Raw genomic sequence first — 72,089 nt, 5'->3', positions numbered from 1 at the left:
GGGAGTAGACAGAAAGCAAAGATGAAGGATGGGTGCACAACTGCTGATTGGGGAGAACAGAGTTCCAATACTAGAGACTGGGTAGCTGGGTGACGCCATTTTCACCGCTCCCAAGCATGCACATACGCACCTACAAGCGCAAGAATCTACCCCAGTAGGCTAGCAGCACCATCTAGTGGATAACAGAGCCATTACACTAAAGCCCCACCCAATTGGGCCAACCTCCCTCTTCAACAACAGAAGTCTCACCACCTGCTTAGTTTATGGACTAAAACAGTTCATAGTTTGACCTCTAGGGGAAAATGAAGTAATTTCAGTTGTATTGCAATCTATTAGCAGGTCCAACTATTCAATTTTCTTTCTTCCTTCTTTCTTTTTCATTTCTTTCCTTTTTCTTGAATACACAAACAGAAAAATTCATTTTTATTTTCTAAAATTTTTTAAATGTTTTACTTATTTTGGAGAGAGACAGAGACTGAGCAGGGGAGGGACAGAGAGAGAGGGACACATAGATTCGGAAGCAGGCTCCAGGCTCTGCAATGTCAGCACAGAGCCCAACACGGGGCTCAAACTCACAAACTATGAGACCATGACCTGAGCCAAAGTTGGGTGCTTAACCAACTGACCCACCAAGGTGCCCCCATTTTTATTTTCAATTTTTATTAAAAATATATTTCTTTAATTTCTTTTCTACTATATTTTTTACTTTTGTGTAAATTTTTTTCAAATTCTAGTTTACTTTTATCATTTCATTTTAGTCTATTTTAGGGTATTCATTTTTTCAAATTTTCAAACAATGTCCTTTTTTTCTTCTTTTCCCCCCATTTTTTCTCTAATCTATCAAGCCACTTTCAACACCCAGACCAAAACACACCTAGGAAATACCATCATTTATTCAATTTTTTATGTGTGTGTGTTTGTTTTTAATTTTTAAATTTTAATATTTTTTTATTTAAATTTTTTTTATTTTACTTTTTTCTACCTCGTTAATTTCTTTTCTTCCTTCAAAATGATGAAACAAAAGAATTCCCTCCAAAAGAAAGAGCAGGAAGAAACGACAGCCAGGGATTTAACCAACACAGATACAAGCAAGATGTCTGAACCAGAATTTAGAATCACAAAATGAGAATACTGGCTGGAGCTGAAAATACATTAGAATCCCTTTCTGTGGGGATAAAAGAAGTAAAATCTAGTCAGGATGAAATAAAAAATGCTATAACTGAGCTGCAATCTCAAATGGATGCCGCAGCAGCAAGGATGCATTAGGCAGAACAGAATCAGTGATATAGAGGACAAACTTCTGGAGGATAATGAAGCAGAAAAAAAGAGGGAGACTAAGGCAAAAGAGCATGATTTAAGAATTAGAGAAATCAGTGACTCATTAAAAAGGAATAACATCAGAATCATAGGGGTCCCAGAAGAGGAAGAGAGAGAAATAGGGACAGAAGGGTTATGTGAGCAAATCATAGCAGAAAACTTTCCTAACCTGGGGAGAGACACATACATCAAAATCCAGGAAGCACAGAAGACTCCCATTAGATTCAACAAAAAACAACCATCAACAAGGCATATCATAGTCAAAGTCACAAAACACTCAGGCAAGGAGAGAATCATGAAAGCACCAAGGGAAAAAAAAGTCCCTAAAATACAAGGGAAGACAGATCAGGTTTGCAGCAGACCTATCCACAGAAACTTGGCGGGCCAGAAAAGAATGGCAGGATATATTCAACATGCTGAATCAGAAAAATATGCAGCCAAGAATTCTTTATCCAGCAAGGCTGTCATTCAAAATAGAAGGAGAGATAAAAAGTTTCCCAGACAAAAAAAAACTAAAGGAGTTTGTGACCACTAACCCAGTCCTGCAAGAAATTTTAAGGGTGACTCTCTAAGGAGAGAAAAGATGAAAGAATGAATGAATGAATCAATCAATCAATCAACCAATCAATCAATAAAAACCAAAAGCAACAAAGATAAGAAACGACCAGAGAACACCACCAGAAATTCCAACTCTACAAGCAACATAATGGCAGTAAATTCATACCTTTCAGTACTCACTCTAAATGTCAATGAATTCAATGCTCCAATCAAAAGACATAGGGTAACAGAATGGATAAGAATACAAGATCCATCTATATGCTGTTTACAAGAGACCCACTTTAGACCTAAAACACCTTCAGATTGAAAGTAAGGGATGGAGAACTATCTATCATGCTAATGGTCAACAAAAGAAAGCCAGAGTAGCCATTCTTAAATCAGACAATCTAGACTTTAAAATAAAGACTATATCAAGAGATGAAGAAAATCATTATATCATAATGAAGGGGTCCCTCTGCCAAGAGAACCTAACAATTGTAAACATTTATGGGCTAAATGTGGAGGCAACGAAATATATACATCAATTAATCATAAACAAAAAGAAACACACTGATAGTGATACCATAATAGTAGGAGACTTCAACACCCCACTCACAGCAATGGACAGATCATCTAATCAAAAAATCAACAAGGAAACAATGGCTTTGAATGACACATTGGACCAGATGGACTTAACATATATTCAGAACATTTCATCCTAAAGCACTGGAATATACATTCTTCTCCACTGCACATGGAACATTCTCCACACTATGTGTCCCACATACTGGGACACAAATATCCCTCAGCAAGTACAAAAAGATCAAGATCATAACGTGCATATATTCAGACCCACAATGTTATGAAACTCGAAATCAACCAAAAGAAAAATTTGGAAAGGTAATAAATACTTGGAGACTAAAGAATATCCTACTAAGGGAGTGAATAGACCAACCAATAAGTTAAAGAGGAAATGAAAAAGTATATGGAAGCCAATGAAAATGATAACACTACAGCCCCAAACCTCTGGGATGCAGCAAAGGTGGTCATAAGAGGAAAGTATATAGCAATCCAGGCCTTCCTAAAGAAGGAATAAAGATCTCAGACATACAACCTAACCTTATGCCCTAAAGAGCTGGAAAAAGAAGAGCAAATAAAACCCAAAACCAGCAGAAGACAGGAAATAATAAAGATTAGAGCAAAAATTAATGCTATCGAAACAAAAAACAGGTCAATGAAACCAGAAGCTTGTTCTTTGAAAGTATTAACAAAATTGAAAAACCACTAGCCAGTTTGATCAAGAAGAAAAAGGAAAGGACCCAAATGAGTAAAATCAAGAATGAAAGAGGAGAGATCACAACCAACACAGCAGAAATAAATACAATAAGAGAATATTATCAGCAATTATAATGGGCAATCTGGAAGAAATGGACAAATTCTTAGAAACATATACACTACCAAAACTGAAACAGGAAGAAATGGAAAATTTGAACAGACCCATAACCAATAAGGAAATCGAATTAATAATCAAAAATCTCCCAAAAAACAAGAGTCCAGGGCCAGACGGCTTTCCAGGGGAATCTTTCCAAACATTTAAGGAAGAGTTAACACCTATTCTCTTGAAGCTGTTCCAAAAAATATAAATGGAAGAAAAACTTCCAAACTCTTTCTATGAAGCCAGCATTACCTTGATTCCAAAACCAGACAGAGACCCCACTAAAAAGCAGAAGTACTGACCAATTTCCCTGATGAACATGGATGCAAAAATCCCCATGATGTTAGCCAACCAGATCCAACAATACATTAAAATATTATTCACCACGACCAGGTGGGATTTATACCTGGGATGCAGGGTTGGTTCAATATCTGTAAAACAATTAACATGATTCATCGCATCAATAAAAGGAAGGACAAGAACCATATGATCCTCTCAATAGATGCAGAGAAAGCATGTGACAAAATACAGCATCTTTCTTGATAAAAACCCTCAAGAAAGTAGGGATAGAAGGATCATACCTCAAGATCATATAAGCCATATATGAACGACCCAACACTAATATCATCCTCAAAGGGGAAAACCTGAGAGCTTTCCCCCTAAGGTCAGGACCAAGATAGGGATGTCCACTCTCACCACTGTTATTCAACATAGTATTGGAAGTCTTAGCCTCTGCAGTCACACAACACAAAGAAATAAAAGGCATCCAAATTGTCCAGGAGGAGGTCACACTTTCACTCTTCGCAGATGACATGATACTCTATATGGAAAACCCAAAAGATCCCACCAAAAAACTTCTAGAACTGATTCATGAATTCAGCAAAGATTCAGGATATAAAATCAGTGCATAGAAATTGGTTGCATTCCTGTACACCAACAATGAAGCGACAGAAAGAGAAATCAAGGAATCGATCCCATTTACAGTTGCACCAAAAACCATAAAATACCCAGGAATAAATCTAACCAAAGAGGTGAGAAATCTATACACTGAAAACTGTAGAAAGCTTATGAAAGAAATTGAAAAAGACATAAAAAAGTGGAAAAACATTCCATGCTCCTGGATAGGAAGAACAAATACTGTGAAAATGTTGATACTACCCAAATCAATCTACATATTCAATGCAATTCCTATCAAAATAACACCAGCATTCTTCACAGAGCAAGAACAAACAATCCTAAAATGTGTATGGAACCAGAAAAGACCCTGAATAGCCAAAGCAATCTTGAAAAAGAAAACCAAAGCAGGAGGCATCACAATCCCAGACTTCAAGCTATACTACACAGCTGTAATCATCAAAACAGTATGGTACTGGCACAAGAACAGACACTCAGATCAATGGAACAGAATAGAGAACCCAAAGATGGACCCACAAACATATGGCCAACTCATCTTTGACAAAGCAGGAAAGAATATCCAATGGAATAAAGACAGTCTCTTCAGCAAGTGGTGCTGGGAAAACTGGACAGCAACATGCAGAAGAATGAACCTGAACCACTTTCTTACACCATACACAAAAATAAACTCAAAATGGATGAAAGACCTCAATGTAAGGCAGGAAGCCATCAAAATTCTTGAGGAGAAAGCAGGCAAAAACCTCTTTGATCTTGGCCACAGCAACTTCTTACTCAACATGTCTCTGGAGGCAAGGGAAACCAAAGCAAAAATGAACTACTGGGCCCGCATCAAAATAAAAAGCTTCTGCACAGAGAAGGAAACAATCAGCAAAACTAAAAGGCAACCAACAGAATGGGAGAAGATATTTGCAAACGACATATCAGATAAAGGATTAGTATCCAAAATCTGTAAAGAACTTACAAACTCAACACCCAAAAAACAAATAATCCAGTGAAGAAATGGGCAAAAGACATGAATAGACACTTCTCCAAAAAAGACATCCAGATGGCCAACTGACACATGAAATGTTTAATATCACTCATCATCAGGGAAATACAAATCAAAACCACAATGAGATACCCCCTTACACATGTCAGAGTGCCTAACATGAACAACTCAGGCAACAACAGATGTTGGTGAGGATACAGAGAAAGAGGATCTCTTTTGCATTGTTGGTGGGAATGCAAGCTGGTGCAGCCACTCTGGAAAACAGTATGGAGGTTCCTCAAAAAATTAAAAATAGAACTACCCTACAACCCAGTAATTGCTCTACTATGTACTTATCCAAGGGATATATGTGTGCTGTTTCGAAGGGGCACATGCACCCCCATGTTTATAGCAGCACTATCAACAATAGCCAAAGGATGGAAAAAGCCCAAATGTCCATCGATGGATGAATGGATAAAGAAGTGTGGTGTGTGTGTGTGTGTGTGTGTGTGTATACATATATATGTGTATATATATATATATATATATATATATATATATACACACACACACACAATGGAGTATTACTTGGAAATCAAAAAGAATGAAATCTTGCCATTTGCAACCATGTGGATGGAAGTAGAGGGTATTATGCTAAGTGAAATTAGTCAGTCAGAGAAAGACAAATATCATATGACTTCACTCATATGAGGACTTTAAGACACAGAACAGATGAACACAAGGGAAGGGAAACAAAAATAATATAAAAACAGGGAGGGGGGGCAAAACATAAGAGACTCTTAAATATGGAGAACAAAGAGAGGGTTACTGGAGGGGTTGTGGAAGGGGGGGATGGGCCAAATGGGTAAGGGGAACTAAGGAATCTACTCCTGAAATCATTGTTACACTATATGCTAACTAATTTGGATGTAAATTTTTTTAAAAAATAAAATTTAAAGAAAGAAAGAAAGAAAGAAAGAAAGAAAGAAAGAAAGAAAAGAAAAAAACTGAAGACTTCTGCCAATAGTCACATGAATGAGCTTGGAAGTAGATCCTCCAATCCCTGTCAAGTTGTCAGAGACTGAAGCCCAGGCCAACAGCTTAACTGCAACCTCATGATAGGCCTTCAGCTAGAATTACTAACTACTACTTACAGCCAAAGTACTCCAAGATTCCTGACACTCAAAAAGTATATGACATAGTAAATGTTTGTTGCTTTAAAAAAAAATCCTAGAAGAGAGCACAGGCAGCAATTCCTCTGACATTGACCATAACAACTTCTTTCTAGATATATCTCTTGAGGCAAAGGAAACAAAAAATAAACTACTGGGACTATATCAAAATAAAAAGTTTCTGCAAAGCAAAGGATATAGTCAACAAAACTGAAGTGCAACCTACAGAATGAGAGAAGGTATATGTAAATGATGTATCAGAAAAAGGGTTATTATCAAAAATATATAACTTGCGAAACTCAACGTCCAAAATACAAGTAATCTAATTTAAAAACGGGCAGAAGACATGAACAGACTCTTCTCCAAAGAAATACAGATGGCCAACAGACACACGAAAACATGCTTATCATCACTGACCGTCATGAAAACGCAAATCAAAACTATAATGAGATATCACTTCACACCTCTCAAAATGGCTAAAATCAACAACACAAGACACAACAGTTGTTAGTGAGGATGTGAAGAAAAAGGAACCCTCTTATACCATTGGTAAGAATGCCAACCGGTGGAACCACTGTGGAAAACAGTATGGAGAGTCTTCAAAAAGTTAAAAATAGTACTACCCCGTGATCTAGCAATTACACTACTGGCTATTTACCCAAAGAATATAAAAACGCGAATTCAAAGGGATACATGCACCCCAATGTTTATAAGCAGCATTATTTATAGATGCCAAGATATGAAAGCAGCCCAAGTGTCCATGGATTGATGAATGTATAAAGAAGTTGTGGTGTCTGTGTATTATATATATATTACCCAGCCATAAAAAAGAATGAAATTTTGCCATTTGCAATGACATGGATGGACCTAGAGAGTATAATGCTAAGTAAAATAAGTCCATCAGAGAAAGACAAAAACCATGTGATTTCACTCATATGTGGAGTTTAAGAAATAAAACAAATGAGCAAAAAGAAGAAAGAGAGAGAGAGAGAGAGAGAGAGAGAGAGAGAGAGACCAACAAACAGACTCTTAGCCATAGAGAACAAACTGATGGCTACTAGAGCTGATAGTAAGTGGGGGGATGGGTGAAGTAGGTGATGTGGATTAAGGAGTGCACTTGTAGTGATGAGCACCATGTGATTAAAATAAAAACTTAAAAAAAGAAAGACTGGAAAAAAAGTCAGGAAGGGAAGAACAATGAGTTATCTGAGTGCAGGAAAATGTCCCAAGAAATACAGATATATGGGGTCGGAGACTTAATTTGTTTGGTTTAGGAAGCAAAATTTAAGTATTAAGTCAGATAGTTTTAATTTTTGAACTCATTCAACATGTAGCATCCAGAAGAATTAAATGGCTTAGTCATATATGAGCTTTGGAGTCTGAAAGTTCTGGTTTCAAATTCTGACCTTTCCACTTTCAAAGCTATGTGATCCAGTGTGTGATCCTGGACAAACTTCTCAATCTCAGAAACGTATTCCGCATCTGGAAAATGGTGATAATAATACATACCTCTCAGGGTTAATTCACATGAGTTGAGAAAATAAACCTATGGAGCTTAGGAGTATAAGAGGAGGAATATAATCAGGTATCAAGAAGAGACTAGAACCAGTGTGTTAGTACAGGTCCTCTGAGAAGCAGTTACCAACATGAGATTAATAGTACAAGAGTTTAATGGAGGAAATACCCATAAGAGAAGTAGAGGAGGAAGCTGGAGAAGACAGGAAGGGCCTTTGGACCATGATACATGCTTAGAACACATGGGTGAGAGGAGGAAGGAAACACAATTGCGCAGGAAGAGCCTTGGACTGCAGTGCAGTTCCAAGAGTGTCTTGGGCAAGTTGAGTCTTTGGACAAAAGTTTCCAGGTTGACTCTTGTGTCTTGCAGGAATGGGCCTCTGTTTCGGCCCTGCTGTGCACAGTCATTGTCAGGGAGCAGCTTGTGGAAGAGGGACTTTGATGTTAATGTGGTGGTACATCCAGATAGGAAACAGCTGGAGCCATTGCTCAATTTTGCTCCCCACAACAGGAGATCTGGGGAAGGTCTTTTCATGGCCACCAAAACCAGGAATCAAAGGCTTTGGGAAACCTGGGATCCCTCCTTCTCTGTGTGTCTCTTTCTGCTTTTTTTGTGTTTTGTTCTTTCTCTTTCCAGACTGGTTGCTTCTGTTTTCCCATGTGACACACAAGGCAGGAAACACCCCTCAGTTCCCAGGCTTCCATCAAATGGGCCCAGTTACCCAAAAATTAGCCACCTCTCCTTTTGTGTCCCAATTTCCGATTTCCTGGAAAGAGAGGCCAATTGGCTACACTTGGCCATGTTCATCACTGGAGAGGGTAGGATCATATCATCATGGATATGGCGGGGGGGGGGGGATGGAGTAATTTCCAGAAACATGGGGACAGGGGTGGAGACCAGGACTAAATAGACAACTCAATCATAAAACATTCAACAGAGCATACCAGTATTCCTCATGGTGTCACTCTAAAATACTTTCCAGCATAAATAGTGCAACATTATGGAATTGCTAACTAGCTTAAGCTGTGATTCTGAGAGAAGTCAACTGCCTTAACAAAGGACCTATATTCCCAAAGTGGCCAGCTAGCAATATATCAGAAATGCCACACTCCAGAGAAGACTACAGTCCATGCTTCAGCAGTCCAGATATCAGTCAATCCCCAAAGTTTTGTTAATTAGCAAAGTGATGGCATACATAGGCTTTTATTATGAGAACGGTGACTTAATTAGCATGATAAATGTTAGAAATGGGTTTTTATTGGTAAAAATTAAAAGTATTTAAAATATATGGATTGGCCGAACCACTTTAGAGACACACCCCTCTTTCGCTTGAATGAGGTGGAAGAGTCTAGTTATGCTGTTGCCTGCACCCTTAAGAATGGTGCCTGAGTTGTGGTCCCTAAGTGGTCCTGTTTCCAGCCACTGATTAGGAGGTGTTATGATCTGGATGTTTGCATCCGAACAAAATCCTAATGCCCAGTGTGACAGTAGTAGGAGGTCGCGTCTCTGAGAAGTGGTTAGGTCATGAGAGTGGAGCCCTCATAAATGGGATTAGTGTTCTTATAAGAGACCCCACAGAGCTCCCTAACCCCTTCTACCACGTGAGGACATAGTGAGAAGTCTGCAATCTGGAGGAGGACCTTTACCAGACCCTGACCATGCTGGCACCCTGATCTTGAACTTCCAGCCTCCAGAATTCTTAAGATACAAACTTCTGTGTTTATAAGACACCCAGTCTTTAGTATTTTGTTAAAACAGCCTGAGCAGACTACAAGAGGATTCTGATTTTCTGAGAGATCCATGACTTTACTGACCTTACAGAACAGGAGGTTATCTGTTCGATGACTACTACCTGATAGGTGTTTGTTTCATAAATAACTGTACACATGGCTGGACTTGGTATGAGTCTCACTTCCATGTTACAGGGAAGTCAGGTTGTAGGGAACTCGCAAACCCTCACCCATCTCACATTTTTTTGGTGTCTGCCCTTATCACGCTAAAAAGAACCTTAGGGTTGGAATGTGACTAGATTTACTTTGGTCAGGCTGCAAAGGCAATAAGAAAGCTATTCAATCACTGGTTCCTCTGTGAAGCTCCCAAAGCCCTGTTTCCCATCTGAAATTGAGCGTGAGTCCCCTGAATATAAACACATCTGCTTGGTGGCATAAGGGTTTTGTTTGTTTTTTAAATATACAACTGTCCTCCCAAGATTGTACTAGTTAAGACCAGGGAATGTTCTTGGCAGCCCACTCCATGCCCTACTCATTATACATGCTCTCTAAAAATTCTCAAATAAATGAATGAATGGCTGAAAGAACAGGCTATGTCATTCCACCCATCTGTGTGCAATCTTATGACCTCTAGAGCACAGACTCTCTGTAGTTGTACACCCCTCTTCAGCTTAGGGTTAACCTTGTTTTCCCCCTGCTTCCCTTTTCCAGAGACCTCCTTCTGACCTGGGGTTGAGCATCACACCCCCTTCATATCAGCAGAATCAATAGCTCAAAGTTGGGTGAGCCAACTCTGCAGATCAGGGTCACCCTAGAGTGTTCATACCTGGAGAGCTTAGATGTACTTGGACCTGGCATAAATTCTGAATCAAATGGTCTAGGTGGGAGCCTGACACTAGTATTTTTATAAAAGCTTCCTCAGAGGGGCACCTGGGTGGCTCAGTCGGTTAAGCATCCGACTTCAGCTCAGGTCATGATCTCATGGTTCGTGCGTTTAAGCCCCACATCGGGCTCTATGCTGGATTCTGTGTCTCCCTCTCTCTTTGTCCCTCCCTCGTGCTCGCATTCTCATTCTCTCTCTCTCTTTCTTTCTCTCTCTCTCTCTCAAACAAATAAACATTAAAATAAAAGAAAAAAGAAATAAAAGAAAAAAGAAGAAAAGAAAAAAAGCTTCCTCAGATGACTCTAACATAGCTGAAATTGAGAATCCTTAGGCTGGCTCTCATGTCACCAGATTCCCACATATAGCTACCATTGCATTCTGTGACCTCAGACAGAGTGGCTCATAAATACTTTTGAAACCCAGCTAATGGTGATTTAAGCAAGACTGGGTTCTTCTCCTGATCAGAACTTTGAAATTCTGGGACTCTGCCCACAGCGCATGAGGCAGATCTGGAAGCATGTCTAGGGAGACAGGCTGAATTCTCAGTCTAGCTCACTATGCCACCCTTTTTGCTTTACTGCCCCTCCCCCACCCTATGTGCCAGCTATGGTGAAGACCTGCAGCACGTGATGATGAGGTATGTCTGTGGTGATGTGCAGGGTGAGGTGGTACAGTAAGGAGAGATTCTGGAAGCATTGCAGAAACACCAGCAGGTCCAGGCAGGCAGGGCAGGTGGCTGATGAAATTTGGACAAAACACGTTTATAATTCAAAGCTGACTCCTAGCCTGTAATAGTAGAGCACATGAGTATGTCATACTCAGCATGGTGATGGCCAGTGCATGTCATCTTCTTTTGTTTGGGGCACCAAGGGACCACGTGGAATTGGCCAGATTAAGAAGGTAGGAAGCTGTTGCCTCCTTAGTCAATCCAAGATGGTGCCATTTCCACAGATAGCTCTTCCTCCACCACCCCACCCAACTATCTAGCCATGATTTGCATTAACATTCAAGAAGATTCTGAGAGGAAATAGTAAAGAATTTTTGCCATTTGCTTTAGACACACACATGTCTGCACATACACACACACACACACACACACACACACACACACCAGCATTCTCACCCTAGACAAATCACACAGAGAGGCCTCTGTAGGCAGGGTATTGATTTTCCAAGGAAAACCTCTACCTCTTGCTTCTCCCTCAACAGTGTCTCACACTGCAACTGACCAGGCTATCTCCCTGCCTCACAAAGGATAGAACTGTGTGTGATCAGTATCTCTCATGTTCAACGCAGGCGTGCATGCATGAGCATGCACACACATGCCTCAGACATCTGGCATTTATCATTGTGAAGAACTATCCTACAAAGTGCAGGATACACTTTGGTCCACACCCCCTAAATTCCAGCAGCAGCCCCAGTTGCTGTAATAATCAAAACCACCCTGTTTCCTGATGTCCCCCCGCCCTGCAGGGCTGTACCGCCCCAGAATAAGGACCACGAGCTGACTCTGTGTCGGGTATTTGCCTTCACTCCTTAGTCAGCTGCTCTCAACCTTGGGGCTATTTCAACACCCCTCGTGGCTGGTTGCCTCCTCCAGCAACTTTGATGTTATTGGTCTAAACTGCATCTTACGCATCAGCATTTTTAAAAGAGCACCAGGTAATTCTAATGTTAGTGAGGTCAACCTTAACAGGGCTATATCCGCAGGTCTGGGACTCTGTGCCAGCAGTCTTGGCCAGCATCTCCTACTTGGGTACAGAGGGTGGCACAACATGAACCAAAGCAGCTGCTTTGAGTCAGGCTAACATTCCACTTCCTTCACCACGCCCCAACACTGGGTCTCACATCTGCTTGGCTATTCTGTACCATGTCCCCTGCTTTCAGAATGATATATGGGTCAGTGAGAAGCCAACTACAACCCCTGGCTTGTCCTCTCCATGAGACACTGTAAAAGGGGAAAGGAAAGATGTGTATGCACTGCTTGGCCCAGAGAAAGAGAGCAACAGGGATGTCTGGTTTGGGAGCAGGAGTCCTTCAGGCTAACCCAGGCCTTCTAGAAGGGACTGTCACCAATAATGTGCCAGTAAATGTCTCTAGGTAGGTTTGCTTAATTATAGTGGCATTTAGCTACCCCCCATTGGGTTCTTTAATGAATGTCTCTTCCTTCATGGGTCCTGGGAGACTGTTCTCAATTATATGGCTGGGGTTTCCTGGGAAGCTTGTTTAGTAGGGCAACAAAGATTATTCGTCTCAGAAAAAATCTGTTTTGTTTTGTTTAAACCCCACTATCTAAAGGTTTTTCTGTTGTTGTTTTAGGAGGTAGAAAAGCTTGTATTCTATAGAAGTGAGCCAATCTTTCAAGAGGACAGCTTGAGACAGCATCCTTCTGATTTGCTTTTGACTCAGAGTTCTCTCTTATCTGTAGTATGTACCAGGAATGCCAGAAAATGGCTTATTTTAAGCTACCAATATTTTAAGAACTGACTGTCTTATTTTCCTTCCCATCTCCTCAAACATATACATGATTGGAAGCTCCTTACAATTAACCAGTTTATATCTTGAAGTCACATTATTGAAATACTGGAAATGCACCCTGTGAAAGAGTGATGGAGTCTCTGACCACAAGTTGGGAAGAAAGATTCTCAGTTTCCCTGAGAAGAGGCCCTGGGAAGACTGGATATGGCGTGCCAGCCAGCCATGACCAAAGATGTGCCCAACAGAGACTCAAAGGAAGGCATGGAGAGGGAAATCAAGATGCCATCCACAGAGCAAGTCACCAAGCTCTGATAAGGTCCTCAGTTTAATTAGCCCTTTTCTTCTCATTAGATATCTAGGAGGTAGAGAACAACATATTTCAAAAATAATCCAGGGAAAGAAGCATGGAACTGTAGACAGAAGGACTGGAGATGGTACTTGTTGAGTCCCTGAACACCATGGCATGATCATGGGGGACCCACCTGTTCAGCTGCATGGGTTCAGGGGCCATTTGCAAGGACTGGAGCAGCACAGAGAACTTTGGCCTTTGTATATAGATATAAGAATTATTCAATTTTGAGAGATAGAGAGACAGAACATGAATAGGGGAGGGGCAGAGAGAGAGGGAGACACAGAATCCGAAGCAGGCTCCAGGCTCCGAGTTGTCAGCACAGAGCCCAATGGGGGGCTCAAGCTCACAGACCATGGGGTCATGACTTGAGCCAAAGTTGGATGCTCAACCAACTGAGCCACCCAGGCACTCCCTTTGTGTGCCAATATAAACAAACATGATCCTTATTGAATGTTATTTCTAAAGGTCCACTGCAATGTTATTTAGATAGTACTCCGTTTACAAAATGAGAGAGAAAAAAGAGAGAAAACAAAAATTCAGACACTGTTGCTTTAGAGAGTGAGGGTTCTATAGTATATAAAACAAATATAGTATATAGTATATATAGTATATAAAACAAGTAGATATACACAAAATACCAAAAGGTAATGTTTACTATGCACCAGACAATATTCTATGCATTTAATCTTTAGGACTGTTGTGTGAGGTAGGTGTCATTATTAATCCCATTTTACAAATAAGAAAAATGGAGCACAGACTAAGTAACTCACACAAGTTCACAAGCTAGTAAGTGGCAGAGTGAGACTGAAGCTGCTGGCAGTGTGGCTCAGAGTATGGGCTCTACTGTGGACGAGATCTCCCTTCTTAATTAGGTGTTCCTGGGATTGGGCATTCTGAGAAGGTGCATGTTTTCCTGGTTTTCTTTTTGACTGCAAGCTCCTCCAGGGTGTCTGGCTCATCAAGAGTGTCGGGAGAAGCCAATTCTGACTCACTATAGGGTACTGTGAGGCAGAGGTACTGTTCGGTTGGGACTTCTGGACACTGATTGTGCTTTCTCCTCCCAGAGGAAGGGAGTTCTTGCCAACAAGAACCAGGAGGCAGACATTTATAATAGCTTCTGAAAGGAAACCAAATAGATTGACAGTTCAAATTCTTGATAGTGAGACAAAAAGGGTAGCAACATGGCAAAAATAGAGGTTTCCAGATCAGTCCAGATTTTGGCAGACCATTTCCTTGCAGTCAGAGTGTTTCACCACAACTCAGGGGCCAAGGGTGCTCTGCTGAGGAATGCTGCTTCTGTGTTTATTTGCATGACCATCTCTCTTCTGGAGAAAATAAAAGTATGACCTTAGCTAATTAAGTTAGAGACTTTATCTAAACCTGCATACCCACCAGAATATTGAAGTCATAAGTATTTGTTGGTGAAGGAATAAATAAATGAATGAATGCTGGGCTCCCTCTGCTGCCTGGTACTGTTGGGGAAAGTCACTGGGAGTGACTCACACCAGAGAGAAGCTCTCTCCTAGAATACATATTTACTTCCTCCAGAGCCCTAGGTCTCCTCAGCCTGCTGCTGGGTACTCTTGAGACACTGGCTCCTTGAGACTTTATCCTGTGACTTCGTCCCTCTCTCTGACCAGTGCCTGCATGAGAGGGGCAGATATGTCACAGGCAGAGTGTGGCTGGGCCTCAAGGTCTCACATCTTTGAGGTTCTTCGTTCCCAGCCAGGTAGTCACACCCTCTCCCCCAGAACAGGAGAGGAAGGCAGCCCCTCCCTACCCCTCACCCTACAGTGCTTCATTCAGTAAGGTTGGATTTGACATAATTCAGACTCACAGCTAAGGATTCATTTTTTCATGTGTCACCTTTAAGTCCAAAACAATATGTTTTCCCTCTTTTCTATAAGAGAAACTACTGTCTTTTTTATGTCCTGATCTTGTTGTGTTTGATTTTCCGTCAAAAAGAAGAACTAAAATGTAAATCCTTTGTAATAATGTATGATCAAAAGGCTCAAAGAGCTCATGGACATATTTTCTGAAGAAATAAGAGACATTACTGCATAGCCAGAAGAATTCCTGACACACTGTAACAGAAGGAGCCTTGGGGTGTCCAAATGTGAAATTATTACTGTAGTTTTTCTACTATTTGGCTGAACTATTTCCTGCCTCTATATCAAGGAATCCCATTAGCCTCCCGGTGCACTCCACTATTGTTTCAAACAAGTGCAATATTGCCCAGCTCAGAATTTGAAGCTGTTAGCATGCACCGATGGTCCAGAGCACAGCCCTGGCTGGGGATGGTGCACAGAAACAAAAGTTGTGTGAAACAGCTTACAAGATACCACAGATGCATTTCTTAAACCTCTCCAGTGACTAATGTTATAAGAAATGTCCACAGAGCTATGCTCATTCTAGGGAAAACTTTTTAATTAAAGAAGAGATTTTCAATAGCTCCCATCTTGGGAAGGTCCACTGAGTTTAGGAATGGAAAGTTACTGGGCTGCCTCAACACGGGAGAGAAAAGGTAAAAATGGCTAAAAGTTCAAAATGTGGCTTTATGAAAGCAGGCCTTGTGATAGACCATTCTGCTTGTGTTTAATTGGTCAGCTGCTAGGTGTCTCTGATGCTGTTTTCCCATCTAGCACATGGCACTAGACCAGCACATTGCCCAGCACATCACAGATACTCAAGTAATGATTGTGGCTGGGAGGAAGGGAGGGAGACAAGGGGGAAGAGAGGGAGAGAAGGGGGACGGGAGGTAGGGAGGGAAAAAGGAAGGAAGGAAGAAATGGATTCTCAAGCACTGCTACAGACTCAAACTAAAATAACATATAACCTCTCCTCACAATACTCACTTTCTAAAGCCCCAATATCCTAATCTAAGCCCTCACAAGAAGGGATAAGGGCACTGCCCTGGGAACAGTAGCTACATTGTAGCCCTTCAATAAGTTGGGGATAGAAGTATCCCAGATCACAAACCACTTATGGGAAAAGTAATTTTGGGGGCATCTGGGTGGCTAAGTCAGCTAAGTGTCCAACTTTGGCTCAGATCATGATCTCATGGTTTGTTATTTCAAGCCCCACATTGGGCTCTCGCCTGTCAGCGTGGAACCCACTTGGATCCTCTGTCCACCTTGCTCTCTGCCCCTCGCCTACTTGTGTACACTCTTTTCCAAAAATAAACATGAAAAAAAAGAGTAAATGCATAGTCTCTCCTTCCCCAGTTAGCATGATGGGACTTCAGGCTTCTTCCAAGTCCTTTTGCTTTACCCCAGGTTATGCAATATTACCCATAGCCCCAAACGTCAGGCTGAGCGTGTCCCCTGCCCTCCCTATTACTTCTGAGTCAGATCAGAGCTATTTCTTAAAGAGTCTTTGGTCACCAGGAAAGCAATGACCTTGCTTCCTAATGCTCAAGTTCATCCCCACTTAAGAGGAATTGCCAGACAGTCTTACAACCTTCATTCGGAAGCTCCCTTCCTCCAGGAAGCATCCCAGCAGAAAGAAGCAGCATGTCTTAGATTTTACACCTTTGTCCTTCCTCCCTGGCATCCTTTTGGTCCCCACAGTTCCTCTAAGATTGATTCATACATCTTCCTCCTCTCAACAAGATGAGACAAGAGCAAAAATTATGAGTATATGAAAATTAACAGCCTTTTCCTCCCTCCCTCCTCTTCCCTTCAATTACATGAGAGTCTAGTGTTGCCAGCCAGACATCTTCCTCTATTTCTCCTCCCACTTTTTGTAAACATTGATGTTGTGAGTAGAAGAAGATATGCAAAAGATTGACATTGCAAAGGAAAAGGGAAGAAAAAAATTTAATAGAAAAAGAAAAAAGAAAAACAGATCTAAAAGTGATGGGTAATGTGGAAGAAAGAAGAGTCGTGCAAGTTTTAGGAAGTGTGGGTTTAAGAGTCCAGGAGTAGAAAAGGGAGTTTCAGGGACTAACTGTATCCTGTGTAGGATTAGGTGAGAGTGGCTGAGAGAGAGGGAGAGAGGGGAAGTGTGCTGCATTAAGAATATATTTCCTCCTGGGGCACCTGGGTGTCTCAGTCGGTTAAGCATCCAACTTTGGCTCAGGTCACGATCTCATGGCTCATGGGTTCAAGCCCCGCATTGTGCTCTGTGCTGACAGCTCAGAGCCTGGAGCCTGCTTCGGATTCTGTGTCTCCCTCCCTTTCTGTCCCTCCCCTGCTCAGTCTCTCTCTCTGTCTCTCTCTCTCTCTCTCTCTCTGTCTCTCCAAAATATAAGTAAACATGCTTTAAAAAAATTTTTTTAAAAGGATATTCTTCCTCCAGAGAATGAGTGAAGGTTTGAATTACTGTTCATGACTTTATGATGGCTGCAGTGTGTGTCTCTGAATACGATCTACCACCAAGATGGGTCACAGACAGATTTGCTCATATATTGAGGGCAGTTACTTCCTCCAGCGTGGCCTTTTTCCCAGGCTGGTTTCCTCCATGTTCCACCCCTGCCCTTGACCTATACAAGCACTTGCTACTGATCCACTTCTCATCCCCAAAAACATAAACCTAAGTCATTTGACCTTTCCCCAGGCATACCAGAGTTTTGCAAAGTCCTCATTACTTGGGAAGATGGCTGTTCCTTCGTACTTTTGGAAACCTCCTTGCCTCCCATCCAGTCCCAAATTCCTACCCTAGCAACCAGCCAGGGGAAGGCATACTGGGAAAGGATCGTGTGGCAGGAGATGCTAGAGACCAGGGTGGGAAGGGAAGTAACTACATTGTTTTGAGGAGATTTTCTCAGTGTCAACATCAGTATCTGTAAGTGGACAGACTCAGAAGATTGTTTTGTCTTTAAAGTTGGGATAAGCAAGGGCATATGTCACTCTGTAAAAGACTGGTTGCCCCAGAAGCCACAGGAAGAAAAAAGGTTTGGTAAACATACAAGTATGTGGTGTTCCACATGCTGCAAAGGCCTGTTTCAAAGCATTTCCTATCTGTGAGGTTCTCAAACTCTCTTCCAGTTCTTAGCCAGCAATGTCGATTAAGTGGATAACTTGAAGACAGGCAGTCCCACACAATTTCCGTCAAAAGGCAATTTTCTGCTTTCATAACAGCAAGGATAGCTACTAGTAGTTAGAAAGGCAGAAGTGGCTCATCTATCTTTGGGGATAATTTATATGACTTGGATGACATGCAATTTAACACAGGTCACCCAAAAGGATGGTGATTTAATGCCCCAGATTTTTTTAAATGCTTCTTTGTTGCCATTAGGTGAGTTTCACTTCATACTTCTTTGTTTTCATTTGAAGAGAAATCTGTTTCTAAAAAAAAAGTTTAAAACATCATTTTTTCAACTACAGAGAATAAGAATCCCAAAGTCAAACATCTGACCTTGAACCCCAGAGTTAAGCCTCTGTGCTCTCAGTAAAAATAATAAAGACAGATTTGTGAATGCGAAACAACAAAGTGGATCCAAACAGCCCCCAGGAGATGAAGGTGGAAGGATGAATTTTTGTATTGTTTTCCTACAATGTCCAGATATGAGATGCAAATAATTTCCTTCCTGCAATTCTGTGAGAAAAAAGCTTGCTGTGGCAGCCAGCTTCTCATGAAGCTCATTACCTTTAGAAAGGACCCCAGCAACCCCCATTTGTTCCAGGAAATGGCTGACCACAGAAAACCCTCCAGCCCAATACTACACAATCCTCCCTCTTCTGCGATGTCCCCAGACTGCTCATTTGTCCCCTTGAAGCCAACCAAGACTGTCAAATGTACCTAAAGACTAACTAGAAAGTCTCTCTTGTGCTCAAAAATCCCACCTTAATAGAACACCTGTCAGTCAGATGTTGTCTCAGTGTTTCCTCTTTTTATAAAACTTACTCTCCTTTCTAACACCCTTGAACTCCTGCTGCAGTGAAAGGGCATTAGATGAGTGGCCTTGCTGCAAGTTTATGAAAAAACCATACAAAAAAAAATAGCCTTTGTTAACTTGTTGCCTCAGACTTAGTTTTAGGGAAACAGTATTATTTTCAGAGTGCTGACAAGAAATAGGAAGTTCAGTGGGACTTGTGATTAGCCCAAAGTCATACAGGAAAGCTGGAATTTCTACCTTGGAGGTCATGCATTTTTCCTCAGGCCTCCCCACTCCCCACCTTGGTTTGTACAATCCCTACTTCTGCAAACAGGTTGCTCCAGAAAACTGAGAGAGGGGAGGTCCAGAGGGAGGTAGCTCTGGTGCCTGGGGCTCAGACAAGCAAATGGCCAACCAAACCTCAACGAAAAACAGCTCACAGCATGTGTTCATCTTACTGGCAAACCATGGCCACCAATGCCAAGTACATGGGTCTGGCATGTTCTCTCTGTGCATTAGACTATTTGCATCATTGGGGCTGCACACAATGCATTTTAACTTGATTTCACTTATGACAAAACATTGAGGTAACAAGCAAAGGGATATGGGACAGTGTTTGGTTTGTCCAATAGAAAGACTTGAAGGCCCTAGAGCTAATGCTGAGGCCTCACTCTTCCGGGGACAATCCCCCAAACTATTAGTGCTTCCTATAAGAATCACCTAGGAATCTCGTGAAAATGCCAGTTCTAGGTTTGAGATCCTGCATGTTTGAAAAAGTACCCACATGAAGCCAATGGTGCTGGAATGAAGTATCAGGTAGTCCTCAACCCTGGCCACAGGATTATGAGATAGAAGAACCACCTGGGAAGAAGAATTGCCAGGCACAAGAACCACTGAGCAAGAGCTTCAGGTAATTAGTTCTAGCAAGCCTCACCCAGATACAAGAGGATGAGATGGCTGCACCAGAATTGGGAAGCTTCATTAGTGACTACTTTCTTCACTTGAAGGCAGCCTTTCTTTTCAGTAACTCTTTTGAGTTTAAATGCTTTTTATGTATTAGTGACAATATTTTAAAATATGTCTCATCATCAGGAAGCTGGTTTCTCTCCATGGTCCCCGCAGCCATTAAGACTAAGTTAAAAGGGGGCACCTGGGTGGCTTAGTCGGCTAAGCATCTGACTTCAGCTCAGGTCACAATCTCACAGCTTGTGAGTTTGAGCCCTGCATGGGGCCCTGTGCTGACAGCTCAGAGCCTAGAGCCTGCTTTGAATTCTGCGTGTCCCTCTCTCTCTGCCCCTCCCCTGCTTGAACTCTGTCTCTGTCTCTGTCTCTCCCTCTTAAAAATAAATAAACATTTTAAAAAAATTTTTAGAAAATTAAAAAGACTGAGGCAAAAGGTTTCCTGTGCCAGGAAGATGGGGATAGGAACTGCCCAAATCAGGGAAGGTGGCTGGCTAGGGACAGACAGTGACCTATACTGGGAGTAGGATTGGGGGAGTGAGGAGGGACAGGAGGGCAGGAGAAGCCCTGCACTTGCAATATAGAGCATTTCAGAGGAGAGTGAACAAGAGATGGGGTAGGAAACCACCTTTCCCTGGCCACGTCAACAGGAGCTTACGCCAGGGTGGACTTTTACAGCAGAAGCAACAGGATGTCCAGTAACTAAAGAGATGCAGGACATCCCTATAGAGGTACAGAGACCCAGAGGACCACACAGAGACCAGCACCTGAGTCCAGCTTCTTTCATCAAAAGCTTCCTTTGGTATCTAGACATCATCTTGGCTGAAAAAAGGCAAAAGAGAGAAACCCACAAGACTGATATAGATCATTTACTAAAAGGAGACATTTTTGTGTCTCCTTTAAGTGGCAAATTTAAGTTTCCCTGGCTGTTTCCCCACCACCATAAGCAAGGAGAAGGCAAGTTTTTTTCCCAGAGCAGTTACAGGAAGTAAGAGAAATTGTTCTTTTGACCGTGATTCAGTTGTTCTCTGCAAGTTATTGACCCCATATACCTAAGTCATTCAAAGCAGAGAGATCCTGTTGGGTTTTTTTTCTTTAAAGTAGCCTAAGAGGAGGAGAACATGGAGTGATCCGAGTTTCTCCATGAGACCTTAAAGGAGGCAGAAGAAAGATCTAGCAAGAAAACACAAACAATTATTGTAGTATCTGCTGAGTACTGCACTCAAGTAAGGCTTATCCCATACCACAATGCTGTTTTAAATCTGGCCAGTTAGAGAAAGTGGTTTCTCAACTATCTGTAAATTTGGTAGAAAAGGGACTATTACGTCACTTTATAGCCAAATCAAATGTCATAAAGAAGTTCTTTTCAGACTTTCCATGGCTTCTTAGGCCACTATTTGGTGGTTATCTCTTCCTGCCTCCCCTGCATACCTGCCCAACTGCTTTCTAGGCCTCCAACCCATCCCAGGATAGGATCATTAAAGGGGGACTTCTCAAAAGGACACAGGCTCTTTAGCATATGCACGAGGTTGTGTTGAGAGGCCACCAATTTAAGCAGTAGAAATAGTCACTTAAAGTGTTCTCTTGTATTAAGCATGTCCTGTTTTCTGTATTCAGATGCTTTGACATGTAGGGCCTCACTGACCTTGGACAGACTGCCCCTCCCAGGCCTAGCCAATTCCTAATGATAATAAATGATCCACCTATGAGCATGCATGCCTTTCATTAGTAACCAACTAATCCAGAGCCCACACTTCCAACCACCTCCTCTGTTGGGCCCTCATGCTCAGGGCCACTATTTCCCTGCCCTAATTGCCCCAGAGCCAAGCGCCAGATAACTAAGGGCTGCTCCTGTGCCCCAGAGCCCTCTGAAATTATTCAAACTAGCCAGTCCTATATGTGCTTACCTGCTTCGCCCATTCCTTCCTGTGAAAACTAAAATAAAGGCTCTTGCCCATGTTTTTGCCTTACTCTGCTGCCTCCTACTGACCCTGGTGATTCCCTGTGTGGCCCTGTGTGGTTCTCCACACCTTCCATTTCTAGGGAACTGTGACTAAATTTCTTCCTTCATGAAAATCATTTCTGCATCGATGTCTTACCACACCCAATTAACACAAATCGCAGATACCCTTACAGCACTTGTCCTGTTAATGGTCCAGCCCCAGGGCCAGACCAGGAAGGGTCACTTGCTCATTTCCCCTCCTTGAAGAATGCATAGCCTCTCCACCTTCCACCCCAACACCAATCCCAGCCTCAACCCCATAGAGAAGGAAACAAAATTCAATAGGATAGCCAATGGCCTGAGAGAGAGAATAAGAGGAGTTAAGAAATGACACGGCTGAAGAGGGGAGACAAGAAATGCAGGCAAGAAAGGTGGCTGGATGGCTCAGTCAGTTAAACGTCCAACTCTTGATTTTGGCTCAGAACATGGTTGCACGGTTCATGAGTTTGAGCCCCACGTAGGATTCTGCACTGACAGCACAGAGCCTGCTTGGGATTCTGTGTCTCTCTCCCTCTCTCTGCCCCTCTCCCAGTCATTTTCTCTCTCTTTTTCCCTCTCTCTCCATCTCTCTCTCTCTGTCCCTCTCAGACTCTCAAAATAAATAAACTCTAAAAAAAAAAAGAAAGAAAGAAAAAAGGAAGGTGGCTGGTGGAGTGAATACTGAGAGGCAGTTCAGAAAAGTAAAGAATTTTTTTGCCTTGTCCTTTTTGGTTCCCTATTCTGATTTGATCCTATAACAGAAAAAATCCCCCTGCCTCACCCCTCCAATGACCACCACCGCCTGGAAGGCAAACCATCAACAGTACTTTCCTGCCCTTCCAAAAGTCAAAAGCAAAAGGGGTCAATCATTTCGCTACCAGTGCAGTGGCTTTCCAAGTCCTCTGATAGTTCCTCACTAAGTCTTCTGGTTGCTCACCACATGATTAAAGTTTAATCTAGTTATGTGGCATTTTCATGTGGCTTTTTACCATTTATTTACAAACAAAGCACTTCTGCTCCCCTCACCTCATTGGATTCCCCCAACAATCCTGAGAGGTCAGCAGGAATTAATTTTCCAATAAAATCCCTTCTCTGTTCATCAATCCCTCAATTTCAAAGGAAACCTCAGCAAAATTTCATTATCAGAACACACTCAATACCAATGGGATTCAAGTCTTTTGAGGCCATTTCCACCAATCCTCATGATGAATCCCGACATGAAACTTGAGACAAGGGAAGTTATTCTAATACCATTTAAGTCTCCAATACTTAAATCAAGACCATGAACAACAACAAAAAAATCCATATTCTACACATTCATTCACTTGGGAAAAACTCAGATGCAAGAGGTTCAGGAAAGAGATGTGGAAAAATGCATTTGAAATCTCACTACAGCTGAAGCCATAATTAGGAGCCTTGCACTCACTTGCCAGCTCCTAAGTGCTAATCTCTAAGATGGTGCAGATATGCAGGAAAACTAATAAATCCCTATTAGCACTATGCTTCTCCTTATAGCACATGAAAATGTGATTTTTAAAAAGTGCAAGTTGGGTAATAACTTACAGATACACCTTGCTTTGTACAAAAGATTTCTTTTTTAAAATGTGTGAGTTGTCTGTGAGTCAGACTGCATTTGATATGAAAGGATATGGGGAAGGGAGAAAGGGTGGATTTGCCTTTTAAAAGAACCCAACAGATATCTTTTATAACTGGAAGAATAATTGCCTTAAAAAAGCAATTATCTTCTCATTTCAATACTGTGTAAATGTGTGATTTTACATGTCATATTTGCTTAAAGTGGGATGCAGACAGATCTAGTTTGCAAAGCACTTCATTTAAATTCCCTTAATTAGAAGACTTTTAATGTATGAAAACAAGGTTCATACATAATTGCTGGTGCTGCACCTAGTATGGGGTCTGAATATCCTTTTCTATTTCCAGTTTTGTTACGAACTATTTGTATGACTTAAGGTAAGTTACTTATCTTGTCATGATTTGGTTTCTTTTTCTGTAAAATAAGAAGTTTCAAATAAGTTATTTTTACTCACTGGTTTTTCTTTATACACTCATTGGTTTAACTTTTGTATTTAACATATATCAAGATGTTAATGTATATCAAGATGAATTTTCGGAGAACAATTTTTACATTTTTCCCCCTTGGCTTTAATGATATTAAGTTCAAGCCTGCTTAATGCTTCCATTAGCTTGAGATTTTGCAATATGTTTTATGTATCCAGCCTTGTTTACTCCTGTGAAGCAAGGAATATTATTGGGGGAAAAAAACTATATGCTGTAATCCAATGGATAATCATTACATTTATTATCTTGAATTTCTATTGAATTTCTCTCTATGTGTTTATTATCCCATATTCAGAAAATTACCATATGTTCTCCTCTAGATAGCTATTATTATGTCAGATATATGCTTGTAAGATTTACTTTTTGTCATTATTTATCTTTTAATCATAGTTATGCTATGCCATAAATGAGAGAAGACAGATGGATCATTTCCCCAGTCCTGGCAGACAAAAAGGGGTATACTTAAAGTCAAATAAACAATGTAGCAAATACTCACTTCTTTTGCTTCAAAACAGACAGTGCTAGAATCAGGGCTGCCGCGTATGGTTGTGCAGGTTGTATACTGCACAACTCTCACATATACCATTAATATCATGTGAATGCTACCTTTGGCATTGTGCCAATACAACCTGCTGAGCCATATGCTGAGGCCCTTGCAGAAATTTATGCAAGACTTAGACCAGTCAGCATATTTCCAGGGGAAAATGCAATTCTAACAGTAGGGTGTACAATACCATGAAGTTTATACTAGATCAGCAATAATCAGAGATAAGATAAATCAAACCGAATCAACCACAAAGTGTCCATAACTGATAAGTTTCTCTTTACTACTTAATTCTTACCATCTAAAGGGATACCTGCTCTATTTTCTCATTACCTTCAAGACTCTGCAGTACAGCTTCATCCAACTTACTGATCCAACTTACTGTTCCCTCTCAGGTTACCAGCAACATGATATGGAATTAATTTCTTTGGAGTCTCTCCAGCATTTATTTCTGCTGGTCACCCCCCTTTTTCTATGGCCTTTCTTGCTGAAATGGTTTCTTCCTTTAGGTTCAAAGATGGATGGTAAAGATCCTACCAGAAGAGCACACTGCCTGTATGGATAAGACCTGTGTTTTGTTACAAAAGTTGGAACTACATCCCAGGCAAGAAAAATAAATCATCTGGGTGCCCCTAAATGGCACCTCTCTTAGAGACACATGGAAAAGGATCTTCCATCTTAACAGAAGTATAGATCATGATGGAGGGAAGAAGGATGTAGTATTGGGACCACACTCTGACCAGGACTCTGGTTTCTGCCTGGCCATATCAGGTGGCTTTATGTGAAACTTAGTGACTCTTATCACCAATGGGAGTGCACTCATGATCCAGACTTCCAGGACTTGAGCATCCCATAAAGGAGTGTGATTCTGGAAACTCACTCTGGATTCTCAAGGAAGTGCTAAGAGAGGATTTGCCCCAGGACCAGCCACAGAAGGAAAGGACAAGCCCTCATCAGTGTAGTCTGAACCCTAATGACAGGGCAGCTTTACCTGCAAAGATAGAGTCCTTGCTCTGTGTAGCCAAGGAACCCACTCCACCCTGAACTTCAGCCATGGAAGAGAGCCAGCACCCCTCTCCTCGGCGTCTCTAAATCATCTGGGATACTCATCCACTGTAGCTCAAACCTCCACAACCTCCTTATCCTGAGATATCAGGAATTGAAGAATGTTAACCCCATGGCCACTGTGGGAGCTGGGGCTTCACCCAGCTTCTGCTATTGAGACACAACTCCCTGAGATAATCTTCTACTTATTCTTAGCCAGAAAATGAGGTAGGACTGAGCCAGACTGGACATCCTCAGTCTAAGTCTCAAGTCTCATAAGCCCTAGGGCACCCTGAACACTAACAGGGAAAGGATAAAGTCCTGGAAGGGAATAGTCAGGATGTGGAGACCTCTATTTTCAAAAGACAGGAATGTAGATAGGTCTCGAGTATTATTCCTCTGGGGAAAAACAGAGCACATTAGTCATAATACCAAAGTGTAGAGGCACCCCAGTCATAGTGTTAAACGTAGACAACCCTTCTCCTTCCACTAAATAACTGCTCTTGTGCCCTTTCCCTGTCTTTTCTTTCTCATACCCCATCCCAAATATCCCTTAAGATTTAGGCTAAGGTGCACATGTCCACTCTGTGCTATTCTTTCTCAAATATCTTTTTCTTACAGATATAATGAACTTTCACAACTTCAACACTCTCCTAAGGCTATAGTTGGAAAAGCCCTTGGTTTGGAAACAGCCAAGAAGAAGCAGTCCTGAAGACATCCTCACACGGCCAGTCCAAACCAAAGGCAGACTGCTCATGCAAAAGATCACAATAAAGATAAACCCACACACTGAGAAGAGAGAAGAGATCCCATCTGTGAATAATTAGAGGACCTGATTGACCTGATAGAGCCAGAAATGTAGAAACCACAACCAGAGAAATAAAGATGGTTTTGGTGATTTGAAAGACAGGCTAAGCCTCACTAATAAGCAGACAGAGGCACAGAGTTCCCATCAAGAATAAGTCTCAAAGAAAGACTCCCTCCAGACAGAATAATCTTCCAAGTTTTAGACATTAAAGACAAATGACTACACTTACAAATCACAAAGAAGAAAGGATAATGTTTAAAGCAGAGAGAAGAACGATATCAAACACTGCCTCAAGTGAGAAGACAAGACTTCGGGAGGACACCTACATATCAGAAAACAGATGTGATCACAATGCACACCAACCCAGCTGACTCTTCTCTCTGCAAGAAGGACCATATTCCAAGACCTCGTGACTGAATCAATTCAACAACAAATTCTTGATCTACAAAGACGGCTCCAAAAGGCTATGAAAAATTGAAAACAGATGAAAGCCATTCAAAGGAGACATTTGTGAGAGTAGAGACCAAGGTCGGGTTAATCATATGAGGCAAATCAAGGAGACAAAAATTATAAAAGAGTTTATGAAGCTGAACAATAGGTAATGCTGTAACAGGCATATGGGAAAATTTTAATGATAACCACAAACATTTTCAAGTATATCCTGAGAACTTGCATGGATCATGAAAAATGGATCATTTTGTAGGAGATCAGAATATGCCATCCCAAAATATTCTACTTTGACATATGGATTGTTGGGGGCTGAATAAAATTGAGAAGCAGACAAAAGAAAAACCCTCTGCTCTCCCCCTCGTTGCTAGCAAGGGAGGATAATTCTTAATCACTAAAGATGACTTTAAACCATCATCTTAGAGATAGTAACAGAGGAATCTACATAACAGACTTTACTAAAATAATGCTTATTTTCTAATTTGCCCTATATTTAGCTTTCCACAGTTTGCTACCCCTGAAAACCTAAATTCTTTCTCTTTGTCTTGTCACTTCCCTCCAAATTTATTGTCCTTCATGAAGATGCTATATAAGTCTGAAATTAAAACCACCTCTTTCTCCCACATATATGTACTCTGTATGTGTTAATAAACTTATTTGTATTTCTCTTATTAATCTGTCTTTTGTCAGTCTAATAGGTTGGATCCCAGGTGGAGAATCTAGAAGGGTAAAAGGAAAAGTGTTTCCTCCCTTATAATATTCTGGCATGTAATGTGTATTTAATAAAATCAAAAGTCAAAATTTAGTCTTCCATATTCTCCCATTATAGTGCAATAAAACTGAATTTCATGTCATGCATTAAAGTGTGCCTAGCTCCATGAACATTACAAAAAGAGGTAGGATGGGGCGCCTGGGTGGCGCAGTCAGTTAAGCGTCCGACATCAGCCAGGTCACGACCTTGCGGTCCGTGAGTTCGAGCCCCGCGTCGGGCTCTGGGCTGACTGCTCAGAGCCTGGAGCCTGTTTCCGATTCTGTGTCTCCCTCTCTCTCTGCCCCTCCCCCGTTCATGCTCTGTCTCTCTCTGTCCCAAAAATAAATAAATGTTCAAAAAAAAATTTTTTTAAGAGGTAGGAAAATTCTTAGACAGTATATGTACTCTTTCCCCTCTCCTTATAGTCTATGCTCAAATATTTTTGATTTGCCAAAAGCCCTATTCCAAATATCCTGATTCCTTCCTGACCCCTTCTCTTAAGCCAATTGAATTAAACATTTTTAGCACCAGGCTCTTAAGAAAGAAGCCTATTTCTCAGAGCCTCTTACGACATATTGACATCTGTCCACCCTATACTCCCCCACTTGGGTCTAGACTTTCTCTCTGGAATGAAATGGCAAGTGGTAGGGACTCTTCTTGAGCCATGGCCAGATCCCCTACCCTCAGTGACTTATTTGAGAGAAACTAAATAGCTGAGATAGGCCACCAAAAAAATACAAGGTTATTTTGCTTACTTTTCTAAGTACTTTAAGTACAGGAAACATGCTCAGCCCTTGATCTCTTTTCATACTTCCCTGTAGAATCACAAAGCTCAGGCTTTGTGTTTGCTATCCCCTGCCTGAAAAGACTGTCCCTCTCTCTGTTTCTTTGTCAGCTGGCCAACTCCTACTTGGTTTTCTCATCTCAGATTAGACAACCTTTTCCTCTGGGAGCTTTCCTTGACTCCCTAAGACTGGGTTAAAACACTGCTTAGTGTTCCTCCACGCTGCTCCCTATCAATAGCCTAGCACTATGCAACTGTTCTGTAGTCGGGCACATTCACCTGTATGGTCGTATAGACTGTAAGATTCTGGAAGGCAGGACGTGCCCTTCAGATATCACCTTCTTTAATATCGTCAATGCCTAGCACAGAGCTGGGCACAGAGAAGGAACACAGTAAATCTTATGTTGAAAAAAATGTAATATAGATCCAATATTACTTATAATATCTTGAGGTAAGTTCCAGCTAGGTTGAAAGACTTCAGCAATTAACAAATGAAATAAAATTGAAGAAAGAATTTGGAATCTCTGTAAAGAAACTACTCTAAATACTGAAAATATTGAAGTTGTCATCAAAGATAGATATCTTTATAAATATAAAATGAAAACAAAATATGGTAAAAATCCATTTAAATAAGTAGGAATGCAACAGAGCAAGGGAAATGTGATAGACATAACTAAAGCTTAGCATTCAACATACATAAATATGATACAAATATATATAAGACCATATTCCATAATTGGAAAAGAGAGATCTATGCTAAAGCATACAAACTGTAAAAAAAGATCCACTGCTTCAGTAACAATTCAAGAAATGGAGATTTTAAAAGTCTGGAGGTGACATCATATATTAAAATAAATAAAAATAATAAACCCACATATTTATAATTCTGTGGGAAAATGCAATTATTACTGTTGACATTATAAGTTGCTTCAGCCTGGAGAGCAATCTGGCAAGATGAGAAAAAGAACTAGAATATGTTCATACATGATACTTTACAATTTCACTTTGAGGGGTACATCCTAAGGAATTAATCTCATTAGAAAGCCAAGGATGAGTTATATAAAGAAGTTCGTAACTAAGCTATTTAGGGATTATAAAAACTGGATCAATCCAAGTGCCAGTTGATAGAATTATGGTATAACTGCACTGGGCATCTATTAGAGTAGCATTAATATGGACTATGTCCCAATGTGGGAACCTGATATAAAGTACAGAAAAGAGAAAAATGCAAAATCTAAAACATGTACACAGTGTTTGCTGCCACATAAAGGTCAGAAGGGTATTCAGAGATACTATATCCTGCTTAGCTTTTGATCTTCCCCAGCTTCTGTGATAAAACTGCTTTCCCCCACCTCAAGTATTTTAGGGGGAAAAGATAAGAAGGGTCTAAAAGGAAAATGTCTGTACAGGCATTTTAATTGGTATGCAATGTACATAAAGCTGATTGCTGGCTATTATGATTACAATCATTATTATTTAACGTACCAAAGCTAGAATTGTTTTATTAAGTAAAAGCCAACTAATTAAAAAAAAAAGAGGGGGTAATCAGTGGTTGCAACAACACATCCTCCATCACACATTCTTTCCCAGCCACATGCACACACATCCCTCTCCCATCTCCCCTCACTCCTTGGCCAGTGGCCCACCACACCCCTCCTCTCACTAGTCATTTCTGCTACTGACTTATAATTAAGCAAGATTAGTTCAAAATTTGTAGGGATTATTAGGCCTTGATGTCTATGAAGTAGTGATACTTTTTTGAGTCTAGAAAGAAAACACCATGAATGATTTGAGGTAAGGAGAACTGCAGAGACTCACTAAAAAGGTAGAGAGGTATGAGGAAAGATGACTACCCAAGAAGCCACATTCCAGGCTAAAGAACCAACTCAGCCCTAAAGGTTCCTTACCTCAGACAAGTTCCTCACTCTCTGAACTTCAGATTCCTCAGGTTTCATATGGTAGAGTTGAGCTACAAGATTTCTCAGTCCTTTCCTTCCATTGTATTCTTCTTAGTGAGGTGGGGAGTGTGGTCTGTTAAATGGTTGACACACAGTTGAGGAAGCATAATTTCTCTAAACTTTATTTCCCACCATTTGCCTTTTTCTCAATTCCTGGGGTGATTCTTTTATTGATTGCCTCAATTTCTTCCCCAAACTATTGAAATGCCATTTTTCTTTGGCCATTATATTCTCATTTTTCTTCAAGTCCTCTGAAGCATTTTTAAAAATAAACCTTACTTTAAGAACAGTTTCAGGGGCACCTGAGTGGCTCAATCAGTTAAGCACCAACTTCGGCTTAGGTCATGATCTCACAGTTCACGAGTTCAAGCCCCGTATCAGTCTCTCTGCTGACAGCTCGGAGTCTGGAGACTGTTATGGATTCTGTCTGTCTGTCTGTCTCTCTCTCTCTCTCTGTCTCTCACTGTGCCTCTTCCATTCATGCTTTGTCTCTCCCTTTCTCTCTCAGAAATACAATAAACATTTAAAAAAAATCAGTTTCAGATTTATAGACTCTGAAGCACTTTGAGACATATAAAAACAAAAAAAGAGGGGTTTTTTAAAAACCTGTGTAAAACACAAAATATTCATAATTTTGGTTAAAATAGTTACTTTGTAAAGACTAAAATATTCCTACATTTTCTTTTAGTAGAAAAATAATGGATAGGGGCACCTGGGTGGCTCAGTCAGGTAAGCGTCTGACTCTTGACTTTGGCTCAGGTCTTGATCTCACGGTTTGTGAGTTGGATCCCTGCCTCAGGTTCTGCACTGGCAACATAGAGCTTGCTTTGGATTCCCTGTCTCCCCCGCACCCACCCCACCCCTACCTGTCTCCTGCTTGCCTACCTATGTGTGTGCTCCCTCTCTTTCTCTCAAAATAAATAAATGAAACTTAAGACAAAAGAAAAAGAAAAAGAATGGGGATAAAGCATCCTGATTCTTAGCTAGTCTCTGGGCATAGTTAAGTAGCTAATCTGTTTCTTCTTTTTCTCCTTCTTCTGCTTCTGCTTCTTCTTTCTAAAACATCATTGTTCTCATTTGTGAGACAGAAAAAAATAGTATATAGCTAAGCTGTTAGAATTTTCATCATTTATAAATTTAATGTCACATTTGATATAGCAACAAATAGCATAAAGATCTGTATGCTGAAAACTATAGAAAGTTTATGAAGGAAATTGAAGAAGATATAAAGAAATGGAAAAACATTCCATGCTCATGGATTGGAAGAATAAATATTGTTAAAATGTCAATACTACCCAAAGCTATCCACACATTCAATGCAATCCCAATCAAAATTGCACCAGCATTCTTCTCGAAGCTAGAACAAGCAATCCTAAAATTTGTATGGCACCACAAAAGACCCCGAATAGCCAAAGGAATTCTGAAGACCAAAGTGGGAGGCATCACAATCCCAGACTTTAGCCTCTACTACAAAGCTGTAATCATCAAGACAGCATGGTATTGGGACAAAAACAGACACATAGACCAATGGAATAGAATAGAGACTCCAGAATGGACCCACAAAAGTATGGCCAACTAATCTTTGACAAAGCAGGAAAGAATATCCAATGGAAAAAAGACAGTCTCTTTAACAAAATGGTGCTGGGAGAGCTGGACAGCAACATGCAGAAGAATTAAACTAGACCACTTTCTTACACCAGACACAAAAATAAACTCAAAATGGATAAAGGACTGAATGTGAGACATGAAACCATCAAAACCCTAGAGGAGAAAGCAGGAAAAAACCTCTCTGACCTCAGCCACAGCAATTTCTTACTTGACACATCCCCAAAGGCAAGGGAATTAAAAGCAAAAAGGAACTATTGGGACCTCATAAAGACAAAAAGTTTCTGCAATGCAAAGGAAACAATCAACAAAACTAAAAGGCAACCAATGGAATGGGAAAAGATATTTGCAAATGACATATCAAAGGAATAGTATCCAAAATCTATAAAGAACTCACCAAACTCCACACCCGAAAAACAAATAACCCAGTGAAGAAATGGGCAGAAAACATGAATAGACACTTCTCTAAAGAAGACATCCAGATGGCCAACAGGCACATGAAAAGATACTCAACATCGCTCCTCATCAGGGAAATACAAATCAAAACCACGCTGAGATACCATCTCACGTCAGTCAAAGTGGCTAAAATGAACAAATCAGAAGACTATAGATGCTGGAGAGGATGTGGAGAAACAGGAACCCTCTTGCACTGTTGGTAGGAATGCAAACTGGTGCAGATGCTCTGGAAAACAGTGTGGAGGTTCCTCAAAAAATTAAAAATAGATCTACCCTATGATCTAGCAATAGCATTGCTAGGAATTTATCCAAGGGATACAGGATTGCTGAGGTATAGGGGCACTTGTACCCCAATGTTTATAGCAGCACTTTCAACAATAGCCAAATTATGGAAAGAGCCTAAATGTCCACCAACTAATGAATGGATAAAGAAATTGTGGTTTATATACACAATGGAGTACTACATGGCAAGGAGAAAGAATGAAATATGGCCTTTTGAAGCAATGTGGATGGAACTGGAGAGTGTTATGCTAAATGAAATAAGTCATACAGAGAAAGACAGATACCATATGTTTTCACTCTTATGTGAATCCTGAGAAACTTAACAGAAGACCATGGGGGAGGGGAAGGAAAAAAAAAGTTAGAGAGGGAAGGAGCCAGACCATAAGAGACTCTTAAAAATTGAGAATAAACTGAGGGTTGATGGGGGTGGAAGGGAGGGGAGGGTGGGTGATGGGTATTGAGGAGGGCACCTGTTGGGATGAGCACTGGGTGTTGTATGGAAACAAATTTGACAATAAATTTCATATTAAAAAATAAATAAATAAAATAGAAAACAAAATGAAATAGCAACAAACATATTAAAATGTAAGTGATGAAATTATTTTTTTAATGTTAACTTTTGTGGAAGAAGAGCCAATTATTCACCGGTCATATCTCTATTAGATGTTCCTATAGGATTTTACTGCAGTATAGAAGTTTCTAGAGCTGGCCGCTCTGTATAGTTTACATTTCTTAGAACTATTAGGGATTGACTCCTTAAATAAATAGCTTAAGACTTAGGGACCCACTTGAGACATCAAGGCAACCTTGAGAAAACTGATAAAGTAGAGATTTATACATGAACCACAGAAAGATCAAATGGTGTAAAGGTTTTAACTTGTCTGATTGTGGGTTGTGGACTTCAATGACAGATGGAATTGGTCTCTTTGTTATCACTGTATTTGCTTCCCAGCAATGAGGTTCAATTCCTGAGAAATCTCTTAGCAAGAGAATTCATGTTTGAGAAATTTATAACAAAATAGAAATGGAGCAATAGGTTGGAAATGACCCAGTGGAAGTTTTATGAATAGTCCTTCTATTCTTGAAAGAAGGTATTAAGATGGGCAGAGCATAGAGGATTTTCAGAACAGTGAGACAACTCTATATGGTACTATAAGTGGGGAACATATGTTACTATTTATGTGTCCAAACCCATAGAATGTACAACATCAAGAAGGAACACTAATGCAAAGTATGTACTTTGGTTGGTAAACTATGGACAATGTAAGTTCATCAACTGTAAAAAAATGTTTTACTTGGGGAATGGGGTTGGTATAGGGGAGGCTATTCATGTGTGAGTACAGGGAGTATATAGGAAATCTCTGTATCTTCTGTTCAGTTTTGCTGTGAACCTAAAAATACTCTAAAATACAGTCTATTTTTTAAATCTCCTAAAATAAAAAAATATGAATAATACTATCCAAACCTTAAATTAGCAACAGTAAGTACTGTATTACCAATTTCCAGGTACTATTCCTCACTGAAAACTTTTTTGCTTACTTTTCTCGGAGATTCAGTGTGATGTTTATAAATTCGTTTTGTTTTGTTGTAGAAATTTGCACAATAATGCGGATTATGACTCAGAGTTCCTACATCCTGCTTCTGGGAAATTGCCTCATTTCAAAAGGCCCAGAATAACCTGGCTATAAGACGTTTTGGATAACGCTGTTCAACCTATTTGTTGCATATCTCTCAGTTCCCTCTTCAACAATGTAGATTTAGCTCTATCCATAATAAATAACCTTTTGCCAAAACATCAACTGCGATTCTCCTCCCCCTTCCCTGACACACCATTCAGCTCCTCTCTCCTCTGATGTGCCCTGTTCAGTTCTGAGGTCTGCCTGAATCATCCTTAAGTTCTTCCGGAGGCTTATGAAACAAATATCTACTTCTCTACCATCTACTATTATCAACTTTGTATGACCGTTCCCTAGTTTACTCATTTTCTAAGTATCCCCAACAAGACCTTATTTGCTTCCTGCCTATCTTCCTACATTCCTGATTTTCCTGGCTGTGTTCCTGCATTTCTAAATAATATAGTCTGAAAGCCATTATGTGGGCCAAGCAAGCCAGGCATCTGTGTTGAGGGTAGGGTGCTATCAGGGTCAACTGCAGGCATTGGAGCCTCAGTGGGATGGCAAGGGCTCCTAAACAGGTTGGGGAGTAATGATATAGCCTAATGTGCAGCACTGGAGCTGAGTGGGGTAAGGAATGAGTGGTGGGAAGAGGGCTATGGCAGCCCAAAGTTGAGTATAAGAGCCAGAGAAGTAGAGCAGCTGCTTGGGACAGGAGCGGGAGAAAGTGATGGCTATAGGAGACTGATTACACACAGGGAGAGTTAATCTAATTACTAAATGTGTTAAGGATGATTGGAACCAAGTTTCTTGCTGTTGGATAAAGGAATTACAAATGTGTTGGACTGAAACTGAAAGTATTAAGTTCATTTATTAGTTCACGAATATTGAACTCATAGGTCTCAATATAGAGATGTAGGAATACAGATATTCCAGAAAACCTGGTTATCAGATCTTGTTTTTTAAATGCCATTGTCCTTAAAAGGAACCAGTGCTCCTTGGAGAAATGTTGGATTCCAGAGCTGAAGCAGGGCAAGTACAAGTTGGTCTGAAAAACCATATTAGGCTTGAAAGTAAGGATGAGTTCAAAGAATAATGGATACATGTCAAAGGGAAACAGGATCCAGCTTTAAGGGTATCTCACTGGCTGAATCTTGGACCATTTCAGAATCAAAATAAATAATTTTATTAGTATATTATAATCCATTGACTACAACAGAAACCCATGATATAAACAAACAAACAAAAAAGCCGGGAGAAGAAAAAGTTATTATTCCTCCTAATACAATGCCAACTGACAAATGTAGAAGTAATGATAGAATTAGAAAAATCACCATATAACAATTATTATAGTAATAATTAACTAAGCAAAGAAGCATCAAGGGATGCTTACAGTAGTGGATAACATTTTGGTGAGAAATAGAGTATTTCATAATATCAAAGTGCCTACTCACAAAATTCTTATTAATTACAAGGAGAAAAAATAGTAACTTTATAGTGGAGAAGCCTGGCAAACAACAGCAAGTGACCAAAGATAATATTGCTAGTAATGGGTTAAATCAAAATCATGTACCACCTGGTGGAATGCAATGAGAACACAGCATCATTTCTGTGATATTCCTGCTCACACACAACACTCCGCGCCAAATGTATAATCTGAATCTAATCAGGAGGAGATATCAGACAAACCTAATTTAAAGGGCATTCTGCAAAACAATTGTTCTGTAATCTTCCCAAGTGTCAAGTCATGCTGGTCAAGGAAAGACTAGGAAACTGTCCCAGACTGAAAGTGGTTAAAAAGACATGACAGTAAATACAAGACAAGATCTCAGACTGAATTCTTTCATAAGTAGGATATCATTAGGATAATTGGTAAAACCTGAAGAGGGTCCAATGATTAGATAATAGTAATGAATAAATGTTAATTTTGGTTCTATTATAGCTATGTGAGAGAATGTTCTAATAGGTAGCAACTATATGCTAGTGTATTCCAGGGTAATGGTACTAGGTACACACCTTACAAATAATTCAGGGGAAAAATGTTCTTGCAAGATTTCTGTAAGTTCAAAAAGATTTCAAACTAAAAAGGGGAAATGTGAAATAGAATATGCTGGTTGGGGATCATTGCCTGAACGCAAAGAAACTGATGGTGACCAACTTGAAAAATAAAGAAATGTATTTACTGGCAGGAGACTGGATAAGCATAAGGAAGCCTTGAATAAAAACACAGCTTCAGAGAAGAAAAGCATAAGGCAGCAATGAGAAATCTGGTTCAACCCTATCCTGAGGTCGGAGCTCTTTGGAGCCTCCTCTTAGAAACTCCACCTGGAAAGCCTTGAACATCCTTGGCCTCCCCAAGTTTAGGTTTGGCAGAATCAGTAGTTCCATTTTTCCACTTGCCTCTATGGGTTCCTGCTTTCCCTTGGTTTACCCTCTTGTCAGTTCTTCCATATATTCAAGATTTGTTTTCAATGGGAGAGTTTGTCCAAATAATCTAGATGACCCTATTTCCATAAAGAGAAATTCCTGCTTTATTCTCTTCATAGCCCTTACCTCTTCCTAAAAAGCCTATATGTTTCTTTACTTTCTGTCTCCCTGCACTAGACTGAAAATTGAGATGACAGGGCTCAAATGCCTTCGTCACCATTACATCCCATCCCAAGGAAAAAGCAAGCATGGCCACAAAGAACCTTTGCTACCAGAGGTCTGACAAATGATTGACCTAGGCACAACTCTTCAAATTAGCCTGAGACAATAAAAGCACATCCGTTCTTCCACATGTTATTGTTGAAACGATTTTCAAGATCTGGCTCTCCTGGGCTCACTGTCCCCAGCTGCTCCCTTTCAGATATACACCTTACCTCTTCCTCCTCCACCAAGTACATACTGAGAATGACTCTTCTTGATTTGGTTGCTTATCTTTTCATAACCTGCTCAAATGTTACCTGCTCTATGAAACTTTCCCTTCATCCCTATGCAGAGCCCCATAGCCTCTTCTGCCTATCTCTACCATAGAGACCCTTACCATACTGTAATGAATTCTTTGGTTATATCTCTGGTCTTCTCACTATAATGTTCATGTTCATCACTGTATCCCCAATACCTAGCACAGTGCCTGGACCATATTAGAAGATCTTTATGTTGACAATACCCTAGGGCATCAGAGCCAATTGGTGCTCTCTGGTCAAACTTCTCTCAACTACGTGTTACTGACTCTCAATACCAGGGAAGTCAATAAAAAATCATTTTAAATATTAAAAAATAAAATATCCTATTAGGCTTAGGATATTTTAATTCTTTCATTTGACATTGTGGCCCAAAGATCTGCATTTTGAACAAACATCCCTTGTGATTCTGGGACAAATTTTGCGAAACACTGTTCCAGACCATTTTAAACTTTCACTACATTCCCCATCCATTCCAGTCTTGGCTAGTCCTCTCTAGCTAATCAGCCTCTATAAAACAAGGCAGACATCCCCTACAGTTCTGCTTTGCTGCTTTGGCATTTTGATGCAGATTGCCACTGTCTTAGTTGGATTTCCACAGAGACTTTGAGGCCTCAATTGTTTTGTTGAACTCTACTTTAGCATTTTATGTGATTTTATGTCCTGTGTCAACTCATTCTCATTTTGATTTTTAATTCCCATACTTTATGGTTTCTAATCCCAATTCTAAATCAGCTATCTGAGACTCTCAGCTCTATCTCCACCCATGTAATTTTCCATAATAAAACCACAGGACTTCCTGGACCTTGAAAGCCACTCTCTACCCAAGGCTCCCAAAGGTCTCTTCTACATAAGTTTTTCCTCACATCCACAGTCCTTCCTAAAATGCTGTGTGGTAAGAAGCAAAATGAATGCAAGCTTTGAAGAAAAATTCACCTCTTTTTTAGTTATAAAACTGACATTTTTGTTTCACTTGATGTTGGTTTAAGGGGCTGAAATATCTGAGTTCTCTAGCTTCATTAACCACTATCCCATTAAATGTCGTGTCAAGTGAAGAGGAATCCCAAGGCTCTGCTGCTTCCTGGGATGTGGCATGTTTCATCGTTATCCCCCTTGATGAATCCCACTAAATTTGTTTTCTTGTCTGGTTCCCCCAGGAACACAAGTAAGTTAGATATAGCCTGTTTATACAATATCAAGATGGTCCCAGCAGAATGGCACTCCTAAGAGTTATTTTCAGGCCTCAGTGAATGTCAGTAAGTGATGTGATCAGATGTACATTATCATGTCCAGCCTGTAGAACATTAAAGAAACCCTGCTTATTATCATAGGATGTTATAGGAGTTTTCAACATGAAAAGAAAATAGATTGTTTCCAGGAGTAACAAACTCAAATGTCAACAGGAACCTGGAGGATAATATAAATGTGTGAATCTAGTAGATATAAGAAAATAGGGCTTGGTGGGAATTGTGGGGAAAGGAAAATATATTTCACCAAAAGGTATTCAAATTGAAAAATAAAATTGCTAGAAGTCCCTAAAATATAAAATCTGCTGAACTGCCATCCTGCCACATTAATCTATATTCTTAAAAAGATATACTTGATCCACCCAGTTTTTTTTTTCTTTTTCAACTAGGTATTTTAGTTAGGCTCTAGGTTAAGCTACTGTAACCAAGAAAACCTGAAAATTCAGTGGGTTAAATAAGACAGAACTTTATTTCTCTAAGAGACCTGAAGTAGGTAGTCCACGTCACTGGGCAGCTCTGCTCCATGAGCTCTCTCTGGTGTCCAAGGTGGTAGAGCAGTTCAGCCATCCTACACACATGCTTACATCTGTGTGTCCAAGTGTCTGTTCCAGTTGCCACCACTTCTCAAGAGGCAAGAGAAAGAGGGGGAGTAGATTGATTTTAAGAACATGTCCCAAAAGTTGTACAAATCACTTCCGCTCAATTATACCATCTCTCCTGGGGCACGATGAGCACTGACAAAACCCATAGAGGGAGTTGTAATACTAAAAGACAGCAGAGAGTAAGAAATACTGGGGGGTAGGAACAGTTTCTGTCAAGCTAGGTTTTCAGGTAAAGCCAAACCAAGTTTCATAAACCATAAACCTAAATGTTTACCTACTCTTTAAATATGTGTTTATTGGCAAATCAATTCTAAACCAATCAGCTTTCAATATTTGTCATTTAACTCTACATGAAATTCACTCTATAGGACTGAAGAGAACTACTCACAAATTCACTTGAGTAGTACAGTTGTAGAAAAGCAAGAATAACATAGAGAAGGCTGGACGGCATTGAGTCTTAAGAGCCTCATTTGATAGGTATAATGAAAATGACCAACTACAATTATTGCTAGAACATTACCTACTATGACAACAACTGCAAAGGAACAAAAGGTAAAAACTAGTCCATTTCAGGGCAAATGCAAAGGGTGAAGGTCTTATTCTCTATTATTTAAGAATCTAATTATTGTTGCTATTATTAACCCATCTTATTCCAAAAAGTAATGATGGAAACACAATAAGGATACATAAATACAGAAGGTAACAAATTAGACCTACATAAGAAACTTTTTAAAAACAAAGGTAAGGGTATAAATGGGTCTAAGAAGAAGCTGGCACTGCTTTGATAAGTGACTTTTAGCAGGTGGCAGCTTAGGCCATCAAAAAGACTGATTAGCTGCAAAATTCACAGCATTACTAAGGTTATTTCCATTCAATTTCTATTCCTTCAGCTTAGTTCTCTGCGTGTATCTTGCATTTTCATGGTACATGACTATCCACGCTGTTGCCTCTGCCTGCATACCATCTGCTCTACCTTCTCTTTAGCACAGTCTCCCCTAGCCCAGGCCAGGCAGTCGCTGCCTTTGGAGGTCTTCCCAGATTTTCCCCAACAGAGTTAGTCATTCTCTTTCATACTCTCACAGTTATATGTACATTATAGCAGTCATAATCTAAACTTATGCTGAATTCCATTTATTTTGTGATAATATCCCCTTCAAAAAGGTGTATATTCATTAAGCATGCTCAATAAATGTTGCTGAATCTGTAGGAAAAAATATGCATTGCTAGCTGCACACTCTACTGAAAAATGCTCCTCATTGCCCATTCATCCTCACCATCTCTTGAGCACCCCATACTGCACAAGGAGCCATGCATAAGGATGTTCACTGCAACTTTACTTACAACTGTGAAAAACTAACAACCACCTAATTTGTCTATCAGTGAGTAGATATAGACATAAACTAAATTCATATGCTAGAATATAATATAGCAATTAAAATGAATAAATCAAAGCACATTTATTAGTCAATGGATTGTCTTTTCACTAAAAATCTAGGTAAATTTTTTTAAAGAAAAATAAATTTAAAAAAATAATAAGGACTCTTCCCTTAACCCCAATTTACCTCTAACTTCTGTTCTGTCTTTATTTTTTTTAATATTTTATTTTTAAGTAATCTCTACACCCAACATGGGGCTCAAACTTACAACCTTGATATCAAGAGTTTCATGCTCTGACTATTGAGCCAGCCAGGCATCCCTGTACCATCTTTGTATGGCTTATTCTGGTATGAAGCTTAGGAACTGTGAACAAATTTCCATAAGCAGGAAGACAAGAGCTCAGAGGTTCTGTCCCATACAGTTCTCAAGTTTCTATCACATGGAGAAGTTCAAACCCTACATCTAGATACCCCTGAAGAATGTCTAAGTAATTCTTTGACCACATGTTAGTGATGAAAAAAAAAAACTGAGAACGATGCTAATATACTTTAGCTCTAAGAAACTACTCAGAGTACTCAGAGAAAATGGAATTTTAATATGTGGATTTAAAATCCTTAGCAGTTAACTATGCATTCATCCATTGGTGAGTGGAAAAGAATCCACAATGCAGAAAGAAGACTAGAAAATCTTTACTCTTAAGAAAGAGGGTTCAGTGCTTCCTCCCCTTTAGGGGAGAACATTACACTCAACCCACTTTACCAAATTTCCAGAGTCTAAGGGAAAAATGTGTTGGGAAGAATATTCAGTGGGAAATCAGGAGATCTGGGCTTGTGATTATTCTCCATTTGCTCCCACCCCAGATTTATTCTCTGCCCTACTCCAAGTTCTGAGAGGCTGGACTCTGGATTATTTTACCCAGGCATCCAGTTGGGTTTGCCCAATGGGAGGCACTGACAGGAGATGGGAATAAGGAAAGCAAGAAATTGGGGAATTTCTCCCTCCTTTCCTTCCTGCATTGGTGCCACATTTGGGGCAGTGGCTGTGTCCCTCTACAACAGGTGTCAGGTAACATCTCCCCCAGGCTGTGGCTCTCAGAGGATTTAAGGCCTCAGGGAGATAATAGCTTCCTGCTGTCACTAGTTTCTAGGTGTCTGCCATGTGGGTTTCCTTAAGTTTACCCACACCTCTATAAAAATGACCTCATGAAAGTCCCTTCAGTTGAATCATCAGACACTGCCCCTAACAAGCTGCCCCTAACAAGCTGCAAGTGCCAAAACAAACCACTTCTCCATAAGCCTCAGTTTACTATTAAGTGAGGGAAAGACAGATGACATTCAAAGTTTCATCCACATTGAACATTCTTCAATCCACTTGAGCCTGAGATAGGGTAGAATCCTCAAGTTTTTTCAGCACATCTGTTTAAAGATGCTCCTTTTAAGAGAAAGCTACAGATGTTTGCCTTCCCATTTTCATTCCTTCTGAAGGAAATGTTTCAGCAGAATGAACTTGAGTTGACAGCCTGTTGGGCCAAACATTTTCTTAAATTTCATTTCCCTCCCCTGCTCTGAGTCTTTGCAGAGAGATGCAGGGTTATCAGCCCTACTTAGATAATACTCACTGACAGGGACAGCTCAGAGCACCAGAGACACCAACAAGCTTTTGGAAGCCCAAACTGATTTCAAGTTCCAAAACGACTTTGCTTTCCTGCCCTCTTTGCTCTCCAGTTCTTTTCCCTCTTTTCCAAACTCACCTCCTACTCCCTCCTTCATTTACTACTTCTTATTGACTCCTGTCCTTTTTGTGTCACTTCCCAAGACTATTGGGGGTACAAGAAATACAGATGTCTTGGTCCCATAGCCTCAATGGTTTATTCAAAGACCCGAACAGCATCAAGGCTGATCAGCAGCTTCTGAGCCTAATGCCAAGAAGCCCCTGCCTCTGCAGGCTATCAGTACCTCTACTGGAGTAAGACACCTCACAAAGCAGTCCACCTGGAATGGATAAGCAGCTGGCATAAAGGATATCTGGGGTTCTTCCAGCTAGGCACAAGGTAGAGATTGCCTGCCAGAACTGCTGACATGATCTGAATGTTTGCTTACTTTCTATTTGAGCACTCGTTCCAGGGCTGGCAGGAAACTTAATTTCAGTCTGTTTTGGCATCCTTCATCTCTGTGTCTACAGAGAAGGCTATTTCTGGGTCACCAAGGCACTAGAGGACCTTCTGGTCATCAAGTCATACTTCATAGCATGGCCTCTTCAGATCTGAGTGAGCCTCCTTGCTGCTTCTTCAAGGCTGTTCCTCAGACCTTGGATCTTTTTATAGGCCTCCTTGGATAAACCACAGAGGCATTGCTTTCTCAGCACACTTCCAGGAAGAGAGGGCCAGGTTCCTTCTTCAGGATTCACAGACTCCTCTGCTCTCATCCACTCTAAACAGGAATTACAGTCTTCAAAAGGGAGGAAATCCTTCTCCTTCCTGTTTCTGATCAAGACACATTATCCATGCCCTGAATCTTCTCTTCTCTTTGGGCTTAGCCTTTTAAAGGCAAAAGTCAGGATTTCTGTCTTCTGCCCTACCACCTGCTTCCCCTGATTCAATAAGCACAGCACTAGCCCATTGCTTGAATAGGGGAAGGAAAAAGGAAGGGGCTAAGAGAGAAATATGAAAATAGATTACACATTCAAAGCTTCAGAGTAACACCATTCTTATCACAACGGATGTATACTTTCTTCAGTTCACATTTTAGCTAATGTCAACCTCCCAACCTCACCTCCACCACTACATAGCTTTAACAATAAGTGTTAAACACTTTCCTTACACAGATAACAACACAGGGACACATGTTTAGTGAGTTTTGTGAGCATTTCCATCATGCACCCATTCCCAACCAGCAGCCCACTGGGCCCTAGATACAATTGTCGGGGGTCTCTCAAAGCATCCTAGTGCTCTCTTAGACTGGTGCTAAGGAAATAATCCAAACAGCCTGGGAGTGCCACTGAAAGGGAGACAGGGAAAGAATCTTAAACAAAGCTCAAATCAAAAGCACAGGCTTTCCTGCAGGCAGGTTTTGAGTCCAAACTCCCACTTTGCCAACCATGAACAGTGTGATTTTAGGCCTCAGTTCCCTCTACTGTAAAATGTATATAACAACAGTACCTACTTGCTGCCATGAAACATGAGAGTGTACACAATGCACCATCTTTAGCATTTGAGTGCTCAATAGGTTATCCTTGCCTTCATTAAGACTATCTAGAGGAGCCAAGATGGCAGAACAGCATGGAAGGTTTTTTTGTGTCTCACATCCATGAAATACAGCCAGACCAACACTAAACCATACTGCACACCTAGAAAACTGATTGGAGGATTAACCCAACAATATGCACAACCTGAACCACAGAACTCAGCAGGTACCTCGTGCAGAGAGGTGAACTGGGGGAGAGAGAAGCTGTGGAGGGCAGGGAGCCATTTTTGTGTGTGAAGAGAGAATGGAGATGGGGGGAGAATATGGGAAAAACAGCCCCCAACCCAAATGCAGCTGGAGAGAAAGTGGAAAGTGGAAACAGCTGCAGGGACTGAACTAAAAAGGGAGAAAGGAGAAAGGAGAGGGTTTAAATTCCATTAAGACTCTATAAACAGGGGGAGCTCAGAGTCTGAAACACCATAGCTCAATACCTGGTGGTGTTCTGGTGGGAAGGGTGAATCCCAGGAGCAGAGTGAAGTCCAGGGGTCTTTGGGCCACATGAGAGGCAGTTCCCCTGCTGGGAGGACACCTGGTAGAGGTGGTGTGTCACCCCCATCCCCCGCTACAGGCAGAAACCCAGATGATCTGGGAGAACAATCATATTTGCTGGTGCTGGAACAAAGTCACTGGGGATGAAGCCTGGGTGCCAGATGTTGTGATAGGCCACAATCCCAGAAACACTGCTGCTACATGATCGTGTGAAATTTTTCTGGGGCATGCAGGCTGGCACCAGGCCACAGACTCTGGGCATTGGCAGCAGCACGGTCCTGCAAACGTTCCTGGGTGTGGCCATACCTGGCCATTGCTCAATAAGACTCTCCCACAGAGGGGCAGAACAGGTCAAATCCACAGTTCCTCAAAAATAAGGGGTCAGAAAAAACAGCCGCATCTGAGATAAAACTCAGGAGGGAGGTGCTGCATGGGTCTTGGACATGGACTGTGTAAAAGCAGAGAGTGGATGGAAGCCGAAGACAAAGGACAGGTGCTTGATTGCTGATCAGGGAGAACAGAGTTCCGATACTACAGTCTGGCTAGCTGGGTGATGCCATTATCATAGCTCCTGTGCATGCACATACACACCTACAAGCACCACAACAATCCACCCCAGTAAGCTAAGCAGCGCCATCTACTGGAGAACAGAGCCGTTACACTAACCCCTGCGCAACTGGGCCAACCTTATTCTTCAGGAACAAGAGTCTCTCCACCTGCTTAGTTTATGGACTATAAAGCAGTTCATAGTTTGATTTTTGGGGAAATGAAGTAATTTCAGTCGTATTTCAGTCTGTTTGCCAGTCCATCTATTTAATTTCTTTTTTTTCTTTTATCTCTTTTTCATTGGTTTTCTTTTTCTTAAATACAGAAAGAGAGAAAACTTATTTTTATCTTCAATTTTTACTAAAATATTTTTCTTTAATTTTTCTCAACTATATTTTCTACTTTTGTGTAAATTTTTCAAATTCTATTTTTCTTCTATCATTTCATTTTATTCTGCTTCAGTGTATTCATTTTTTCAAATTTTAAATGATTTCCTTTTTCTTTTCTTTCCCCTTTTTTCTCTATCTATCAAGCCCCTTTCAACACCCAGACCAAAACACACCTAGGAAATATAATCATTTATTTGATTTTGTGTGCATGTGTGTTTTTAATTTTTTAACTTTAACATTTTTTTAATTTTTATTTTTTTTATTTTTTTACCTCATTAATTCCTTTTCTCCCTTCAAAATGATGAAATGAAGGAATTCACTCCAAAAGAAAAAGCAGGAAGGAATGACAGCCAGGGACCTAACCAACACAGATACAAGCAAGATGTCTGAACCAGAATTTAGAATCACAAAATGAGAATACTGGCTGGAGCCAAAAATACATTAGAATCCTTTTCTGAGGAGATAAAAGAAGTAAAATCTAGTCAGGATGAAATAAAAAATGCTATAACTGAGCTGCAATCTCAAATGGATGCCGCAGCAGCAAGGATGCATTAGGCAGAACAGAGAATCAGTGATATAGAGGACAAACTACTGGAGGATAACAAAGCAGAAAAAAAAGAGGGAGACTAAGGCAAAAGAGCACGATTTAAGAATTAGAGAAATCAGTGACTCATTAAAAAGGCATAACATCAGAATCATAGGGGTCCCAGAAGAGGAAGAGAGAGAAATAGGGACAGAAGGGTTATGTGAGCAAATCATAGCAGAAAACTTTCCTAACCTGGGGAGAGACATATACATCAAAATCCAGGAAGCACAGAGGACTCCCATTAGATTCAACAAAAACCGACCATCAGCAAGGCATATCATAGTCAAAGTCACAAAACACTCAGGCAAGGAGAGAATCATGAAAGCACCAAGGGAAAAAAAAGTCCCTAACATACAAGGGAAGACAGGTCAGGTTTGCAGCAGACCTATCCACAGAAACTTGGCGGCCCAGAAAGGAATGGCAGGATATATTCAACGTGCTGAATCAGAAAAATATGCAGCCAAGAATTCTTTATCCAGCAAGGCTGTCATTCAAAATAGAAGGAGAGATTAAAAAGTTTCCCAGACAAACAAAAATTAAAGGAGTTTGTGACCACTAAACCAGTCCTGCAAGAAATTTTAACGGTGACTCTCTAAGGGGAGAAAAGATGAATGAATGAATGAATGAATGAATGAATACCAAAAGCAACAAATATTAGAAAGGACTAGAGAACACCACCAGAAATTCCAACTCTACAAGCAACATAATGGCAGTAAATTCATACCTTTCAGTACTCACTCTAAATGTCAATGGACTCAATGCTCCAATCAAAAGACATAGGGTAACAGAAAGGATAAGAAAACAAGATCCATTTATATGCTGTTTACAAGATACCCACTTTAGACATAAAGACACCTTCAGATTGAAAGTAAGGGATGGAGAACCATCTATGATGCTAATGGTCAACCAAAGAAAGCCAGAGTAGCCACTTAAATCAGACAATCTAGACTTTAAAATAAAGACTATATCAAGAGATGAAGAAGGGCATTATATCATAATAAAGGGGTCTATCCACAAAGAGGACCTAACAACTGTAAACATTTATAGGCTAAATGTGAAGGCAACCAAATATATAAATCAGTTAATCACAAACATAAAGAAACTCATCGATAGTAATACCATAATAGTAGGAGACTTCAACACCCCACTCACAGCAATGGACAGATCATCTAATCAAAAAATCAATAAGGAAACAATGGCTTTGAAGGACACACTGGACCAGATAGACTTACCAGATATTGTCAAAACATTTCATCCTAAAGCAATGGTATATACATTCTTCTCCAGTGTACACATTCTCCAGAACAGACCACACACTGGGACACAAATAATCCCTCAGCAAGTACAAAAAGATCGAGATCATACCATGCATATTTTCAGAACATAATGCTACGAAACTCGAAATCAACCACAAGAAAAAATTTGGAAAGGTAACAAATACTTGGAGACTAAAGACCATCCTACTAAAGAATGAATGGGCTAACCAAGAAGTTAAAGATTAAATTAAAAAGTACATGGAAGCCAATGAAAATGATAACACCACAACCCAAAACCACTGGGACGCAACAAAGGCAGTCATAAGAGGAAAGTATATAGCAATCCAGGCCTTACTAAAGAAGGAAGAAAGATCTCAAATACACAACATAACCTTACACCTTAAGGAGCTGGAAAATAAAAGCAAATAAAACCAAAAATCAGCAGAAGACAGGAAATAATAAAGATTAGAGCAGAAATTAATGCTATTGAAACAAACAAACAAAAAACAATAGAACAGATCAATGAAACCAGAAGCTGGTTCTTTGAAAGAATTAACAAAATTGATAAACCACTAGCCAGTTTGATCAAGAAGAAAAAGGAAAGGACCCAAATAATTCAAATCAAGAATGAAAGAGGAGAGATCACAACCAACACAGCAGAAATAAAAACAATAATAAGAGAATATTATGAGCCATTATATGCCAATAAAATGGTCAATCTGGAAGAAATGGACAAATTCCTAGAAACATATACACTACCAAAATTGAAACAGGAAGAAATAGAAAATTTGAACAGACCCATAACCAGTAAGGAAATCCAATTAGTAATCAAAAATCTCCCAAAAAACAAGAGTCTGCAGCCAGATGGCATTCCAGGGGAATCTTTCCAAACATTTAAGGTAGAGTTAACACCTATTCTCTTGAAACTGTTCCAAAAAACAGAAATGGAAGGAAAACTTCCAAACTCTTTCTGTGAAGCCAGCATTACCTTGATTGCAAAACCAGACAGAGACCCCACCAAAAAGCAGAATATTGACCAATTTCCCTGATGAACATGGATGCAAAAGTCCTCAACAAGATATTAGCCAACCGGATCCAACAATACATTAAAAAAATTATTCACCATGACCAAGTGGGATTTATACCTGGATGCAGGGCTGGCTCCATATCCATAAAAGACCAATGTGATTCATCACAACAATAAAAGAAAGGACAAGAACTTTATGATCCTCTCAATAGATGCAGAGAAAGCATGTGACAAAATACATCATCCTTTCTTGCTAAAAACCCTCAAGAAAGTAGGGATAGAAGGAGCATACCTAGAGATCATAAAAGCCGTATATGAACGACCCAATGCTAATATTATCCTCAATGGGCAAAAACTGAGAGCTTTCCCCCTAAGGTCAGGAACAAGACAGGGATGTCCACTCTTGCTACTGTTATTCAACATAGTATTGGAAGTCTTAGCCTCTGCAGTCAGACAACACAAAGAAATAAAAGCATCCAATTCGGTCCAGAGAAGGTCAAACTTCCACTCTTCGCAGATGACATGATACTCTATATGGAAAACCCAAAAGATGCCACCAAAAAACTGCTAGAACTGATTCATGAATTCAGCAAAGTTGCAGGATATAAAATCAATGCACAGAAATAGGTTGCATTCCTATACACCAACAATGAAGCGACAGAAAAATCAAGGAATCGATCCCGTTTACAGTTGTACCAAAAACCATACACCTAGGAATAAATCTAACCCAAGAGGTGAAAAAATCTACACACTGAAAATTATAGATAGCTTATGACAGGCATTGGAGAAGGCACAAAAACAATGGGAAAAGATTCCATGCTCCTTGATAGTGCTAACAAATATTGTTAAAATGTCGACACTACCCAAAGCAATCTACATATTCAATGCAATCCCTATCAAAATAACACCAGCATTCTTCACAGAGCAAGAACAAACAATCCTAAAATGTGTATGGAACCAGAAAAGACCCCGAATAGCCAAAGCAATCTTGAAAAAGAAAACCAAAGCAGGAGGCATCACAATCCCAGACTTCAAGCTATACTACACAGCTGTAATCATCAAGACAGTATGGTAATGGCACAAGAACAGACACTCAGATCAATGGAACAGAATAGAGAACCCAGAAATGGACCCACAAACGTATGGCCAACTCATCTTTGACAAAGCAGAAAAGAATATTCAATGGAATAAAGGCAGTCTCTTCAGCAAATGGTGCTGGGAAAACTGGACAGTGACATGCAGAAAAAAGAACCTGGACCTCTTTCTTACCCCATACACAAAAATAAACTCAAAATGGATGAAAGACCTCAATGTAAGACAGGAAGCCATCAAAATCCTTGAAGAGAAAGCAGGCAAAAACCTCTTTCATTTTGGCCACAGCAACTTCTTACTCAACACATCTCTGGAGGCAAGGGAAACAAAAGCAAAAATGAACTACTTGGACCACATCAAAATGAAAAGCTTCTGCACAACGAAGGAAACAATGAGCAAAACTAAAAGGCAACTGACAGAATGAAAGAAGATATTTGCAAACGACATATCAGATAAAGGGTTAGTATCCAAAATCTATAAAGAACTTATCAAACTCGATACCCAAAAACCAAATAATCCAGTGAAGAAGTGGGCAAAAGACATGAATAAACAGTTCTCCAAGGAAGACATCCAAATGGCCAACCGACACATGAAAAAAATGCTCAACATCACTTATCATCAGGGAAATACAACCAAAGCCGCCATGAGATACCACCTCACACCTATCAGAATGGCTAGCATTAACAACTCAGGCAACAACAGATGTTGGCAAGTATGTGGAGAAAGAGGATCTCTTTTGCATTGTTGGTAGGAACGCAAGCTGGTGCAGCCACTCTGGAAAACAGTATGGAGGTTTCTCAAAAAATTTAAAATAGAACTACCCTACGACCTAGCAATTGTACTACTAGGCATTTATGCAGGGGATACAGGTGTGCTGTTTTGAAGGGGCACATGCACCCCAATGTTTATAGCAGCACTATCAAGAATAGGTAATGTATGGAAAGAGCCCAAATGTCCATCAATGTATGAATGGGTAAAGAAGATGTAGATAGATAGATAGATAGATAGATAGAGATAGAGATAGAGATACACACACACACACACACACACACAAAATGGAGTATTACTCGGCAATATATGTACACACACAATGGAGTATTACTCAGCAATAAAAAAATGAAATCTTGCTATTTGCAACTATGTGGATGGAACTAGAGGGTATTATGCTAAGCAAAAATAGTCACAGAAAGACAAATATCATATGACTTCACTCATATGAGTACTTTAAGACACAGAAGAGATGAACACAAGGAAAGGGAAGCAAAATATAATATAAAAATAGAGAGGGGGACAAAACGTAAGAGACTCTTAAATATGGAGGGATTAAATACTCTTAAATACTGGGAGGGATTATGGGAGGGGGGATAGGCTAAATGGGTCAGGGGCATTAAGGAATCTACTCCTGAAATCATTGTTGTGCTATATGCTAACTAATTTGGATGTAAATCTTAAAAAATAAAAAATTTAAAAAAAGATTATCTAGTACATGTGCCCCAAACTCTTCTGAAGCTCTTCTGGCCCCTTCCTGTCCATGGGGATCTAAAAAGACATATTGGTTACAAAAAAGACAAAGCAGACATATGGTTACAAAAAAGACAAAGCAGAGGTATCTAGGTGGCTCAGTCAGTTAAGTAAGTGACTCTTGGCTTCAGCTCAGGTCATGATCTCATAGTTCATGAGATCAAACCCCACATTGGGCTTTGTGCTGAAAGCACAGAGCCTGCTTGGCATTCTCTCTCTTCCTCTCTCTCTCTGCCCATCCCTCTATCTCACTCTCAAAATAAACAAACTTTAAAAAGGAAAAGCAAGTAACATGGTGCCCATGGTGCAATCTCAGGAACCAGAAATACTACATTTGGTCTCCCAGTGACATGTCAGGTGATAATTCACTAGGCATTGCATTGGACGCTACTAATGCATGTACAGCTTCACCAGCATAATAGAAGCACTCGCAATCCCAACATGGAGGGTTGCAGAAGGCTCTTAGAAAGCATGATGCCTAAAACCAGTCTGGAAGAAAGAGTTGAAAGTTTCCAGGTGGGTTGGAGAGATGAAAATGAGGGAGATTCAAAACAGTAACTTTAGAGCATGCAAAGTAGAAAGTGAAAATGGAAGTCAGGTCATAAAGAGCCTTGCAGATCATACTGAGAACTTCAGACTTTATTCTGAAGCTACTAGGAAGTCACCAAAGGATGTTAAGAAGTGAAATAGATTTAATTTTAAAAATGAAATCTGGTGTTAGTGTGGGAAATGAGTAGGAAGCAGAAAGACCTGTAGTAGGAAAACAGATAGGAAGCAATTGTAGTAATCCAGGTAAGAGGTGATAGTGCTCCAAACTAAGTCAGTGGTGATGGCAAAGAGAGGGTGCATAATAATAATTATAATAGATAATATTTTTGTTTCCTATATGTCAGACACTGTTCCAAGGCTTTTTATGGGTTAAGTCATTTAAAGTTCATCTAAGCTCTTTCTGTCAGGTTTCTTTATTATTCCAAATTATCAGATGGGGAAAATGAGGCAGGGTCACACAGACAGCAAGCACACAGAGCCAGAATTCCAACTTGGGCAATCTTCTCCAAAGTTCTAACCATCATCCTGTGCTCCTAGGAGATTAATGGAAGGAATTACCAAATTGGTTGTGGAGTTTTGATAGAGGGAGAAGTCAAGGGTTTTGTCTAGTCTTGGATAACTGAGTTGATAATGAAGAAAAAGGAATTGCAGAGGATGATGGACTCGTTTGGGAGAACGTGACTTTCACACGCCCACTAGACATCTAAGGAGAGATGTCAAATAGGCAGTTGGCACCTTGGCAGCTGGAGGGAGACTGTGTCTTACTCACATTTAAGTCCTCAGCACCTCAACTGTTAGTAGGTACTTAATAAGTGTGCATTCGATGACTGAAAATTTGGGAGTCATCAACAGAAACTATGAGAGGACTTGTGATCACTCAGTTAAAGAATATAATGTAAGAAGAGAAATGGATCAGTGGTAGATTCTATCTGAGAAAGAACCAACATCTGAGGAGTACACACAGGAAGATCAGCCACAAGGGTGTTCATTCAACGTATTTTAAATCCTCCATCTATAAAATATGGAAAGCAATACTTCCCTCCTTACCTGGTGGTGAGGAAAGGAGGGTGACAAGATAGGAAATAGAAAAATTATCAGCATTGATTAAAATTATCAACACTTAGTTTATAACTAAGCATCTAATCTGCTATGAGAAAATACCCAGCAAGACTTCTAAATAAAAGGATGACTTGGACAGTGAAGAACACGAATGAGGGGAGGATAGAGTCTGGCTGGCCAGTGCAAACCCTACCAGGCTCTGCCTATCAGACAAGGCATGACTTGAATCCTACCCCTGTCAGAGACTTTTCCTGCCCACTTCACTTACTGATGGGACCTTGTACAGACACAGCATCCCTGAAAATGTACACTAGCTGGGTTCATTTCAAAGAAAGCCAGGCTACTTCAAATCCATATTTAGCTGCAAAAATCCCAAACCAATGATTTCTGGGATACCAGAATTTAGGATAAAATGAAGATTATTGAAAAATATATATACATACATACATACATATTTAAATTTTTTTAATGTTTATTTCTTTTTGAGAGACAGAGAGTGCAAGCGGGGCAGGGGCAGAGAGAGAGGGGGACAGAGGATCCAAAGCAGGCTCCGCACGGACAGCAACAAGTCCGATATAGAACTCAAACACATGAACTGCAAGATCATGACCTCAGCCGAAGTCAGACATGCAACCAACTGAGCCACCCAGATGCCTCTATTGAAATATATTTTTTAAAGGAGTTTGTATTATTTTTAATAATGTTTACTATCCATTCACTGATAAAAAGGTGAACTATTACTTGATTTTTCCCACAGACACATAATACTTAGTGGCATTCCCACCAATATATAACATCTCTAGACATTTGATTTTATTATTCCTAAGCAGGTAAAGTTTATTACCATCATTTGTTTTTTGTTTTTGTTTTTGTTTTGGGGGGTGTTTTGTTTTGTTTTCCAGAAAGGCTGCTTTATTGGAAACTATTCTGACATCATTTTTCAGACTCCGTGGCAGTCTTGGGCCCAGGGATGGGAGTCCTCTTATGACCATGGGGGGGCAGGGGTAGGGTCTCCACACACCAGGGCTCATTTTCCTATGGCTCCTGTGAATGGCAGCTGAGGACTTGATGGAACAGGACTTGATGGTCCCAGGCCCTCCACCGCGGGAAAAGCTCAGGGCATTGCCCTGCATGGCTCCCCCAAAGGCCAACATGACCAGCCCACTGCCACCTCTGCCAGTGGAGTTCACCACAGAGATATTCACACCTCACACACCATCTCTGGCCAAGTGGCTCTCCTTGCCCTCCAGCAGCTTGCAGTAGGTGGTGATCTCAATGTCCAGGGCCAACTTGACGTTCATGAGCTCCTGGTACTCACACAGCTGCAGTGCCACGTCCTGCTTGGCTTGCTGCAGGGCAGCCTCTAGCTCCTCCTGCTTGGCATGTGCATCCTTGAGTGCCAGCGCCTCCCCCCCCCCCACTCTTCCTCCTTAGCAACAGCAGCCTCCAACATAGCACATTGGTTCTTTATATTGTTGATATCAGTCTGCAGCCTCTGAATCTCACAGTTCATCTCCAGAGTCTCCATTGGGGTTTTCCAGAGGTCATCCTCGTGCTTCCTGGCCTGGGCCTGGAGGGTCTCAAACTCGGTCTGGTACCAGGCCTCAGCCTCAGCCTGGGTGCATACTTGGCTTTTATCTCCGTTATGATGCCATCCAGGTCCATGGACAGCACCACAGATGTGTCCAAGATCTGGGAGTGCCTGCTCTGGCTCAGACAAGGTCTTGAAGAAGTTGATCTCACCATTCAGGGCATCCACCTTGGCCTCCACCTCCATCTTGTTCATGTGGAAGGAATTCACATCCTTTTCAGCAGCACGAACTCATTCTCAATAGCCATTCAACAGTTAATTTCAACCTCCTACTTGTCTTAAAGTCTTCCACAACATCCTGCATGTTTCAAAGATCTGCCTCCAGGTGGCCCCCGTCCAGCTGCAGCAACTCAAGCTGCCTCCACAGGCCAGCAATGTGGGCCTCAAAGGTGTCATGGAGATGGCTGCTCTAGGCTGACTTCTGCTCCTACAGCAGGGCCTGCTTGGTCTCCAGCAGCTTGTTCTGCTGCTCCAGAAACCACACCTCATCAATGAAGTAGACAAACTTGTTGTTGAGGGTCTTGATCTGCTTGTGCTCCTCCTGGTACATCTGCTGGATAGAAGGGCTGATGTCCACCTGCAGCAGAGCCAAGCAGACTCTGATTGATGGTGACCTCACAGATCTCAGTGCCAACTGGACACCTGTAGGCTGAGAACAGGGCTATGCATGGCCAAGAGGCACCCAGACCATAAAAGTGGCTGTTGCTGAAGTTTCTGGGGCTAACGAGCTCAGGTGCACCTGGGTGGCCCACCCCAATAAAGTGATGGAACTGGAGCTGAAGACCTGGGAGCTTAAGTATGTAGACATGCTGGCTGGACCAGGCTGGACATAGTGGCAGGTACAAGGGAGCCGAACTCCCTTACCATCATTTGTAATGGGTCAGTCAGATGCAGAGTTGTCAGATATACCAAATAAAAAACAAGATGCCCAGTTAAATTTGAAATTTAGATAAATAATTTTTAGTACAAGTATGTCCCAAACGTTACATGGCCTGACATGTACATAGAACTAGACATACTATATTTTATTTGGATAGCTATTCTAATAGCTATGATCTTCTTTTTGTAGGATTCATAACATGAATCTGTCTCAGAGATTTGAAGCCCTCTGGTGTGGCAGATAAAAGAGTTCTATCCTTGCTGGTTAGGGACTAGGTCTGCTGAGGTGAGAGCAGGCTGGGTGGCTGGTTCATATATAAGATGCAGCCTGGATCTCTGGTTCTCCATATTCACTTCTCTTCTGAGCTCTCAAACCTACCAGGAAATCCCAAAACTCTGACAAAGAAATAGGTTGGACAACTTGAACATCAGCTCTGAGGGTAGTAACAACTCCTTTTTTACATTTGTATTCCATGCTGAATTCCCCTCTTCTACTTTTAGCTTTATTTACCTTTATTTTCTGTTTTGCTTCAATTCTCTGAGAATTCCCTGAACTGGTGAAAAGTTCTCTAACTGTGGACCCAGCAGAGTGGCCATTGTGAAACTAAAGAGAAGCTGATCCTGTGCTCAGCGCACAGACAGACAAAACTTTGCTTCTCACTACACCCAGATGTAGATATAGATATAGATATAGATGTAGATGTAGATGTAGATGTAGAGATAGAGATAGAGATAGAGATAGAGATAGAGATAGAGATAGAGATAGAGATAATTGTCAAGTTAGCTAACATACGAGGTATGCAGTGTGCTCTTGGCTTTGGGAATAGATTCCCACGATTCATCACTTACATTCAACACCCAGTGTTCATCCCCACAAGTGCCCTCCTCAATGCCAATCACCCATATTCCCCACACTCACACCCTCATCAGCCCTCAGTTTTTCTGTATTTAAAAGTCTCTCATGGTTTGCCTTCCTCTCTATTTGTAACTATTTTTTTCTTTCCCTTCCTCCAAGGTCTTCTGTTCAGTTTCTCAAATTCCACATAGGAGTGAAAACATGATATGTCTTTCTCTGACTGATTTATCTCACTTAGCATAATACCCTCCCATTTCATCCACGTTGTTGCAAATGGCAAGATTTCATTCTTTTTCGTTGCCAAGTAGTATTCCAGTGTGTGTGTGTGTGTGTGTGTGTGTGTGTGTGTGCGCGCACGCGCACACACACATACCACATCTACTTTATCCATTCATCAGGTGATGGATATTAGGCTCTTTCCATAATTTGGCTATTGTTGAAAGTGCTGCTGTAAACATTGGGGTACATCTGTGCCTATGAATCAGCACTCCTGTATCCTTAGGATAAATTCCTAGCAGTGCTATTCCTGGGTCATAGGGTAATTCTATTTTTAATTTTTTGAGGAACCTACACACTGTTTTCCAGAGTGACTGTACCAGTTTTTATTTCCACCAACAGTGTAAGAGCGTTCCCATTTCTCCACATTCTGGCCAACATTTGTTGTTTCCTGAGTTGTTAATTTTAGCCATTCTGATTGGTCACTACACCCAGATTAGAAGCAAGGATACCATCTTTCAAACCATCATAATCATCCATATATGAATTATGTATTGTTCGAAGACATTTACAAAAGTATCCACGTGTCTATCCACCTCTTCACAAGTTCTACCAACAATTGATACTGATCACCTTATTTTACTAATAAAGCAAAACCAAACCCCACCTCATGGAAAGGTACTGGTGTTGGAACAAGGTCAGAGTCCCACTTAGTGACAAGCAAAGACACAATAATTATGGTGGTTTTTGAACACTCAAGGCTTTATGCACCGGGCTGTTCATCCTCACTGAACATAAAAAGCCTGTGTTTGCTCTTTGTATTATTATCAAGGTGTATTATCTTTGGGTATTATCAAGGTGCTCTTTAGTTCATAATGCTTTGAATAGAGAAAGTTTTAAAATACTCTTTTTGCCCCTTCCATTCTCTATACTTCATATGGTTCCTTCCATTCCTTGTCCTTAGGATTTTATCACTATCTGTAAAGCCAAATCACATTCTTAAGATTTCCCAGGATGGTCTCAAGGACTCAGTTCTCAATGGCTAGTAAAAGAATTCATTCTTACATCTGTTGACCATATGTCAACACCAAATCTATGCTAGGTGTTTCATATCATATAAGCATTTTATAATGCATATAGGACAGAAACTCATATGTGCAAGGGACTGAACAAAGACAGTTAACACTTCACAAAACAAAATTAAAAATACATTATTGTACTAAAAATTAAAAAGACAATAAATGTTCCTTGAAGTTTAAGTTCAGTTTTATAAGTTCAGATAACTGCTAAATTGATAATCTTGATACAGATGAAAGAAGGAAACATGTTTTCTCTTCTCCCTGGAGAGGAAAATACATTATCTTCTCTTCACAGCTTTCAGGTACCTGACACCTGAACTTTGCCTTGGGCCAGTGAGTGACTCACTTACTCAGTTACTGCCAAGGTAATGAAAGGGTCTTTTGTTCCATCAATTGCAAGTTTTGCAAGATGTTAGACAGAAACACAGTTTAGAAATGTCAGTGGACACCACCCTCTCAGTAAGGGAGCCCAGAGTCCTGGGGCCCCATGGTGGCTCATACCTTGTCTCAGATAGTCTATCAAAGAGGCAGTGTGAAGAGATCCAGGCTCCAAGACTCCTAAGCCAAGCTGAGAAGAACTGCCCAGGTAATGGCTTTGGCTCCGCTGGAACATTAATCCAGGCAGAGATAGCACAGGGGAGCTTGATGGCACAAATCTTCATTTAGGCAGCAACTTGAATTAATTATGCAGTTTCAGTCAAATTATTCAGCATTTCTGAGCCTCCCTTCTTTCCCTTCAGGTGATAACAAAGATCCTGAACCACCATCGCTCAGCTATTCTGAGGGATAGGTAACATAATCAAAGGATGTTCAAGAAGACATAAAATGATAGCCTTAAACTATTCAGCCTTCATTTTACCTACCACTATGTCCCTAAGACCACATCAAATCCAGAGCACACGTTTGCTTCAGAAGACTTTTTTGGGAAAATTTCTGGGAACAGATGAAGTTCAGGTGAAAGAGGAGGTGAAGCATTTAGGATATATATTGATGTAGATACGGGTTTTTGTTTTGCCTTCTTTTCTTCTATTTTGGTTTCTTAATGATATGACCTTAAACTAGGTGATTTTTTTCCACCTTTCTTGGTCTCCATTTCAATATCTGTAACATAAGAAATTTCCACTTGAATGCTCGATGAGCTTCTTGAAGCTAACTGTACTGAATCAAATTCTCCAAACTAGCCCATGACAATGGCATCAGTAACTCCATGCTGTAATGGCTCATCCAGACACTTGGGATCTGTCTCCCTTGACTCTGCTCTCTTATACCCCACATCCAATCCATTTACAAATCCTGTTGGCTCTACCCCCAAAACAACCACAATATCCAACCATGCTTCCCACTCTCATGAAATTCCTCTGTAATAACTGGAACTCATTATCCTCTATCACCTCTCCCTGAAGAATTGAATCATCTCTAATTGCTCTTTCCACTTTTCCCTTGTTTGTCTGCTTTTTCCCAGTAATTTCCTAAACCCTCTGTATCTCTGCCTGAGGATCCTGATGGTAAAGTATGAGACAAAGGTTTCTGTGTCCCAGAGAGCAGAAGTAAGGAATAAGCATTGAAATATGAAAGGAGGTAGAGTCAACAAAAGAAAAGTGTAACTCAATCAACTGATGCTTTGTCCTCAGGGGAACTTGTAAGGGGCACCATGAATACATCTCAGAACCATGCACCTGGGAGAAGGGAAAAAGCATTAGCTTCTGTCTCCCAGTGATCAACGGATGCTCCAAGGGCCTGTTGTCTACCCACCCACCTGCCAAATTGTGTAGTACACGTGTGAGTCTAAGGTGATGTCCTATACAATAGGCTTAGAGGAGCTCAGGGCAGGACAGTAGGTATGTGGCACAAGCCAGCAGTGAGGCTTGGCTGGGAGCAACCCCAGTGTGGGTAATGGAGGCCTCACAGATGCATACTGGGTTCTTGGCTGGGCCCAGCTGCACCCAGGGTGGGGTCCCGCAGGTGACTGCAGCGACAGGGATGGATGTAGAGGAAGAGAGCTTTGTGCTGTCCTTCTCTTCCACCTCCAATGCAGAATTTGATGCTGTGATCGGATATTTACAGGACTTTATCATGGATGATGAGTTTCAGTTATTACAGAGGAAGTCTATGGACAAGTACTATCAGGAGTTTGAAGACATGGAAGAAAATAAACTCACTTACATGCCTATTTTTAACAAATGTATGTCTTTGCTAGAAAAGTATATTGAAGAATAGCTGCTGGAGCAGATTCCTGGATTTAACATGGTGACTTAACCAACAACTCTATAGCACCATAAAGATGAAGTGGCTCGTGACATAGTTGACATGCTGCTCACATTTACAGATTTTCTGGCCTTTAAAGAAATGTTTCTGGACTATAGAGCAGAAACAGAAAAGTGGGAACTGGATTTAAGCAGTGGTTTAGTGGTGACTTCATTGTCCAAATCACCTTCTCTGCCACCTTCCCTGCGTGACCTGCAGCCCTAGGTCCCACCATCAGACAATGGGATCTTTCTGGACATTGCCAGCCCAATAGACTGGAAGAGGCTTTGGCTAATGTGACAGAATACATCTTGGAAATACTGACTCTGTTCCTCAACTCTTCATTAATTTTAAGTATTGACGGGTCAGAAGACAATCATCTAACCCTCCTGGGACCCTGAAGCACCTTCTTGTCTTCAGTAATCCTAGCACTCCTACCCCAAGTAGACCCCTCTCAGGCCTCTGAGTCAGGCTCCTCTGGAGCAAGTCCAAAGCCAGCATTCCACCCTGGCCCCTTCCCCAACATACATATTGGTAGGTCAACAGCATGTGAAAGAACCCACCACTTCCAGCCCTCTTTGTCTCAGCAGGCTCCACATGTCCACCAGGCCTTTTGTGTGCTCACAGCTTTCTACATGCATCAGTTTCAGTCCTGCAGCCACAAAGGGGTTTTTGTCTGTTTGGGAACATTTCTCTAGGGTGTTACTCAAGCCAGATGAGCTTTCTGAAGCAGCTCCCTTTCCAGCTAGTATTGGCTATAGGAATCAACTGAGAGAGATATCCCTTACCTGAAGCTACATATGAAAATCAGTTCCTTGTCTTACACTTGTTAGTCCTTGCATCACTGTCTTCTGCTAGTCCTGATGTAGTCTGTTTCTAGAGTTCTCTTTTAAGCATTTTTAGAAAAATATTTTTATAGATGAATCCTCAGGCTAACCTAGTGGATATAATCTTGGAGCTTCCATGACTACCCACTTAAAGATCAAGTTATTATATGTTGTGTGCTTTTTAGCTGTTAGTGCTATGAAAGCAAAAATGCTATCTGTGTTGGAATTCTTATTTCACTGGGTATCAGTGAGTGTGTGCTTATGCTAGAAGTATAAAAGATCTCTCTTTCTTATAGCATGTTACATGTACAGGTTTGCTAAAATCCTTTCTGTATAATCAGTTAGTTTAGGTTTTCTGTTGGGGTAAAGGCTCTGTAGTTCCTTCCTCCTATCAAAATGTCCCTACCAAGTGTCCCCAATGTTCCACTGGGCTGGCTCAGCACAAGTAGGAAATAGCAAACAGCTTTGCTGGTCATCAATGCTTTTATTTAGCATAATGTTTCATAGAAATTACTGACCAGAAAACATGGATGTCACATCTCTAGAAAGAAAAAACATAGTATTTCAATTCTCAGTGTGTACCTTCTATATCTTTCAAGTAGAAATAAGACTCTATACTTACTCCAATCAGCTCTTCTCGTTTTAAAGTATAAGCTATAGACTATATGTATTTCTGTAACTGATGTGTGGTGCTTGTTAAATACTTTTGTGCCATGAGTAAACTTTAAAAAAAGAAAAAGACAAATACCATACGATCTCACTCATATGTAGAATTTAAGAAACAAAACAAGCAAGCAAAGGAAAAGAGAGAGAGAGAAACCAAGAAACAGACTCTTAACTATAAAGAGCAAACTGATGGTTACCAGAGGGGAGATGGGTGAGGGATGGATGAAGGGGATTAAGTACACTTATCTTGATGACACTGAGTAATGTATACAATTGTTGAATCACTATATTGTACACCTGGAATTAATATAACATTGTATGCCAACAATATTGGAAATAAAATTAAAAACAATAAAAATAAATAATTTCTATTTCAATAAAAAAAAGAAATGCAAAAACTAATTAATGGGGAAAGAATAGTCATTTCTGGAACTGCTAAATATCCACATGAAAAAGAATGAAGTTGGACCCCTACATCACACCATAAGTTAAAAATTAACTCAAAATGAGTGATAGACCTAAATGTAATAGTTAAAGCTAAAAAACTCTTGGAAGAAAGCATAAATGAATCTTTATGACCTAGGAGTAAGCATTAGTTTTTTAGATATAGTACCAAAAGCACTAGCAACACAAGAAAAACAAATTGGACTTCATCAAAATTAAAAACTTTTGTGCTTCAAAGGATGCTATCAACATTGACGTCGGTACAATCTATAGAGCTTATTCTGAGGGAAGGTAACCAACAGAATGAGAGAAAATGTAAATAAATATCTGATAAGGAACTTGTATTCAGAATATATAAAAACTCTTAGAAATCAATAATTTAAAAGTTATGATGAGGGGCCTGTGTGGCTCAGTCAGTTGAGCGTCTGACTCTTGATTTTGGCTCAGGTCATGATCTCATGATTCATGGGTTTGAGCACTTTGTCAGGCTCTGTGCTGGCAGTGTAAAGCCTACTTGTGATTCTCTGTCTCCTTCTCTTTGCTCTCCCCCACTCTCTCTCTCTCTCTCTCTGTGTCTCTCAAAATAAATAAACTTTTAAAAAGATACAATATTGTACTAAAGTTATATAAGATGTCACATAACATATTTATAAAATGCACAGAAGACTTCAACTGAAATTTCCTCAAAGAAGATATACAAATGGATAACATGTGCATGGAAAATCTGTTCAGTATCGTTAGTCATTAGTCATTAAGATTATCAAAACCACAGTGAGATATGATTTTCACACTCACTGGTATTGCTATAATTAAAAAAATACATAGACAATAACAAATGTTTGCAAGGATGTAAAAAAAAAAACCTAGAATCCTCATATACTACTGGTGGAAAAATATAAGTGGGGTAAGCCACTTTGAAAAATGGCTTGTTTTGGAAAACATTTACTCAAAATGCTAAACATAGAGGTACCATATGACCCATCAACTTCAATCCTAGGTATATGCCAAAGAATCATGAAAACACATATCCACACAAGAACTTGTACACTAATTTTCATAGCAGCATTGTGCATGATTACAAAAAATGTGGAAATGACCCAAATGTCTACCAACAGATGAATGGATAAACAAAATGTGGTACATCCACACAAAGGGATGTTATCCAACTATAAAAAGGAATGAAGTTTTGATACATGCTACAACATTGATGAGCCTTGAAAGCATTTAGCCAAGTGCAAGAAACCAGACCCAAAGGCCATATTGTATAGTTCCATTTACATAAAATGTTCAGAATAGGAAAATTCATACAAACAGAAAGAAGATTAGCGGTAGCCCTAGGCTGGCGAGGAATAAGGGATGGAAAGTGACTGCTAATGAGTAAGGAGTTTCTTTTTGAATCATGAAAATGTTCTAAAATTAAATAGTGGTGATGGGTGCACAATTCCATGAATATACTAAAAATGACTGAATTGTACACTTTAAAAGGAGAAATTTTATAATATGTGAATTATATCTCAATAAAGCTGGTATTGAGAAAATAGTGATGATGTGAAACATTTGCAAGGATGCAGAGAAACTGGAACTCTCACACACTGTTGATGAGAAAGTAAAATACTACAATTATTCCTGGAAGATAGATTGACAGTTTCTTTAAAAACTAAATGTAGGGGCGCCTGGGTGGCGCAGTCGGTTAAGCGTCCGACTTCAGCCAGGTCACGATCTCACCGTCCGTGAGTTCGAGCCCCGCGTCAGGCTCTGGGCTGATGGCTCGGAGCCTGGAGCCTGTTTCCGATTCTGTGTCTCCCTCTCTCTCTGCCCCTCCCCCGTTCATGCTCTGTCTCTCTCTGTCCCAAAAATAAATAAATGTTGAAAAAAAAATTTATAAAAAATAAAAAATAAATGTATACTTATCATACCATCCAGCAATCACATACCTAGGCATTTACTGCAGAGTGAAAATTTATGTCCACACAAAAATCTGTATAATTATTGTTTCTAGCAATTTTATTTGTAATAACCAAATACTAGAAAGAGCCAAAAGGTCTGACAAAGAATGAATAGTTGAACAAACTGATACATACCATGAAATACTACTCAGCAATAAAAAGGAATGAATTTTTGATACATACAACAACTTGGATGGATCTTAGTTGATCTTAATGCTGAGTGAAAAATGCCAGTCTCAAAAGTTCATATACCATATAATTCTAATTATATAACATTCTTGAAATGACAAAATTATAGAAATGGAAAACAAATTAGTGATTGCCAATGGTTAGGGAGGGAGAGAGGGTAGGAGGAGGGTGTGACTATGAAGAGGTAGCACCATGGAGAGTTTTGTGGTGATGAGATCATTCTATGTCTTGAGTAAGTTGATGGTTACATGAATCTAAGTGTGATAAACTGACATAGGACCACACACACACACACACATACACACACACACACACACACACACACACACACACATTGTGACAATGTCAATTTCCTAATTATAATATTGTATTAAAGTTATATAAGATGTAGCCTCTGGTAGAAAGTAGGTAAGGGTACCCCTGTGCACTATCTTTGCAACTTCTTATGAATCTATGGTTATTTCAAAATAAAAGTTTCAAAAAATACCTAAAAATTCCCAAAACACTGTTCTAGAGGCTCTTTAAAAAGTTCCTGTATAAATATTCCAGGAAAGGAAAAATTGATAAATAGGACTTCAGCAAATGAAAATCTTTGACTCTGCAAAAGACCCTGCTAAGAGGACAAAAAGACTAGCTAAAGAATGGAAAATAACATTATAAACAACATATCCAACAAAGGACTAATATCTATAATGCATTAAAAACCCTCAAAACTCAAAAGTAAAAAAAAAATCCAATGAAAAAGTAAACAAAAAGTATGTACATTTCAAAGAGGATATATATATATACATATATGTGTATATATATGTATATATGACAAACACATAAAAAGATATTCAATACCATTAGGGGAATGCAAATTAAAACCATAATGACATCATTATGCATGTATCAGAATGATTAAAATAAAAAATAGTAATAACATCAAATGCTGGCAAGGATGTGAAGAATCTGCATTACTCATTCATTGCTGGTTGGAATATAAAATGATATAGCCACTCTGGAAAATAGTTTAGCAATTTCCTTCCAAAACTAAAAATGATCTTACCACTTAGAAATTGCACTCTTGAGTATATATCCCAGCATAATCAAAACTTATTTTCATGCAGAAACTTGTACAGCTTTTTTCATAATATCTAAAACCTTCTAAGTACCCAAATGCTCCTCAACAGATAAATGGTTAAGTAAACCATGGTACATATATACCATGGAATATTACTCAGCAATTGAAAGGACCAACTATTGATATAGCAACTTGGATGAAAGTCAAGGAAATTTTGAATGGAAAAATCTCAAAAGGATACATACTGTATGATTACATTTATACATTCATGAAATAACATAATTATAGTGATAGAGAACAGATGAGTGGTTGCCAGGGGTTAGGGATTCAGGGAAGAGGTATGATGGTAGCTATAAAGGGGTATCACAAGAGAGTCTTGTAATGAAGAATCTTGAGTCAAGAATCAACAATCAAGAATCTTTATCCTACTGGTGGTTATATAGAGATGTGCCTGTGATAAATTATAGATATACACACCCACAAATATGCACGCATGCACAAATGATACTTATATAATAGCTGAAATCAGAATAAGTTCTATAGATTATACCAATGTCAGTCTCCAGGCATTGATACTGTATTACAGTTATATAATATGTTAACACAAGGGGAGGCTAGTTTATTTTTTTTATTTTTTTTAATGTTTTTATTTATTTTTGAAGGAGAGAGAGAGACAGAGCATGAGCGAGGGAGGAGCAGAGAGAGGGAGACACAGAATTTGAAGCAGGCTCCAGGCTCTAAGCCGCCAGCACACAGCCCGATGCGGCGTTCAAACCCACAAACTGTGAGATCATGACCTGAGCCGAAGTCAGACGCTTAACTGACTGAGCCACCCAGACACCCCAAGGGGAGGCTAGTTTAGTGGTACACAGAAGTTCCCTGTACATTTCTTTGTACTTTCTTGTGAATAATTATTTAAAAATAAAAAGTTTAAACAAATAATTTAAATAAAGTTTTTTGAAAAGAAAGAAAACAACCCCTCTCCCCAACCCCTATCTGTATCTCCTACTCTTCCTTTTCACATAAAAGAAATTGAAAAGTAACTTCTTCAAATCTTCGATATCAAACAATAGAGGCCTATTTTTCTTGGTTTATAGACTTCCGTTTATTCAACGTTTTTTTTTGTTTGTTTTTTTTTATTTTTGGGACAGAGAGAGACAGAGCATGAACGGGGGAGGGGCAGAGAGAGAGGGAGACACAGAATCTGAAACAGGCTCCAGGCTCTGAGCCATCAGCCCAGAGCCCGACGCGGGGCTCGAACTCACCGACCGCAAGATCCTGACCTGGCTGAAGTCGGACGTTTAACCGACTGCGCCACCCAGGCGCCCCTAGACTTCCGTTTAAAGTATGTATTAAATGAAAACATCTACTAATATAACAATAGGGGAAAATTAGCTCTATAAAATTTTCTGGTCCAAATTAAAATGTCTAAAATTTGTATCATCGAAGAAAGCCAAGCATAACATAAGACTGTTAGACAAATTAAAGTTTCTAATAGTACTTTAAAAGAGATATTATATGGCAAACAACTGCTTCATTAACTCTAATACTGGCTACATTTAAAAATTGCATACTAGTTCTCAGTCTAATTTGAACCAATTGTCCACAATTCAAATATACATTCTCTGGATTTCAAAACTCTCTAAATATAAAGACCATATTCTCCCACTGGATACACACAGTGAGTTAAGAGTTCAGAAAATTTTCTCCTTCCCTTAGATCAAAGGAGTTAAGTGTCTGCTTGGATTCAGCTCCAACTTGGATAATTCAGGAAACTTTGATGATCTATAGAATGCATTATAGATAAAGTCTGGTAAAAAGCTCAGAAGGCAAAACATGCTGAGAGCACAAGGAACCTTCCAAGAATGGGTATTTGACTCTGACGAGAGAGCTAGTGAGAAGAACAGGAAATGTTGGAACTGTGAAGTAAATTAGGATAATGCAATAGGAATAAAGACCTTTTAGGCTCTCAGTGAATTATAAACATAAATACAGAATTCCCTAAAAGAGTAATGAAAATGAATTAGGAAAATAAGACTATCTGTAAGTGCTCCTATGCAAATATCCCCTGGGTATTTTAATTTCCTTCACATTAACATTAGCACAAATCTTCCTAAGTTAGTAGTCTGTGCTCTCATTTATTCAGCACAATTAATTTTGCCTCATCTTCTCAAGCTGTCATTTTCTGATGAGTTTTTCCTACTCTTCTTTGTTTTCTATTCGCCTTCCTTGAATTATGGGTTTCAAATCACTTCACTATAATAAAAGCAAACATGAAGCACTGGGACTTCATCAAGATAAAAAGCTTCTGCACAGAAAAAGAAACAATCAAACCAAACTAAAAAGGCAGTTTATGGAATGGAAGAAGATATTTGTAAATTATATATCAGATAAAGGGTTAGTATCCAAAATCTATAAAAAACTTATCAAACTCAATACCCAAAAGATAAACAACCCAGTTGAGAAATGGGCAGAAGACGTGAATAGACACTTTTTGAAAGAAGACATCCAGATGGCTAACAGACACATGAAAAGATGTTCAACATCACTCATCATCAGGGAAATACAAATCAAAACCACAATGAGACCTCATACCTGTCACAATGGCTAAAATTAACAACACAAGAAACAAGAGGTGTTGGTGAGGATGCAGAGAAAAGGGAACCCTCTTGCACTATTGGTAAGAATGCAAACTGGTGCAGCCACTCTGGAAAACAGTATGGAGGCTCCTCAAAAGTGCAAAATAGAACTCCCCTATGACCCAGCAATTGCACTACTAGGTATTTACCCAAAGGATACAAAAATACACATTCAAAGGGGTACATGCACCCCAATGTTTATAGCAGCAATATCAACAATAGCCAAACTTTGGAGAGAGTCCAAACATCCATCGACTGATGAATGGATAAAGAAGATATGGTATACAACAGAATATTACTCACCAATCAAAAAGAATGAAATATTGGTATTTACAACAATGTGGATGGAACTAGAATATATTATGCTAAGTGAATTAAATCAGTCAGAGAAAGACAAATACCATATTATTTCACTCACATGTGGAATTTAAGAAACAAAACAGATGAACATATGGAAAGGGGGATAAGAAGAGAGAGGGAAGCAAACTACAAGAGGCTCTGAACAACAGAGAACAAACTGAGGGTTTATAGAGGGAGGTGGGTGGGAGACGGGCTAGATGGGTGATGGGTATTAAGAAGGGCACTTATTGTGATGAGCACCGGATATTGTATGTAAGTGATGAATCACTGAATTCTACTCCTGAAACCAATATTGCACTGTATGTTAACTAAAATTTAAAATATATATAATTATTTTAAAATATTAAAATATATAATATATATAATTATTTATATATATATAATTATTGTCACTGTATTCCCTGTGTGTAGAGAAAGCCTTTCACACAGATCCTTAAAGAAAATCAAATCCCACTCAAACCTAATCATGAAATCCTTACATTCCACCTGTGTTGAGCCCCAATGGATGAGTAAAAGCTTAAGACACAATACTCTCAACTTACAGCCCCTTCCAGGACAGAGCACGCCCCAGGAACATGGAATTGAAGCTAGCTTCCCCATTTTCAACATCAAAGACTAAGAAGAAGGACTACCTTTCTTCTCTGGGATCCTACCTCTCTTCACAAGAAATTGCACATAGGAAAGTCAAGCTCCTTCCCCTGCCCCTATCTTTTTGGAGAACCACCTTCAGTAAGCTGTCCCTACTTTTACTGTGTCAAGAAAAAATGTATAGGTTAATTTATGATAGCCTCCCCCATCCCCAAATAATTTCTCTCAATGCAGGGGCGCCTGGGTGGTTCAGTCAGTTAAGCATCTGACTTCGCTCAGGTCATGATCTCTCACTCTGTGAGGTCAAACCCCACATCAGGCTCTGTGCTGATAGCTCAGAGCCTGAAGCCTGCTTCAGATTCTGTGTCTCCTTTCTCTGCCCCTCTGCCTCTCATGCTCACTCTCTGTCTCTCTCTCTCTCTCTCTCTCTCTCTCTCTCTCAAAAATAAATAAACATTACATTTTTTTTTTAATTTCTCTCCATGCATATATGAAGATATTCATGTAGAACATATTCAGAGCATTATTTGCCTCCTTCACTCCTGCCAAGTGGCATCAACTTTTAGTATCTGGACTTAGTATCTGAGTGGCAAATAGATAATGTACAAAAAAGGGACTATGAATTTAGTCATTTCTAAGTTAATTTGTATTTTATTCACCACAGCAGCATAAAAGACTTATAAAGTATTGTTTAATTCATATGTGAAGTCTATTATTTACTTCGTTCACAGTCAATATGTGTAAGTGCTGATGGATCCTTTTCAATAATTCTTCATCCTGTTCTCAGTTTGGAAAACACCGTTCTGGGGAATGTTCTTGAAGCAGTGAGTTGAAAACTGTTTCCTGTGCCAGAAACACATTAGGCTGGGATTTTGAAAGCATGGCCATGGATAATGCATGGGAAATTTAAAATATCATGAAAAGAAAATACAGTGTACAAGTGATTCGGAGGTTTCACTGAGATATCCTGGGGTGTCATTCATGAGCACCAACAAAATTGCATTGCCAGACAGGCATACCACACGTGAGAACCTATGTCAAGGCAAGTCTTCCAGCTCCTGGGGGGATATCTTGTGCCACAATACTGCTTTCAGTCTCACTCACTATTTCTCTTTTTCTGTTTCTTTTTTGATATCTTGTTTCTGGGTGAGTTTGCATTGCCCATCATTTTTTATGACTTTCATTGGAAGCATGGCATTGATTATATGGTCCAAGAATCTGGTCTCTTTTGACCGGAAGATGACAGAGAATCTGGTTTCTGTTCAATGAAAGATGAAAAGAAATCTTGTCGGTTCATATTTATTTGTTTGTCTGGAGGATTCTGACATCTCCTGGCTTTCTCTCTGTGTTTTGTCTTGTTTGTGCACCATTATGAGTTAAAATCACTTAAGAAGAAAATAAAGTTATTCCTACTAGAATGGAGAGTAGCCTGTGGATCAAAGAATAGCCAACTTGAGTGGCTTTGAGATCCACTGTATATTCTTAGTCATCCTGTTACCCAGCTGCAACCTACCAGTGAGTTTTGCAAACCCAGTGCTGTAGTTGTGACATAGAGGTCACTAGTCCTTTTACTATGTGTATGTAGATGAATATTGTCTTTACCCTACTTCACAAAAGTAATTAGCCTTGTTAAATGATTTATGAATAATTATAGTTCTTTCTATATCTGTGTCCAGTAATAGTGGTTGTGCTTACTTTCTCTCAAAAATTTAGAAAATAAATGTGTACACACTATAGGGTATATAATTCAATCAGACAGATGTACCATCAAGGGGAAGAAAATGCACACAAAGACTTAAATTCATGACATTGGTTTTGTGTGGACTTGAAAACAGATAGCTCTGACCTCTGAAAGAGCTTCATGTAGTTTGTACAATTTTGAAATCAACTGTGGGAATAAGCCAGAATTTGCGTTGGAATGCACAAAGCAGGATCACTGCTAGCTTGTCTGGTATTTTATGACCTCCAGAGAAAACAGAAGGTTCTGAATACAGTAGCCTCTGTTACCCATGGGGGATACATTCCAAGACTCCCAGCGGATGTCTGAAACCACAGATAATACTGAACCTTACCTATACCACAATTTTTCCTATACGTACATACCTGTGATAACATTTAATTTATGAATTAGGCATAGTAAGAGATTAATAACAATAATAATTAAATAGAGCAATTATAACAATATACTGTAGTAAAAGTTATGTAAATATGGTTTCTCAAAATATCTTATTGTACTGTACTCACCCTTCTTCTAGTGATGATGTGAAATGATAAAATGGCTACATGATGAGATGGAGGGAGGTGAATGACGCAGGCACTGTGACATAGTATTAAACTACTATTGGCCTCCTTTCTGACAATAAGTCAGAAGGAAGATCATCCACTTCTTGACCGAGGTTACCCTCAGGTAATGGAAACTGCAGAAAGTGAAAGGGCAGATGGGGGGTGGGGGGCTATTGTACACCACTTTTTCTCTTCTCACTCAAAAGAAAATAATTACAGAGAAGTACCCAAATGAGACAAGTCAAGATATAAAGAAAAATAAACCTTAGAGTTCAGCCCTTAACTTCACTCACAGTCAGACGGAACAAGCACCACACGGTTTACAATAAAATAAAGAAAAATTCAGCTATAAACTCTAGCTTGCCCAGGAGTTGATCAGATTCCTCAATTGTGTGAGGTGAGTGGGAAGTATTTTCTGAGAAATATATCTTGGTATATCTTGTCTACCTCCAGTGCAAATTAATAAATTAGGTTATAGGGGCACCTGGCTGGCTCAGTCAGTTAAGCGTTGGACTTCAACTCAGGTCATGATCTCATGGTTCATGAGTTTGAACCCCGCATTGTCCAGGCTCTGGCTGACAGCTCAGAGCCTGGAGCCTGCTTGGGATTCTGTGTCTCCCTCTCTCTCTGCCCCTCCCCCCTCTCAAAAATAAATAAACATTAAAAAATTAAAAATAAATAAATAAATAAATTAGGTTATAAATTCTCTAAAATTTATCAGTTCTCCTGTTTTGATTGGCTTATAAAGACTAATAAGCATATGTATGTTTAAAAGTAGAAGAAATGAGGAATTTCAGGAAAGAATATCCAATGGGAAAAAGACAGTCTCTAGCAAATGATTCTGGGAGAACTGGATAGCAACATGCTGAATGAAACTGGACCACTTTCTTATACCATACACACAAATTCAAAATGGATGAAAAATCTACATGTGAGACAGGAAACCATCAAAATCCTACAGAAGAAAACAGGCAACAACCTCTCTGACCTTGGCTGAACCAAGTTCTTACTTGACATGTCTCCAGGGGCAAGGGAAATAAAAGCAAAAATGAACTATTGGGACCTCATCAAGATAAGAAGCTTCTGGACAGCAAAGGAAACAATCAACAAAACTAAAAGGCAACCAAGAGAATGAGAGAAGATATTTGCAAATGACATATTGAATAAAAGGTTAGTATACAATATCTATAAAGAACTTACCAAACTTAGCACACAATAAAAAAATAATCCAGTGAAGAAAGGGGCAGAAGACATGAATAGACCCTTTTCCAAAGAAGACATCCAGATAGCAAACAGACATATGAAAAGATGCTCAACATCACTCATCATCAGGAAATACAAATCAAAACCACAATGAGATACAAATCAAAACCAGAATGGCTAAAATTAATAATTCAGGAAACAATAGATGTTGGCTAGGATGTGGAGAAAGGGGAACCCCTTTGCACTCTTGGTGGGAATGCAAACTGGTACAGTCAATCTGGAGAACAGTATGGAGGCTCCTCAAAAATTTAAAACTGGAACTACTGTAGGACCCAGAAATCTCACTACTAGGTATTTACCCAAAGGATAAAAAAATGCTGATTCGAAGGGGCACATGCACCCCAATGTTTATAGGAGCACTATCAATAATAGCCAAAGTATGGAAAGAGCCCAAATGTCCATTAACTGATGAATGGATAAAGAAGATGTAGTATACATATATAATGGAATATTGCTTAGTGATGAAAAAGAATGAAATCTTGTCATTTGCAACAATGTGGATGGAACTGACTTATTATGCTAAGTGAAATAAGTCAGTCAGAGAAAGACAGATATCATATGTGGAATTTGAGAAACACAACAGATGAACATAGGGGA

General features: G+C 39.9%; 2 pseudogenes; one reads left to right on the top strand and one right to left on the bottom strand.

Annotated features, from left to right (window-relative positions):
- Nucleotides 1-22,227: 22,227 nt before the first annotated feature.
- LOC125153763 (keratin, type II cytoskeletal 7-like) lies at nt 22,228-54,758 on the bottom strand (annotated as a pseudogene).
- A 4,202-nt stretch (nt 54,759-58,960) lies between these two features.
- Nucleotides 58,961-59,449, top strand: LOC125161307 (ADP-ribosylation factor-like protein 2-binding protein; annotated as a pseudogene).
- The last annotated feature ends 12,640 nt before the right edge of the window (nt 59,450-72,089 follow it).

The sequence above is a fragment of the Prionailurus viverrinus genome, chromosome A2, assembly GCF_022837055.1.
Source record: "Prionailurus viverrinus isolate Anna chromosome A2, UM_Priviv_1.0, whole genome shotgun sequence".
NCBI lineage: Eukaryota > Metazoa > Chordata > Mammalia > Carnivora > Felidae > Prionailurus > Prionailurus viverrinus.
Note: the sequence above shows the minus strand (reverse complement) of the source record. Positions and strands in the feature narration are given on the sequence as shown.